At 42.2% G+C, this 71,993-nt stretch overlaps 1 protein-coding gene across 1 annotated transcript; it reads right to left on the bottom strand.

The window, feature by feature from the left end:
- Nucleotides 1-11,857: 11,857 nt before the first annotated feature.
- Nucleotides 11,858-52,280, bottom strand: Msn (moesin). Its single transcript, XM_013034304.1, has 13 exons — nt 52,267-52,280; nt 46,310-46,394; nt 30,341-30,436; nt 28,950-29,224; nt 27,123-27,206; nt 26,152-26,298; nt 24,805-24,901; nt 22,308-22,471; nt 17,860-17,990; nt 17,471-17,631; nt 15,183-15,275; nt 14,478-14,702; nt 11,858-14,073 (listed from the first exon to the last, which is right to left on the bottom strand). The coding sequence occupies exons 2-13, from the start codon at nt 46,370-46,372 to the stop codon at nt 13,909-13,911; spliced, it is 1,701 nt and encodes a 566-aa protein (XP_012889758.1). The 5' UTR covers nt 46,373-46,394; nt 52,267-52,280; the 3' UTR covers nt 11,858-13,908.
- Nucleotides 52,281-71,993: the final 19,713 nt, after the last annotated feature.

Genomic DNA, 71,993 nt, shown 5'->3' with positions numbered 1-71,993 from the left:
AGGATTGGGATGGGGGGGAGGGGGGAGGCTGGGAAGGGATGGGAAGGGTAAACAAAGGAGGAGGCTGCAATGCTTGGTAAGAAATGTACGCATTTTCCTGCCCATGCAATTGTAACCCCTCTGTACAGTATGTTCACAAATAAAATTAAATTAAATTAAAAAAAAAGAAATCTGAGTAAGACCTATGAATTCTTATCAAGATCAATATTTTGGTATATGCAATGAGTCCGATTTCCTGCGAGATAACTCTGATAGCCTCTCCTTAATGTATGGGGCTTTATACTTCCTTAGCAGACCAGTGAGGTGAAGGCTCCTTAGCATAAAACAGCTTTCCATTGCTTCACCATTAGTTTTCTATGAAGGATTCATTGGTTTAAAGAGTGTTTCTGTCTGGCGCAAATGAAGCCTGATGACAGATCCTTATAACTTTGAATCAAACCTGAAGTAAAACTAAAGATAGCCTTCAGCTCTGCAACAAACCTGGAGCTTATAAGGGATAAAGCGCTTGGTATTAATTACAACCAGCTCCATTATCCATTCATTTGCCCAATCTCTCCCACAGATAAGCAGTAGAAGGGAACACTTCTCTGCATAATACTCACGGCTTTGTATCCAAGGATTGATTTATCTTCTTCAACTGCTACTCATGCACTTGGGAGGAGCTTCACCTAGAGAAATGAGTTGCCAAAGTGGTAGCACAATGTTCTGCTCTCAGAGACATTTAGGTTGTGTCAGCCACCTCAACTTACCCTCCTACTTCCTAGGGTAGCTTAGTTCCCTCCTCCTTGGTAATCAGAACTGTGTGTGTTGGGAAGATGCATTATATGAATGCCCAAAACATTAAGAATGTGTAGCAGGCTGGACGCTGATGGCTCATGCCTGTAATCCTAGCTACTCAGAAGCCTGAGATCTGAGGATCAGGGTTCAAATCCAGCCTAGGCAGAAAAGTCAATGAGAGGGGTTTTTTTGTTTTGTTTTGTTTTGGGTTTTTGTTGTTGTTGTTGTTGTTATTGTTTTTGTTTTTGCCAGTCCTGAGTCTTGAATCCAGGGCTTGGGCACTATTTCTGAGATTGTTTTTTGCTCAAGCTACAGCACCACTTCTGGCATTTTTTGATTATATGGTACTGAAGAATCAAACCCAGGCCTTCATGCATGATAGGCAAGTACTCTACCACTAAGCCACATTCCCAGACATCTGTGACACTTTTTGTTGTTGTTGTTGGTCATGGGGCTTGAATTCTGGGCCTAGGCACGGTCCCTCATCTCCTCAGCTCAAAGCAAGAACTCTACCACTTGAGCCACAGTACCACTTTTGGTTTTCTGGTGGTTAATTGGAGATAAGAGTCTCATGGATGCTCTTGCCTAGGGCTGGCTTTGAACCACGATCCTCAGATCTTAGCCTCCAGAGTAGCTAGGATTACAAGCATGAGTCACTGGCGCCAGGCTTCTAGGACACTATTATCTTCAATTAACAACTGGAAGTGATTATGTGGCTCAAAGGGGTAGAGCGCTAGCCTTGATAAAATAAAAAAATCTCAGGGATAGGCCCTGAGTTCAACCCCCCACCACCACCAGCAACAACAACAAAAAAAAAAAATGTGTAGCAGCCAGATGGAAAATATTTCATCACCAATGCTTGAATGGAAGGTAGGTATAAATCACATGGCAGGTAAGGTCATCTGAAAAATACACTCTTTGATTAATTCCACAGCATTTTTTAAATTATACCAGTTCTTAAACTTCATTCCATTACTCCAGACAGATATGAGTTTTATGGAACATTTATTGAGCCTCTGGTATTTGCAAAGTCTTTGCTAGACATCATAGAGAGTAAGAAAATTTTAGTTTCCATTGTTGAGGCATAAAGTATCATCAGCACTGGAATTAAATTCAAATTAAGGAAGGAATTATAGATTTGATTTTTTAAATAAGAGATTCAGAATGCGTAAATTTATGTGTGTCCATGCACACAGAGCATCAAATTGATGAATTGGATGTAGAATATATTTATCTTTAACAAAAATTAATTTCATTGGTATACAAATTGTTCTTTCAGGGACTAAGAATGTGGCTTAGAGGTAGAGTGCTTGCCTAGTGTGCAAGAAGCCCTGGGTTCAGTTCCTCAGAACCACATAAACAGAAAAGGCTGGAAGTGGTCTGTGGCTCAAGTAGTAGACTGCTAGCCTTGAGCAAAAGAAGCTCGTTTTTAATGACTGGATACATGCACATTGTAAGCAATGGTTAAAATCAGGGTAATTAGCATTTCTATCCCCTTAAATGTTCATGGTTTCTGTGTTGGGAACTTCAAACTACTCTCCTCTAGTTCTTCAGAAGATATATAATGAATCTATAAACAAGAACCACTTTATTGTGTTGTAGAACACTGCAACTCCTTTCTCCTATCTAACTGGGTATTGGTATTCATTACTGAAACTCACCTTCTCTAACTGTCTCTTATCCTTCCTAGCCTCTAGTGATCACTAATCTTTTTTTTTCTTTTTGGAAGTACTGGGGTTTGAACTCCCAATCTCAAGTTTGGTAAGTTGGCCCTCTTCCAGTAAGACAGTAGACATTATTCTAGTCCCGCTTTTTGCTGGTTACTTTTGAGATAGGATCTCTCTTTCTTCTTGGACATATGCCTTGACCTGAGTTCACCTAATTTAGGTTTCTCTTCTAGCTAGGATGACAAACATGTGCCAGCATATTCAACTTCCATCTGTTGAGATGGGGATTATGAACTTTTTGGCCTTGGCTGGCCCAGAACCACTATCCACTCAAACTCAATCTCCTGTACATAGTTTAGGATGACAGGAACACACTACTATACCCAGAGGTAGACTGAGAAAGGATTTCATGAATTGGCCTCAAACCACAATCCTCTCAATCTCAGCCTCCAAAGTAGTTAGGATTATAGGTTTGAGCTACTGGTGTCCAGCTAGTAAGTATCTATATTAGATCAACAGTTTAAACTATTCTGCATATGTATGAAATGTGGTCTGGCTTATTGTGTCTGACTTATTTTACTTAACATTACTTAGCGTTTTCCATTTCCATCTATGTAAGACAAATGGTTTAACAAGAAACTGTTCCTTCATGTTTCACTCTTGTTGGCAACTATCAAGACTTTTTATGAAGCAATAAAAATTATGAGAAATTAATAGAAGGATAAACAAATAGATAAGTGAACAGAATAGATGCATGAAATAGATTCACAGAATATACTACGTTTATGACAAAGCTACTATACCATCTGGGATCGGATGTAGAATAAATCTTCCAGAAACAAATTAATATCTATAGGAAACAAAAGAGCCTTGATCCATACTTCACACCATACATGAAAGTTCTTTCAATTCAATTTAATATTAAAGCTCAGAAAAGAATGATCTATTAAAAAAAGTAGTTTATGTACTAGGAAAGACTTAATAACAACATAATAAAAGCTATAAACCATAAAAATTGATCAATCAAACTTTATTAAATTACTTCATCAAAATACATTATTAAGAGAGTGAACAGACAAACCATGTCTGGGAGATAATATTTGTAATATGTGTATGACAAATAAAGAATTCCCAAATGTATTTAATAAATATCTATAAATCAATAAGGGAAAGACAACTCCATTAAAATTGAGACATTTTGTTGTGAGCACAAAAAGTGACATCCGAATACACCTCAAAGTATGGTGAACATCAATAGTCATTGGGGAAATGCATAGGGAAAGGACAGGAAGCTGTTACTACACACCTACTAAAAGCAGGAAAATCTACACGATTGGTGAGGATATAAAGCAACTGAAAATATCATGTGTTTCTGGTGTATAGATTGGCTCAATCATTTTGAAAACAACTACATATAAACTTCTAGCTGGGAGGACAAGTAGGGGTCACCATGTTCAACTTCCCTCTGTTAAGAAGGGATCTCATGGAGTTTTCAGCTCTGGTTGGACTAAAACTGTAGTGCTCCAAACTTAGCCTCCTGTGTAGTTTAGGATTATAGGAATATGGTATTATATATAGCTATAGGTTGATAAAGAGCCTTGTAAACTTTTCTGCCAGGACTGGCCTCAAACCAGAATCCTCCTGATTTCACCCTCCAAAGTATCTAGGGTTTTTACAAGTGTGAATCTGATAAACCTAAATATATCATTACTATATGATCCAGAAAGTCTACTGCTAGAAATATAATCAAGATTAAGAAATATAATCAAAGTCTGTGAGACTCTTCTCTCCATTAAAAGCCTTAGCTAAAAATGTTCACAGCAGCTGGGCACTAGTGATACACACCTGTAATCTTATCTATTCAGGAGGCTGAGATCTGAGGATCACAGTTCAAAGCTAGTCCAAGCAGAAAGTTCCAGGAGAGTTTTATCTCCAATTAACCACCAAAAAAGCTAGAAATGAAGCTGTGGGTCAAGTGGTAGAGTGCTAGCCTTGAGCACAAAAGTTCAAGGACAGTTCTCATACCCAGAGTTCAAGCCCCAGGACAAGCACCAAAAAATGTTCCTAACACATTTATCCACAATAGACAAAAAGCAGAACCTGACCAAGTGTTTCTCAATGGACAATGGATAAACTATCCTACACTGCAGTACAACTCAGAAAGTGCAACATATATGAATGTCATACACTTATGCAAAGAAAAAAAGTTAGGCATTGTTCACTTACAAATATAACCCTAACTACTCAGGAGGTTGGGATCTGAAGATGGAAGTTCAAAGGTAGCCCAGATGAAAAAATCTGAGAATCATTTATCTTCAATTAACCAGCAAAATGTGGGAAGTGTGGATGTGCCTCAAATGGTAGAAGGCCAGCCTTGAGTGAAAATGCTAAGGGATAATACAAAGCCTTGAGTTCAAGCCTCCAGTAAGAGCACAATGAATGAATGGACAGAATGAGCTATCAAACCATAGCTTAGTCAGTTGAGTGCTGGGATTATAGGTGTGTACTACCACACACTGCAGTACAGAAGACTTTTAAGACAGTGAAATTATTCTGTATAATATCTGTGACTGGGCACTAGTGGCTCATGCCTGTAATCAGGAGGCTGAGATCTGAGAGTTACAGTTCGAAGCCAGTCTGGGCAGGCAAGTCTGTGAGACTGTACAGGTGTGGCTCAAGTTGTAGAGCACTAGCCTTGAACAGAAAAGCTCAGGGATAGCACCCAGGCTCTGAGTTCAAGCACCAGGACTGGCATATATACAAAAAATAATATAGCTGTGTATATATGTCCCTATATATTTGTCCAAACCCACTGAGTGCACACCACCAAGCAACAACACTAATGTCAACATGGACTCAAATGACAGTGTCTTTTCATCCTGTGTAACAAATGTAAAAATCTACTGTTAAATATTGATAATGGTAGTTCCCATACATGTGGCGGGACAGCAGGTATATAACATATGGTTATTTGGTTTTGCTACGAGGCTAAAACTGCTTTAAAAATAAAGTCTATTAAAAATAATCTTCAGGATTGGGGATGTAGATCAATAGTAGAGTACCTGCTTGATGTGTCTAAGGCCCTGGATTCAATACACAGCAATGGAAGTAAAACTCGTATTCCACCTGGTGGCTTACACTGGTATTCCCAATACTCAGAAGGGATTGAGGAAGAATTGTGAATTTGAGCCCCACCTGGTCAAGATAGTGGGTTCTAAGCTAGCCTGGACTATATCTTGAGATTTTGTCTAAAACAATGTTTTAAAGGAGTTGGGAGAAATAGGGAGAAAGATAGAATGGGTAACATTGATCAAGATAACATTGTATTCATAAGCTGACTTGTTGAATTGAAATGCCTTTGTACTTACTTTGTACTACTTAAAGATAATAAAATTTAAAAGAGGATGCATTGTACTCATAAATTGACATGTTGAATTGAAAAAACACAATAAAATGTATTTACATTTTCTTTAAAAAATAAAAATAAAGGAAATCTGGGTTTGGTGGCACATGCTTGTAATGCCAGAAATAATGAATGTCTGGGCTACATAATGAGAGGCCTGTCAACAAACAAACAAACAAGCAGAGTGAATCTGGACAGAATACTTCATGAACACTTGTGAAAATGGAACAATGAAGCTTGCTGAGATTGGTTTGAGGATAGGGAGGAGAGCAAGGAAGAGGAATGGAGGGATGAGTCTGATCAAGATACATTGTATGGGCTGGGAATGTGTCTCAGTGGTAGAGTGCTTGCCTAGCATGCATGAAGCCCCAGGTTCAATTCCTCAGTATCATGTATACAGAAAAAGCCAGAAGTGGTCCTGTGGGTCAAGTGGTAGAGCACTAGCCTTGAGCCCATAGAGGCTAGGGACAGTCCTTGGCTCTGAGTTCAAGCCCCAGGACTGGCAATAAAAAGATACATTGTATGCATATATGGATATATCAAAATGAAGCACCCTTGTACAACTAATAGATACTAATGAGAAAGACAGAGTCAAATACACTATTAATACACTATTAAAAGAGGATATAATGAAATGGGTGATAATTGATCAAGATATATTGTATTCATAAACTGCTTTGTTAAATGGAAACTCCTTTGTACAACTACTTAAGATAATTTGAAAAAAACTGGGTAGGAATGGGGGAGGTATGATCAGCTCCAACAAACATAAAGTATTTTCCAAAATCCATTACTGTTTCATTTTTAAAACATGAAATAAATGAGAAATAGAAGGAGACTACCTCAGGTTTCTACACAAATCCACATGTAGAGCTGAGTGTGGTGGTACCTGCCTACTATTTCAGCATTCTGGTGGCTGAGACAAGAACATGACTTCAAGACTAGCCTGAGATATAGGGAGACTGTCTCAAAAACAAACATGCAAATCCCATAGCTAGCATATTGATGGTGAAAGATGGAAAAAATCTTCACCTTAAGATTTGGAAAGAAATGTTAGGAAAATTTGAAAATAACCCTCTTTTTAAAGAGGCTCTTCTGTTGCAACTTCCATTCAACATTATACTAAAGTTTCTAGTCAGGAAAGTCAAGATAAAGAAATAGAAGCTATACTGACAGGTCCTGGTGGCTGTGGTAGGGAGGTCCTCTCTAATGTGATCTCTCTCTCTCTCTCTCTCTCTCTCTCCCTCTTTGCTTCCTAGCCACAAGGCCGCGGGCTTATAACCAAGACTCTTTTCTAGATCCCAAGAATGAGCCACCACCATTTTGAACACAGCCCCTCCCCCTGCTTCAGAGGGACTTTCCTCTGCCACGAGCCTCAGATCTCAGCCTCCTGAGTACCTAAGATTACAGGCATGAGCTGGTGCCTGGCAGGAATGTTTTGTAACCTGGAATTTTTATTTGATTCTTCTATATAGTTTACACTTCTAGATATATTGTCATCCAAGTTTCTTCAGCTTTTTATAATTGTAATTTTTGTATCAAGATAAAATAACCACATACCTCAAACTTCATACATTCAAATCCTAGAACATGTTCATCATCTCCTAATGAAAGGTCATATCCGTTAGCAATTACTGTGTACCATATGCCTCCCCCTGCCACAAGCCCTTAGTAGCCACTAATCTATTTTATGTCTTTATGGATTTGTCAATTCTAGACATTTGAAGGAAATGAAATCATAAATATGTGGCATTTTGTATCTGGAATCATTCACTTAGGATAATGTTTTGAAGGCTGTATTCAAAATTATAACATGAATCAGTATATTTCATTCATTTGTGACTGAAGAATATTCCATTTTATGGATATACTATACTGATACAAACATCAGTTGAACGTTTGAGTTGTTCCCATTTGGGTGATTTTGTATGTGTGTGCTGGCACTTGGGCTTCAACTCATGGCCAAGGTTCTATCCCTGAGCTTTTTTGCTCAAGGCTGGAACTCTGCCACTTAATACAGCTACATTTGTGGCTTTCTGCTGGTTAATTGGGAGTAAGAATCTCACTGACTTTCCTGCCTGGGCTGGCTTACAAACTCGGATCTCAGCCTCCTGAGTAGGTAGGATAACAGGTGTGAGCCATGGGTGTGGGCTCTATTTACACTATTTTAAGTAGTACTACTATCCCTATTCATATGAGTTTTTGTTATGGACATGTTTTCATTTCTTTCTGGGATATACCTAGCAATAGAATTACAGAGCCATATGGTATATTGAACTTTTTTTGTGTGGGTGCTGGGGATCTAACTTAGTACTTCATGTATACCAGGCAAGTGCTCTATTACTAGTCCCTACATTCAACTGTATTTTTGTTATTTTTAAGTAGTTGTAAAAAGGAGTTTCAATTCAATATACTAATTTGAGCATGTAATGCACCTTGATCAATGCCAACTTTAATTTTTTTTGGGGGGGGTTCAGTAATGGGGCCTGAAATCTGGGCCTGGGCTCTGTTCCTCAGCTCTTCAGTTCAAGGCTAGCAATCTACCACTTGAGCCACAGTGCCACTTCTGACTTTTTCTGCTTATATGTGGTGCTGAGGAAACGAACCCAGGGCCTCATGCATGCAAGGCAAGCATTCTACCACTGAGCCAACTTCTCAGCCGCACAATGTCAACTTTTTTTCTTTTTTTGGGGGGGTCCGGTCGTGGGGCCTGAACTCTGGGTCTGGGCGCTGTCCCTCAGCTCTTCAGCTCTACCACTTGAGCCACAGCGTCACTTCCAGCTTTTTTCTTTTTGCTTATGTGGTGCTGAGGAATCGAACCCAGGGCCTTGAGCATGCAAGGCAAGCGCTCTACCACTGAGCCACCTTCCCAGCCCACAATGTCAACTTTTTAAGGAACTGTCAAAGCTGTTTTCCAAAGCAGGGTAATCACCATATTACATTCCCATGACTTCTGTATGAGGGACTAATTTTTCCATGTTCTGTTCAACCCTTTTAATTGTCTCTCTTAATGAAAGCCTTTTGCTTTTGTTCAATTGCCTTTGCCTGGTGCTGGAGAACCTAAGACCTTGTGAATGTGGAAAGCCTTTGTAATGAATGAGAAGTGCTATCTCCAGTGACATGCATTTTGCTAATGTTTATCTAATGAGGTTGAGCATTTTTGTGATTATTGGCCACTGTATTGGAGAAATGTTTGTTCATATCCTTTGCCCATTTAAAAGTAAGATAGTTTGTCGTTTTGCTGTCAAATTGTCTAGTACTTTGTAAATTCTATATACTAGACCCTTACCAAATGATTTTCAAGTATTTTCCCACTCTTTTGGTTTCTTACTGTATAGACAACATTCTTTGAGGTGATATATATGTATATATACCATACATATGTACATACATAAATATATATTTAGTTTTATATTTGATTTCCTAGTTGCTGGTGCTGTGTCATTTCTAAAGGAGCATTTCCTAATCCATAGTCACAATGAGTTCTATCTTTTAAGTCTTATAGTTGTCAAACTATTATCTATTTCTGTATATTTTGTATGATAGGGGCCCTATTTCATACCTTTGTGTGTGAGAATCCCATATCCAGTTAACATTTGTAAAAAACATTCTTTCCCCCACTAAATTGTCTTGGCCCTATTTTAGTTTATTCTGGACTCCCAAGTCTATTTAAATGTCGACTTTTACACCAGTGTATCACAATCTTGAGTACAATAACAATGTAGTAACATTTGGTATTGAAAAGTGGGAATATGTCACCACTGTTCTTTGTTAATTTTGTATTTTATTGTAAAGTGCTGTACAGAGGGGTTACAGTTACATGAGTAAGGTAATGAGTACATTTCTTGTCGAGCATTGTTACCCCTTCCCTTGTTGTCCTTCCACTGTTCCTTCCTTCCCCCACCTCCTTCCCTCCCCCTCCCAAAGTTGTAAAGTTCATTTCTAATATACTGTCTTGTAGGTATCATTGTTGCAATGGGTCATCCTGTGTCCTTGCTTCAGCATTTTGTTATTCCCCTTCCCCTCACCAAATTAGACAAGATGCAGGGTACCAAAATCAAGTACAGTGACAACAGGGAATGTACCATGGGGGAAGAATGTACAAAGGAAACAAAAAAAATCACATAGTACATTTAAAACAACAACAAAGAAAGAACTCTTGTATCTATATCTTGGGGTTCATTTCACTTAGCATCATCTTATATGGTCATATATACATAGTTTTTGAGATGTTCTGCTCATCTGATAAAATTATCCTAGATGTACAATAATTACTGCAAATAAGGGAAGCCATGGGACCTGTGTTTCCTTGGGTCTGGCTTACTTCACTTAGTATGATTTTTCCAAGTCTTTCCATTTCCTAACAAATGGGGTGGTGTCATTTTTGCTAATGGAAACATAGAATTCTAGTGATTTTATATATATATATATATATACATATATATATATATATATACACACAGTGTGTGTGTGTGTGTGTGTGTGTGTGCGCGCGCGCGTGTGTGTGTTTCTTGATCCATTCATCTACTGAGTGGCATCTGGGTTGGTTCCATATCTTAGGTATGATGAATAATGCTGCAATAAACAGTTGTGCTGGTAGCTTTAGTATGGTCTTGTTTGTGATCATTTAGGTAAATGCCCAAAAGTGGGATTGCTGGGTCATAGGGGAGCTCTATGTGTAGTCTTTTGAGGAGCCTCCATACTTCTTTCCAGAATGGTTGAACAAGTTTAACAGAAAACTGTTCTTTTTCAAGTGCTGGAGGCTTTTTGCTGGTTCATTGGAGATAAGAGTCTCACCAATTTTTCCTGCTTTGGCTTGATTAGAAACTCTGTCCCTCAGATCTCAGCCTGCTGAATAGCTAAGATTACAGATGTAAGCCACCTGCAGCCATCCCCTCCCACCCTTTTAAACAATGAATTATTTACATATAAACACCCAAACATACAAAACAGACACCCTGTGGGTTGAGGTTGAGGTAGGGATCTAGAGCCTTTTTACTCCCCAAGGCAGCAGTACTTGGAACAATCATTAGCAAAGATTCCTAATGCTTCTTCCTATGCTGATCTTCTATTGACCTAGAAATGTACCAGTAACCTTAGAAGTGAAACCTCATCGTCTGTGTATATTTGAATTTAGGACCTCACACTAGGTAGGCAGGTGTTTTTAACTCTGGGCTACATCTCCAGGCCTGATTTTGCTGGTTAACACATTGGAATTATCAGCTATGTTGCTGCCTGGACTCCCCTACATGCAAGTAAAATTTGACCTGACAGTGTTGTCTGCATGTTAGAAACTTTAAAAAAAATTAATGTGTGAGACATCAATCATTTAAAGGATTGTAACATTTGGTAGACATATTTGGGAGTCACTGCATCAAAAGATTGTTGTGAGAACTTAAAGAGTATGTGATTTAACTTTTCCACCAAGAAAAGAACTGCCAAGTGAAGGGTACCATGTCCGGGACAACCTAAGAAGACTTACCTGATTCTCAGTTTCTTCATTTAAAAGATGAGGATAACTATATCTAGCCTACAGAACTGCCATGTTTTTTTGTTGTTGTTGTTTTTAATTTTTGTGCCTGGGTAACAGAGTCTCTAGTTCCCAATACCAATCTAAGAGCACCACATAGTTAATGAAGAGCCCATAACACACTAGAAAAGTTAGCATGCAGCCACAGAAAGGGCAGTGTCTACTGTGACAATTCTATAATGGGGCTATCCTGCTTTGTTGTTTTTTTAAGTCTAAGATGGGGATTCGAACTCAGTACCTGACACTGTCACTCATTAGCTAGTGCTCTATCCACTGAGCGACACTGCCAACTCCTATCCTGCTTTCTTTTGAACTTATTCCCACCTGTTAAAATGGAGTAGCTCTACCCTTTCTCTCCATAGAGATAAAGTGCGGGAGAAGCAAATCAAGGATTCCAACGTGGTCTAAAGAGAGGTGATTACAATAAAATGCCATATAGCCACCTACCTATGCCACAGGGAAAAAAATTCGAGTCACAGCGAAGTCTTCCTAAATTTTATTGGCACTGAAATAGAACATGGGTTGAGCAAAAACCCCTCCAAAACAATTTTTTAAACCCAAAAATACACACAAAAAACCTGAATATAAAATCTAACTTTTCTCCCCAACCTCCCTGGGGGTGGGTTACTGCCCTTAAGGGAGCTAGGTTGCCCCACAATTACAGGTTTTAATTTAGCTGATACAGGGCACATCACCAAGTAAGTGTCAATATAATTCACAGCAATGCATACAAGACTCCCCAAGGTTAGTGGTGATGGGAGGGAGAAGAGGGTTGAGGGAACTTCTGGGTAGGAACACTGCATAGAAGAAAAGGATAGTCTGAGGGGACTGAACCCTGGGGAGAAGGCAAACAGAAACAATACAACCAAATACTAAGTACTTAAAAAAACTGGACTGCATGACCTATAGTGACAGGTAACATCACTAATACTGAAAGCTTCTTAATGTGTCTGGCAAAATATCCTTTCATAATATAGTATATGCTTCTGAGGTGTGGAGGGTAAGTAAAGGAATGAGGCCAAAAAAATGATCCTGCCTCAAGACTAATTTCTAATAGCGCATTAGCAAGAAAGGCAGAAATCAATATTGAGTTAGATATCATTACAATATATAATACTGGTAGAAAGAAAAAGAGCACACATGAAATGGGAGTGGGGAAAGGATGCTCCTGGGTTGAGAGAAAGATGGAGGTGTGGAAGGGACCAGGCCAGAATCCCCAGAAGCTCTCTGATATATAGCTCCAAGGGACAACACAGCTGGTGACAAGACCTGGGTTAGAGGTTTGTCAGAGGCAGGGCCCAGTTACTACCTTGGACCTGGGGGTGATGGACAGGGAATATTGGGCACCTGAGAGGGTCGAGTAGTAAACTGTGGGACCAGAGGCAAGAGCTATTCTCACTACACACAGCTTCTCTTACCCACTCCCCAATAAAGCTTAATGGCCTCAAGATCTAGGACTTACCATACCAAGGCCCACACAAGTATGAAGCAGGAGCTGTAGCCCAAGTAGCTCTGATGGGAGAAGTGGCCTAGAACACCTAGCAGGAAAATACTGAAGCCAAGCATGAACATTTCCTCCTTTTTGGCAAGAGCTGTGGGCAAGGCTTGCTGAGCTTTGGAGTACTTATCTCTATTCCAGGTCTAGGAGATTTAGGAATTGGAAGGGACAAGAACAAATCTAGAGAAGGAAGCAGGGACCTGGAATTTTAAAAAAAGGTATACTTGTGCCCAGATAGTTCATTTGAGACAAGCCTAGGCACCCACAAGGCAGAGGTGCAGGATCTCTTACCAAGCCCTAACCGAACAGAGGGCCAATGGCCTTCTAGGATATTATTGAAACCTCTTGAAGGCACCATCTCTCCCATCCCACCCTGGGAAGAAACTGAGTCCCTTAATTCAGAGAGAAGGCTTATTGGGACTGAGCTTATAACAGGCTCAATCTGGGAGGTAGAAACAAGAATGACTAAAAATGTATTTATCCTCCAATCATTATAAAGCCTACATCAACTCTTAAAGGGATGGGCAGTGGGAGGCTAAATCCTAGGTCAGTTGACATACTAGAGAAGATAGACAGGGCTTTGTCACCCTTCCCTAAACCCTGTAATACCTGGATCTTGCAAATCACAGGACTTGATGGGGGAAGGCAGTGATTGGCACAGGAGAAGGAATCTAGCTTTCAACCCATTCCACACTTAACCCCTACAAGAACCATGTAAGTGTGGGGGGGTATATTTGCCAAATCAAGTGAAAAGTACATCTGAATTGGGGAAGAGATCTATTCTAATAAGCTAGATTAAATGGGACAAAGAAGGAAAAGTGGGACCCAGTGACACCATAGTAGGCCATTTGTCTACCCAGGTAAGCAGGGGATAAGGGGGCTACGTTTGGTCCCATGGCTGCACTGAATGCTTGGCATGATTCCAGGGTTGCTTTAGTTAGTGGCTCCAGCACAGTGAGTTAGGCAAAGGTACAAGGAGTATAGGGGGAAAGATGAAGGGAGGAGGGGTCCCTAGAGACTGGGCAAGTACCCATTACATGGACTCAAATTCATCAATGCGCTGCTTGGTATTGCCCTGCCGGATCTGGCGCAGGGTCTTGTATTTGTCTCGTCCAAGTCGCATGTTCTCAGCATGGATCATGTCATTGGCAGTCTTCTTGGACTCATCACGGGCATTGGCCAGCTCGGAGGTGAGGGCCTGTGGGAATAAAAGGGGATGCAAGGGTCAGTGGTGTCCTCTCATTTCAACTCTTAAGTGTTTCCTACTCCTTTTCTCTCTCCCATACGCACACAGATGCACACATAAGCACTTAGGGCACCAGTTGGATAATGAGTAGGAATTCTGTCTGACAGATACTTTCTGAATGGAACAGGTATGTATATCAGGAGAAAGTGGAAAGTAGTGAAGAGAGAAAATTTCCCAAAAAACAAAGCAGTAAGCTAGAGTCTGATCAATTCAAGTTTCATATAAATGAGGCTCAGATTCCTGGACAGCTCTAAGATAGACTCCTCTGCCAATCCTCATCCACGCTGGTCTAGGACATGCCAAGGGCTCTAAATTCATTGCAATGTCTCCTTGATATTTGGGCCCCTCATGGATACCTTCAGATGCTTCTGCACACGCTCGTTCTTCTCTGCCTCAGTGGTCCGTTCCTCCTCACTGCGGTCCTTGGCCATGGCATCAGCCCGCAGATCAGCACTGGCCTCTGCCCCATTCTCATCCTGTTCGTCCTGCTCATTCTCAGCAGGCTCCGCCACATGAGGTGTACTCATGGCAGTCTTCAGCTCCGCACGGGTTTTCTCCAAGTCCTCTTGTACCATCTGAGCCTGTCCAGTGACAGAGAGAAGGACCAGCAGTCAGACCAGGTCACTTGTGGCAGCCTGTGCATGCCTAGAACAACTTGGTAAGAGGAAAGTCACCAGATGATAAAAATCATTTCATCTGCCGAATCCTTAATTTCTTCACTTGGGAAATAGGAGCAATTGTAACAAATTCCCAGGGGCACTGGGAAATTTTAGAAAGTATTTCAGAAAACCTGAGCACTTTTCTCCCATAGTGCCTGTTGTCAAAGAATGCTGGAAGTACCTGGGTACTTGTGGCCCACACCTGTAATCCTAACTACACAGGAGACTGAGATCTGAGGATTGCACTTAGAAGCCAGCTGGGATAGAAAATTTCAAGCACCAGGACTGGCACCAAAAATAGAAGATTGGAAGCAGGAGGGATCCAAGCTCTAAGTAAAGGAACTGGAACATATGTATGAAGTACTCCTCTTCGCAATGCTTTGTTCTGGGTATTGAGATTACCTTTTGCTGCCATTCCACAGCCTCACTTTCCTTCTTTTGTCGGGCCATTTCCAGCTGAGAAATGCGAGCTGTCAGCTCTGACATTTCTGAAGCCTGTGGAAAAATTGTGAACCTGTAAGAGCAAGGTCTTGGTCTTCATTGTCCAGGTGTCCATACCCCAGTTCCCCTGAAGAACCAGTAAGGGACCTGCTGCTGCCCTGGTCTGGTAACAAATCTCCATTCCAGTCCCATCTTCCACACATACTACTTTTTTTCTAAGTTATAGCTCCCTGCCTGGACTATAGGACTCCTGAAGACAATGTCACTTCTCTATCCCTTATTCTTGTCCCTATCCCAAGTATGCATTCAGATGTAGTCTCAAGAAAGCTTTAGAGTGGCATTGATCAAGAAGCATTGCATTCAATCTGACATGTTGCATTGAAGCTCTTTCGTACAACTACTTAAAGGTAAATTAATTAATTGAGTAAATAATTAATGCAGGCTTTTTAGACTGCAGCTTGGAGTGGCAGACATTTCCCTACTATCTGAGGATGCAGAGAACTTCACTAAGACTCTTCTCAGGACAAGTACAAGAAAAAACACTCAAGCATCACAAGGCACTCTGAACAGGAGGAAAAGCTTATTCATTCCCTTATACTTTGGACCAGTTGCCCATGACAACTTCTTCCTGAGAGATAGTCTAGTTCTCTCTAGTCCCACCCAAAACAGGACAAAGGTAGAGCATGTCAAGGAATTAGATGTCAAGCATAGGTAGCTAACATCTGTAACCCTAGCTACTCTGGAGGCTAAGATCTGCGGATTGAGGTCTCAAGCCAGCCTAGGCAGGAAAGTCTATGAGACTCATCTCCAATTAACCAGCAAAAAGCCATAAGTATAGTTGTGCCTCAAATTGTAGAATACTAGCCTTAAGCAAAAAATCGAACTGAGAGCAAAAAGCTGTGATTTCAAACCGTAGTACAAGGGAAAAAAATAACAGAAAAAGATATTGGGACCATAAGTTTTTAACTTCTGAATCAAAAAACACTTGGAATGTATGAGTACTCATCCTAGCCCCTCTCCCTCAAATACATGGGCACATGGTTTTACATATAGTTTCTTTCAAATGCAGACAGAAAGGGGATTTCTAATCCTTGTCTAATCACAAGTGTGTGACCTTTGGCAAGTCTTTTAACCTCTCTTAGATCTAATTTCCTTATCCGTGCATGAGTTTTATGTGGGTGTTAATATCATAGTCACTAGAAAAAATTAGAATAGTAAGAAAAGGGAATGTGCCTAGCCTATACCATAGTAGGTACTCAATTAACTGTGAGTCTGTTTCTTTCCTCCTTCCCTTTCCTTTGCCAGGTTACCGGTTAAGATATCCAAGGGTTAGGAAAATGAATGGAAGCAGGGCACCAGTGGCTCATATCTGTAATCCTGGCTACTGGAGACTGAGATCTGATGATCAAGGTTTAAAGCAAGTCTGGGCAGAAATGTCTATGAGACTCTCATCTACAATAACTAACAGAATGCTGGAAGTGGAAGTGTGACTCAGTGGTAAAATAACAGTCATAAGCAAAAAAAGCTAAGTAACAGCATGAGGCCCTGAACTGAAGTCCTAATACCAGCACAAAAGAAAAACAAATGAAAGCTAATGGTTAGAAAAGACTGTTGGAAAAAGTTGCTGGACCATCCTGAGCTGCTCAACTTGTCTCTACATGAGCTATTTTTTTTAATTTTTTATCTTTAAGTAGTTGTACAAAGAAGTTCCCATTCTACAAAACAGTATATGAATACAAAGCGTCTGATAACATTGTCACCCATTGCTCCTAACCTACCCCTTCTCTCACTTTTCTTTTCTTCTTTTTTTAAAATTGATATTAGGTGATTACATAAATTTCACATATTTCACAGTATTGTGGAATAGTGATACTTAAAGTCACAAACATTTTAACCTTCACAAGGCAAATTGTCATTATCATCATATATAAAGTTTGTGAATCCTATGAACTTTGACAATACAATTATTTCTTCCACATCAGGTGTTATTTACATTTCTTTCCTTTTGCTTAGTGTAAGCTTTTCCCTCTTTCCCTCTCATTCCTCCCTTCCCATTGCTGTCTTTGGGTTGCTTAGTTCATTTTCATCTATGTCCAGTGCAGCTGATGGGCCCTTCTGTTGTTACATGAGCTATTTAGATAAGACCTACTGGTAAGAATCAGCCTTGTAGGCAGAGGGAGTTAGAAGTAGATTTGGCTAACAAGAGAGAAAACGCAAGTCTCACAACCCAGCCTGCTGTGCAGTTTTACCAACTGTTCCTGGGTTTTCTTCTGGTCCCGGGAGGCCTGAAGCAGGGCCTCCTTGGCCTCTTCAGCTTCCTGACGTTCCTTTGCCAGCTTTTCGGCCTCACTCTGAGCACGCTTCCGTTCCTGCTCAAGTTCCAGAGCCCTACGGGTCTGTTCTTCCAGTTCTGGGCAGAAAAAAAGAAGGGAGAAAGCAATGAAGGTCACAGAGATGAAGATAGCTCATTAGCTTCCTTCCCAGGAAGGAACTGTCTACCTCAAGGCACAGCTGGCAGAAGGCACTGAGAATGCTTCTTGCCCCACCTCCCTGATTTAGTCTGTGGCCCCAGTTGTACTACTCTATAATCTGGGTAAAGCAGAGTACAGCCAGCCTTCATGGTGACACTAAGCCTCACCTTGCTGAGCTTTCTTAGTCTGTTCCTCAATCTGCTTCAGCCTCTCCATCAGTTCTTCCTTCTCCCGTTCAATCTTCTCCTTTTCCTTTTCTGCCATCTCACGCTTCTTCTTCTCATTTTCCAGCAGAGCACTGGGGGAAGGAATGGAAGAGGTGAATAGGACAGCAAGGATGCCCTGAGTCTGGAGATTTCCTTGCCCTAGGTCCTTTGGCACCTACCATTCCAACACACCCAGAGCTTCTGAGTTTGGGCCACTGTCCATTTGCTCCACATAGTCTTGCCCTTGCAATAGAGCCCTAAATCAGCTGCTCTACTGTGGATCCAATCTGTTTGATCTTAGTCAGAAGACCCAAACAAGAACTCTGGTTCTTCAAGTAAACCACTGGGTGACCTTAGTTATCTTACTACTTTGCCTTCGTTTTCAGGTTCTCTATCTGTAAAGTGGCCCTATGGGACCCTGACAAATTTTAGCTTTGCAGTCAGATGCCATGCTCAAATCTGGAGAGTAAACCTACCTTTGCCTGCTCTAAATCTCTAGATTCCTTTCTTCCCGAGTTTACTGCATATCTGTAATAAGCATTTGCTTATTCTTACTCTTAGAAAGTCCTCTAACCCTTAGCTACATGTCTTCCCCCCCTCCATGAGCCTTCAGAATATTTGGCATACCCTCCTCTCATCTCTTTCTGTTGTTTTTCTGCATAGTACTTTCTTTGGTGTCAGTCCTGGGGATTGAACTCAGAAACTAGGCACTGCCCCTAAGCTTGTTTTTTTGCTCAAAGCTAGCATTCTACTACTTGAGCCACAGCTTCACTTCCAGCTTTTTTGGTAGTTCATTGTAGATAAGTCTCAAGACTGCTGCCCAAACCATCACCTTCAGATCTCAGCCACTTAATTAGCTAGGATTACAGGTGTGAGCTACAGGGACAGGGCTATATCACACTTGTTTGTATGTGTATGCCAGTATGTAGGCTTGAACTCAGGGCTTGCATGCTGCCCCTGAGCTTTCTTCCTCAAGGCTAAAACTCTATCACTTGAGACACAGCTCTACTTCTGGCTTTTTGTTAGCAAATTGGAGATTAATGTCTCACAGACTTTCTTGCTTAGGCTGGATGTAAACTGAGATTTTCAGATCTCAGCCTCCTGAGCAGCTAGGATGATGGCATGAGCTACTAGCATCTGGCTACATAGCACATTTTACTCATCTCATAGATGACACAATTTGCTTAATTATTATATTTGTGTCTGATCAATAGAATGATAGCTTCATGAGAATGGGAATTTTTTTGTTGGTCATAGGGCTTGAACTCTGGGCCTGAGTGCTGTCCCTAAGCTCTTCAACTCAAGGCTAGTGCTCTACCACTTGAGCCACAGCATCACTTCTGGTTTTCTGGTGGTTTGTTGGAAATAAGAGTTTCACAGCTTTTCCTGCCTCAGCTGGCTTTGAACTGCGATCCTCAGATCTCAGCCTCCTGAGTAGCTAGGATTAAAGGCATGAGCCACCAGCACCCAGCTGAGAATGGGGATATTTTTTGTCATTTTTTTCACTGCTCAATAAACATGAAGTGACTAAATGGAACAGTCCTGTGTTTGTGTGCATACATGTGCATGAGTGTTATGTATTTCCTCTCTTCTTCCTATGAGATTGTGAGGCCTTAGAGGACATGTTCCTGCCAGATGCTGCTCTGTGAACCACTCTCCAATTTTGGTAATTTTTTTTCTTTGCTGGTAATGGGATTTGAATTTAAAGCTTTACTCTCTCACTTGGTTTGCTTGTTCACATCTTGTATTCTAACATCTGAGCCATGCCTCCAGCTTGACTTTTTACTGGTTAATTGGAGATGGAGTCTCAACTTTTGTGCCTAGATTGACTTCAAACTATAATTCACCAGGTCTCACATTCCTAATTAGCTAGGATTGCTGGCATGGACTACCAGCACCTGGCTAGACTTTTTTTTTTTCATAACAAATGTGAACTTTAATGTCTACATTTTCATTTGAAGTTATTTTCAGCTTACTAAACTAGAAGTTTTCTGAGGTTCCAAACAGTTTGGAACAGAATACACACTAGAGTAGCGCTACTTTAATGATAGCCTGCATAGAAATAACCAGGAATCTTCTCAAATAGTTCATTAAGTGAAGTTCACATAATATAAAATCACTGCCCATTTACTACATTCACAATGTTGTATTGCCATTTTTTTCTATTTCCAAAGTATGTTTACCATGCCAAAGTAAAACCCCATATTCATTCATCAGTCACCCTTTCTATCCATCCCCCACCCCAGGCTCTGACAACCACCAAACTACATTCCATTTCTACCCATTTTTCTATTCTAGATTATTTCATATAAATGGCATCACACAATATTTAACCATTTTGTGTGACTGCTTTCACTAGGGTAGTGCTTTAGAGAGGTACATCCACCTGTAGTATATATGGCTAAATGATATTCTGCTATGGTTTAGATATGTCTGTCTCTCAAAGCTTTAGTACTAGAAGTTCAGCCTTCAATGTAATGGCATTGAGATGTAGTGAAACCTTTATGAGGCGGAACTTGGTTTGAGGTGATTAGGGTATTAGGAACTACCCTCAAAAGAGATTAATGCCTGTGCAGAAGGAATGTGGTAGGTCCCTCAGAACTGAATTTGTATTTGTGAGAGTAGGTTGGTATAAGTGCGACTGGTACTACCCCTGAGTCCCACATGTGCTCCTCTCCTGTGCACATGGCCCTGCTATGTGATGTTCTCTGACACATTATCAAACAGTACAGGGCTCTCACCAAATGTAGCTGCCCAATATTGGACTTCTCAACCTTCCAAAACATGTGTCAAAATAATTTTTTATGCCAGTTCTAAGGCTTGAACTCAGTGCCTAGGCACTGTCCCTCAGCTTCTTTTGCTTAGGGCTAGTGTTTTACCATTTGAGCCACAGCTCCACTTCTGGATTTTTTGGTGGCTAACTAGAGATAAAGAGGCTCACAGGCTTTCCTGCCCAAGCTGGCTTCGAACCATAATCCTCAGATTTCAGCCTTGTAAGTACCTAGGATTAGAGGTGTGAATCTCTAGCACGCTGTAAATTTTTTTTTCTTTATAAAACTCTCAGCCTCGGGGCTGGGAAGGTGGCTCAGTGGTAGAGCACTTGCCTTGCATGCCTGAGGCCCTGGGTTCAATTCCTCAGCACCACATAAGCAAAAAGAAAAAAGCTAGAAGTGGCGCTGTGGCTCAAGTGGTGGAACACTAGCCTTGAGCTGAAGGACAGCACCCAGGCCCAGAGTTCAGGCCCCACGACCTTACCAAAAAAAAAAAAAAAAAAAACTCTCAGCCTCAGGTATGCTTTAGCAAGACAAAATGGATTAACACATATTCCACTGCATATATTTATAATGTTTTATTCACTGATATATTGGTAGACATTTGGACTATTTCTACCTTTTAGTGATTGTGAATAGTGCTACTATGAATGCATGTGTGCATATATTTCTTTAAATGCCCATTTTAACTCTGTTGCTACTCAGGAGTAGAAATACAGGATTATATAGTAGAGTAATTCAATGCTGACCTTCTTGAGAATTTGTCAAAAATTTCCCACAACTTGTCATTCCTATTAGCAAAAACCTGGATTCCAATTTCTCCACAACGTCATTAGCCATTTGTTATTAGTTTTATCCATATTAATGAATGTGAAGTGGTATCTCATTATTATTTGCATTTCTCTAATGACTAAAGATATTTTCCTGTGCCTATTGGGTACCTGAAGACACAATTACCTCTATCCTTTGTGTGTTTAGGGTGAGGGGTTACTGGGGCTTGAACTCAGACTGGACACCTTACCTTACCTTGTTTGCTCAAGACTGGGGCTATACCTCTTGAGCCACATCCCTACTTCTGATTTTTTGCTGATTAATTGGAGATGAGTCTCTCAGATTGTCCAAATGTGCTGGCTTCTAACCTGGATCCTCAGATCTCTGCCTCTTTACTAGGATTATAGCTGCAAGCCATTGATAATTGGCTTCACTTGGGATTTTGAGATGCATGTTCTCATCAGCAGGTCTGGGCTAGGGTCTCCAATTTTGCCTTTCTAGCAAATTCCCAAGTTGATGCTGAGATGTGCTGAGCCTCAAATTATATTTTGAATAACAAGGACTGTGGGCTTTGTAAAATTGTGAAGGCTCTGCCCATTGCTGCTTAAAAAACCTTGCAGAATACAGACTCAAATGCATATGAAGCCCTCACGTGCCACAAATGTGCATGGAATCTCACTGGCACAACAATTGCATGAGAACATAGATAAGGGGAAATTATTACAAAATTCTCTCCTTCAGGCAAGCCTATGAATTTCTATGCTTCTCATGGCTGCTTCTCAGGAATGAGTATGCAATGCATGCCTGGTGCCTTTGAGAAGCTGGCTTATCCCAACACTGTCCCCATTCCAGCTCTGTAAGACCTACCGCTCCATCTGTTTCTGGTGCTTCTCCTCCCGGGCCTGTGCCTTCATCTGCTGCACCTCGATGGTGTCGGGCTTGCGACGGCGCATGTACAGTTCATGGTTCCCCATACAAAGGGCCAAGATCCGCTTGTTAATTCGCAGCCGAGGAGCATAGAAGACAAAGTCCTGGAGACAAAATAGTAGTCAAAATGAGTTTGGAGGAAGAAGAGAGCTTCTACCTTCAGACAAATTAAATTCAATCATGCCTGTAATCCTAGCTACTTAGGAGGCTGAGATATAAGGATCAGCTGGGAGAGACAAATCCCTGAGCTTATTATCTCCAGCAAAATGCCAAAAGTTGAGCTGTGGCTCAAGTGATAGAGCACCAGCCTTGAGCCAAAAAGCTTAGGGAGAGCACCCAGGATATGTGTTCAAGCCCCAGTACCATTACAAGATAAAGAAGTATTATAAAGATCATTTATGCGAAGAACAAGCTAGCAGTAGGACTCACACTAGAATCCAGTGCTCTTTCTACCAAACTACAATTTCTTTCAATCTTTACTTACAAAAACTCTTCTACAATACTGTCAATTACAATGAATCAATTTCCTTCTCTGCTAACTAGAGATATGTCTGAGTCTCAAAGGACCTCTTTTAGAAGCCAAAAAACCCTAGAAAAATACCCTAATGGGTATTAAGTATGGATATTAACCCCTCTGGATGTCTGGACTGGTCCTGGAGTCTTGGAAAAAGTATATCCTAGACCTAGCCCCTTGTGTCATTTTTTTTGGAACAAGGCAGACTGTAAACGCACAGATGAATATATAAATCCCCTAAATACTGATTGTCCTAGTTGTTGTTTGTTAAATAAGGCCTTCATCTCAGCTGGCTTTCTTACTTACCTTTTTCTGACGACAGTTGAGCACAGCAGCAATAAAAAAAAAAACACGTAAGAAAATCCAGTGAGTTTGAGTTTCAAACTTCAAATAGCATTGGACCAAGGTCACCAGCTGATAAGCTAGCCACCATCTCCTCTGCCAATGAATGCAAACTTCTTTCATCTCACACAGCTTTAGGTAGAGTGGAAGAAGCACAGGGTCTCAAGGTCAAATGACCTAGGTATAAATACTAGTTGTATGACCCTGAAGAAATCAAAATCACTCCATCTTTTTGAACCTCAGTTTCATCACTGCAGTAGGTATGATGTTAGGTATGCTGTTAAATACTTGCCCATGTAGTTGAAGCTTTAAGGACATAACACAGAAAATACTATCAAGCATGGCAGCAGGGGCTCATGCCTGTAATCGTAGCTACTCAGGAAGCTAAGATTTGAGGATTGTGGTTCAAAGCCAGCCTAGGTAGAAAAGTCCATGAATCTCTTATCTCCAACTAAGCACAAAAAAAAATTCTGAAAGTGGAACTGTCGCCCAAGTGGTAGAGTACTAACTTTGAGTGGAAAAGCTCAGGGACACTGCTCAGGCCCTGAGTTCAAGCCCCAGGATCAACACAAAAAAAAAGAGAAAGAGAGAAAGAGAGGAAGAGAGGAAGGAAGGAAGGAAGAAAGGGAGGGAGGGAGGCAGGTAGGGAGGGAGGGAGGGAGGGTGGGAGGGATGAAGAAAATACCTACAAAAGGGAAGGACATCTCAGGGCCAAAGAAGACTGAATCTTCATGAAATGGATCAGGCTCAGTTAATATGGCCACTGGTTCTTGTTGGATACAAAGTACATGAGGAGAGGAACTTCATTTTACATGTCTAACTTAGCCTCAAAAATACTGTCAACTGCAGGAAAGCTGGTGTGAAGTTGGGTGAGCATGTGAACAGGACTAGACTCAAAGCATTTTCTTCATCTTAGGGTGGTTTTTCTGGAGAAAAATCTAAGAGTGCTACAGTAAAACTATGAAAAAGAATTAAGTGTGGATGACTATCTTTGGATGTGGACTTTTCCTGGCTTTGCCCTTTTTCCACAATTATAGACCACACTTGCCCCAGTATTCTAATCGATAATTCACTTGTCCCCCAAAGACAGGGATTGTGAATTTGAGTTCGACTTGGGGTAATATGCCAGCTCTCAGTTTTAGAGGTCCTAATAGTGGGTCAACACACACACACACACACACACACAACACACACACCAAATACACAAGCTCTCCACCTTCTGGGGCTCAGGAACTGGAAAAGTGAGGTGTATTCTCTTTCTACCACAGTGCTTACTCAGAGCAGTAAATAGTACTGGCTAAGGAGCAGCACTTTGGACTTCTTATGGTGTTCACTATCCACAAAGGGAGATAGGATAGCACTTGAGAGACAGATGCAGAAGGCACAGGTAACAAGGTGCCTCTTGGCTATTTCTTAGTATTGCTATCCCCTTCTAACTGTCTCCATTTGTGTACCCTGTCCAAATGCATATGCACACCTAAGTAGATGTTCTCACATTGCAGTAAAAGAGGGACAGATATAATGACATGATTGCCCCTAGCATATCCAAGCTTTGGCAAAGAACCTATCAGGGTCACTCACCGGGGCTTTTTTGTCAATAGGCTTGATGACAAATTTCTTATCATTGAAAGAGATGTTCCTAATTTCACTCCAGGGGAAGCCAATCTTGGGAGTCAGTCTGTACAAATGGAAACCAACAGCATTAGAACAAAGGCAAGATGAGACAGACAGAGCTGTTGCCTGACTCGTATCCTTTCATTGCTAGCTCAGCTATCACATGCCATCAAGTCAATTTCCAATACTGAGGTTTTACAAAGGACTTCCTAATACCACAATCAACACCTTAATCCTGTTCCAATCTCCACGATTCATTTTGTTCCATTTTTAGTTGAGGCATGGATCTTAAAATAGTCCTTCAGCCCTATTTAACTGAGATTCTCCTATCAAATATTATAAAGGTTGGAGTCCAGAATTCAGAATTATGTGAAACCATAATCTACTGATCCCCATCCTCACCAAGGACATACCAAATGTAAAAAACAATCAAGTGAGATAAAACTACAATAAAATTATAAGCACAAAACCACTTAATGATTACATGGAACTTGAACTTCAAATCTTGATGAGGCAAATTCTAGGCCAGAACTGCACCCTAAAAATGCAGTAAAAATTACATATATGACTTTTTAATTTTTTTCTAACCTATATGAAAATAAGTAAAAAAAAATAAACAGGTAGAATTGGATAAACACTTTAGGCCAATACAGACCAATACTATCATCAGAATATGTAAATATTTTCTTAAAACACTGAGACATTTAATATTCTGTTTATAGTTTAGATCTTAAACATTTCCCCAAAATTCATGTGGCTTGGGCGCTAGCTAATGGTATTATTGTAAGGTAGTAGAAACCTTAGGGCAGAGCCTAGCTAGAGCTAGAGGAAGTAGGTCATTGGGGTTATACTCTTGGGTCACCATCCCCATTCTTCAGCTCTACTTCCTGGCTTCCATGAAAGGAGCAGCTTTACTCTGTCACATGCCACAAGCTCAAAGGAATTACACCAAGAAACCATGGACTGATACCTCTGAAACTGTGAACCAAAATAAATCTTTCTTCCTTTAGGCTGATTCCTCTTGACATTTTTGTCACTGACAAAACACATTTAATTGTTCACATTAGGTCATTAAAGTGGTGTGTATTCCGTAACGTGCTTACAACATCTTTCAATTGAAAGTAGCCACATTTCAAGTGTTCAATAGCCACATGTGGTCAGTGGCTACAACAGTGTACAGGATTTAGATGCATACGGGATGTTATAAAATCATCAGGCCTAGCTTACATTAAGTAGAAAAGACTAAAGTCTGTATCCAAAAGGATGAACCCTATATATCAGAGCAATTCAAACTAAAAGAGGTTTAAGGGATACCTGTCATTCTGCTCATAGATGTTGAGACCCAGGGCATCGACACCCAGCCACAGCTCTGAGCCTTTCTTATTCTTGATGCTGAAATAATTCACACCATACATCTCCAGATCTTGGGCAATCTTCAGATATTCCAAGACAGCATCCTCCCTAAATGACACAGAGTAGGGAAGGGCATGTCACAGAAGGAAGCCTCTTAGTCACTCAAGGAGACAGAGAAGCCAACTTGTTCTGTGTTTCTGATACCGTCAGGCATGGGGAAGGAGATAGAAGTTGATGTCAGAGAACAGAGAACTTACATGATTTTTGTTAAGTAAATTTATAGTTAAAAACCTCATATCTGAGGATCCCAATAAGGAGGAAGGCTTTGATGGCCTCTGACATGTCAATTGTCATTCAAGCTATTTTCTTCTCCTCATTCATTATGAAAACCTCTTATTTTGGTGCCAGTTCTCGGGCTTGAACTCAGGGCCTGGGTGCTGTCCTTGAGCTTCTTTTGTTCAAGAATAGTGCTCTACTACTTGAGCCACAGCACCACTTCTGTGAAAGCCTCTTTTATACAAGCACCTTTATCTAAATTCTTATCAGAGCTTAGAGAGTATTGTTGGGAAAAATGATGAGGTTTATTCCTCAACTAGAAAAAAAAATTCTTTGCAATGTTCAGAGATCTCCTTTCCCCATTCTTTCTTTTTGTGGAAAGAGCTACCAAGTAGTCCAGAAATTCTCTAGGGATCCTGAGACCTCCCCCATTTCTTTGTAGTCAAAACTTTTTGAGCTACTTACTTGTCACTATTTACCTAAACAAAGAGCATTCTTCATAATGGTTCAAGGTGCTAGAATCACCTATATTCTCTCTCTGCAATATCCATTAATTCACCTGATTGTCTGCCTCATCTCTTTAGAACCCACTATCATTCTCCCTGCAAGGGGCAGTGGTGGGGGGAGTGGGGCTCACAGCTGCTGGATAGGCTTACCTGAGCATGCCCCGGTGTTCCTCATGCCACACCTGGATCCGCTCCTCCCACTGGTCCTTGTTGAGTTTGTGCTGCTCCAGGACTCTGGAAAGAAAGTGCAGGAGGGAAAGGAATCCCCCTTAGTTCTCTAAGGCATTGGTAAACATTTACAATTGACCCATTGAGGTTGTACACTAGACTCAAATTGAAATTAATAAAGATATTAAACATAAGGAACTGCCTAAGAAGTAGGATAGCTACAAAAGCAGATGGCCAAACCAGATGATGATGAGATTACCTTCTTTGTACCTGTAACAAAAAAATACTGTGCTGCAGTCTCTAAGCACAGTAATGTGTCATAAGTCCATGAGGACCTGAGAGGCTCAGAGTTGGGATGAAACTAAAAAAAAAAAAAACAGCACATTCTCCCCTAGATCCTCCTGGGACCAACATTTTATATTTAAAAGAATGCCATTCATGGATAAGAAGATGGATTTTGGATAAAGAACAGAGAACCAAGCCCAGATCTACTAGACTATAAACAAGGTTTGCTTTAAATATGCATTGCAGGCATCATGGCAATGACTCAGAGAGTTTTAGGGTACAACTAGTTTCCTTAATACACTCTGATGGGTTGTATACATGTTGCAGCTCCAATGGCATGAGGGAGCCCAGAATGATGCTTAGTTTTGCTTTCTAATCCAACAGCCTATGGAAATGAATATCACGTCACAGAAAAAAAATTCAGGGTTAAAAAAATCAATACTGGGAGCTGGGAAGGTGGCTCAGTGGTAGAGTGCTTGTCTTGTATGCATGAGGCCCTGGGTTCGATTCCTCAGCACCACATAAGCAGAAAAAGCCGGAAGAGGCGCTGTGGTTCAAGTGGTAGAGTGCTAGCCTTGACCTGAAGAACGCAGGGACAGTGCCCAGGCCCAGAGTTCAGGACCCACGACCAACAACAACAACAAATTCAATACTGGGGCTGGAAATGTGGCCTAGTGGTAGAGTGCTTGCCTAGGGTGCATGAAGCCCCAGGTTTTCTTCAGTACCACCTCAATACCACATACACAGAAAAAGCTGGAAGTGGTGCTGTGGCTCACCTGGTAGAGCACTAGCCTTGAGCTGAAGAACCCAGGGACAGTGCCCAGGCCCAGAGTTCAAGTCCTATGACCAACAACAAAAAAAACTCAATACTACGTGCTGGTGGTTCATACCTATAAATTCAAAAGGCTCAGATCTAAGGATGAGATTCAAAGCCAGCTTAAATGAGATGGGGCAACTCAATGCAAGTTCCTCTGTACCTCTACTTCCTAAGCCAGAGAATAAGGATAATGCCTGCTTTATTAGTTTCATGTATTGTCATAATGCCTAAGCAAAACAAAAAAATAACAGAACTTCTAATTTTGAAGTTTACAAAAACAGAGAAGTCTGTATACTGGTTATTAATATTAAAAGACTGTTTGAGCTCCCCATGTCCCTACCTTACGCATTTCTGTTTCCCCTGTGAACTTCTGAAATAAAAGATCTAAATCAGTGAAAAGGATAGAGAAAATAAGACCAGGGAGGGGGAAAAAATCAATCCATCTCTGGTTCTACATAAGCACCTGTCTCCAGGGTAATGAAGTTCTGTAACTAGGCAGAGAGAAAGAAAAAGGCTTTTTATATTGGGAGCTAGAAAAAAAAGTATGACACTATGTGTAAATATATCTTTTGGAGCATCAGAACCCAGTCTTCAGAGAGACCCTAGTGGAAAGAACAGATTTGGCAACCCCTGTGGAACAGGGATTAGTCAGCCTTGGGCTACAACCCCCTTTGACCAGGGTAAAGGAAGTCAGGGTACCACCTTACCTCTGGGGCAGCAACTTGTCTCCAGCCAAGTAGCCAGACTTGTGCACCTCCTTATTAAAATCACCATACTTGGACTGGACAGCATAGGAGGCCAACAGCACGGCAGTTTCAGGTGGGCAATAAATGTCATCATTGAGAATCCCCTCCTTCACTTGTAGAAAGAACAGGCGTTGAGTGATGTCCTGGATCAATTCCTCAGATACATCCTCAGGATAGAACTTGGCCCGGAACTTGAAGAGAAGGGGGCTTTCCTTCCGCACATCCTGTGCAGTCACCTGGGAATAGCAAGGAATTACAGGCTCTCAAAAATAGGCTTTAGTAAGCCAGACACTCATAGCTCATGCCTATAATCCTAGTGACTCAGAAGGCTGAGATCTGAGGATTGAGGTCTGAAGGCAGCCAGGGTGGAAAAGTCCGTTAGACTCTTCAATTATCCAGCAAAAACATGGAACTGGAGCTGTGCCTCAAGTAGTAGAGTGCTACTATTCTTGAGTAAAAAAGCCTTCAGTTCAAGTCGCTACTGGCACACATAAAAAAGGGAAAAAAAGGAAGCATCTATATGAGATCAGACAACAGTAGATCAGTGAGTGAAGGACAGGCTAAAGACATATCTTTAAGATCTTTGCTCAGTTTAAAAGTCTATGCCTCTTTTTGTACATCTTTATTGTTATTGTACAGAAGGGTTATAGTTATCTAAGTCACATAAAGAGTACATTTCTTTTTGCTATGCATCTCTTTTAAACAAATATAGCCCTTGAGTTTAAAAAAAAGAAAAGGATATCAATCCCCTTTTTTATATTTTTCCATGCTTAGGACTAAACTCAGAGCTCTGAATATGTTAGGGTCATGCTCTACCATTGAGTTACATCCCCAGTATACTAATTCTCTGTTGAAGAATCATTAATAGCTTTGGTCTAAAATAAGTCTTGGTCCTGGACATTCTTCTTGGTAGAAGTCAAAAGGGATAGAGACCAACATCTTTGCCATGGCTAAGTCCTCTGTTCTTCTTATAAAGGTGATTAATAGCCAGGCGCTGGTGGCTTATGCCTGTAATCCTAACTATTCAGGAGGCTGAGATATGAGGATTACGGTTCAAATCCAGTCCGAGCAGGAAAGTCCATGAGACTCTTATCTCCAATTAACAACCAAAAAACCAAAGTGGCACTGTGGCTCAAGTAGCAGAGCACTTGCCTTGAGCTGTAGAGCTCAGGGACAGCATCCAGCCCAAGTTCAAGCCCCAAGACCAACCAAAAAAAGCAAAGGTGATTAATAAACAACCCAATGACAACCAAAGCCATAAATATCCCAGATTTACTAGCTAGTACATTATCCCTTGAGCTCATTTTGTTGGGGGAAAGAATTCTAAACCCAAAAGAGGAATAACCAGTTACCTTCTTATTGAGTTTCAACCAAGTGGAAAAACCCTTAGTGTCCTGGTACTGCAGACCAAAGAACCAAACTTCCCGCAGGCCAATTGTTTTCACCACCTGGAAAAGAAAAGCCCCCCAAAACACTGGTTGAATACCTACAGTATGCCAGGCATAAAAGGCACAAGGTGGAGCCAATTTTGTCTCTGTCCTTAATAGGTGTTAAGAGCTCACGGTCTAGAAAGAAAACACACTTGTGCAGCAGTCAAAAATGTAATGTGCAGAATCTACACTTTCTTTTTTTTTTTTTTTGTCGGTCGTGGGGCTTGAACTCTGGGCCTGGGCGCTGTCCTTCAGCTCTTCAGCTCAAGGCGAGCGCTCTACCTCTTGAGCTACAGCACCACTTCCGGTTTTCTGGTGGCTTATTGGAGATAGGAGTCTCACGGTCTCTCCTGCCCGGGCTGGCTTTGAACCGTGATCCTCAGATCTCAGCCTCCTGAGTAGCTAGGATTACAGGTGTGAGCCACCAGCGCCCGGCAGAATCTACACTTTCTAAGAACGCATGATAGAAGACTATTTGGAAGCAGACAGATCAATGAAAAGGGGGAGAGGGACAAGACAGGGTAATGGGGGCAAATACGATCGAAGTACATTTTTACAAGCATATATGAAAGTGTCATAATGAAACCAAACCTATGATTTTGAACAATTAAGATATGCAGCTGGAGCTGGGCACTAGTAGCTCACACCTATAATCCTAACTACTCAGGAGGCTAAGAGCTGAAGATTGTGATTCAAACCCAGCCCAGGCAGGAAAGTCCATGAGACTGGTATCTCCACTAAAGCTACCAAAAAAGCTGGAAGTGGAGCTATGGCTAATCTTGAGCAAAAGCAGCTCAGGCCCTGAGTACCAGCAGCCCCTCCCACTCCCTAAAAATATGAAGGTGGAGCTAGAACTGGTGGTTCACACCTGTAACCCTAGTTACTCAGAAGACTGCAGATCTGAGGATTGAGTTTTGAAACCAGTCGTGGCAGGAACATCCATGACACTCTTATATCCAATCAACCAGCAAAAAGCTAGAAATGGAGCTGTAGCTCAAATGTAGAGCACCAGCCTTGAATAAGAAACCTAACGGACAAGTCCAGATATTGAGTTTAAGCCCTAGTGTACACAGACACAGACACAGAGAAAGGGGGGAGAGGAGGATATAGAGGTGGGGGGGAGGGAGATGCATCAACAGCTCTGCATTATTTAGGACAACCGTACCACACCAATAACTTAGCTCTATTACCTTCATTAATTTTTATAATAGCTCTATGATACAATTAGGCCCATTTTGTAGATAGCAAAAATGAATTCAGAAATAAAATGATTTATTCAAGGTTCAGACAGTGAGTGGCAGAGACAGGATTTAAACTAGTTCTATTTAACTCCAAATCCATTCAGATCCAGTGCTCTTTACCACCCCCTTTCCTCCCCCTATAGCACCATGTAGCTGTCTACTTCTACACAAATTATAGGCTTCAAGCAGAGATTACTGGGTTAACTCCTATATCCTGGTCTCCTGGCTTACTCCAAAATTTTGTCTTTATCTTTTTACGTTTACTTGCCTTTTTTAGTTTATTTATGTATTTATTTATATTTTGTTTATTTTGTAACTTTGAGTCTTTCTTTAGTATATATTTTTATTGTAAAGATAATGAACAGAGGGGTTACAGTTACATGAGAAAGGTAATGAGTATAGTTCCTATCCAGCATTATTACCTCCTCCTTTGTTTTTCCCCTACCATCCCTTCCCTCCCCACCTCCCCAATCCTCCCTCCCCCCATCCTCCTCCTTGCCAAAGTTGTAAAGTTAGTTTTCAATATAGTGTCTTATACATCTCATTGTTACAATGGGTCAACCTGTATCCTTATTTCAGCATTTTGTTATCTTTCCCCTCTCCAAATTAGAAAAGTGTATATACAAGATGCAGCGCACCAGAATCAAATACAGTGACAACAGGGGTTATATCATGGGGGAAGAACATACAAAAGAAACAAAACAAATCATATAATAAATTATAAATACATTTAAAACAACAGCAAGATAAAAATCTCTTGTGTCCCTATCTTGGGGTTCATTTCACTTAGCATCATCTTATATGGTCATATGTACATACCTTCTGACCTTTTCTGCTTGTCCTAGACATATACTAGTTATTGCAAATAAGGGAAACCATAGGACCTATGTTTCTTTGGGCCTGGCTTACTTCACTTAGTATAATTTTTTCCAAGTCTTTCCATTTCCTAACAAATGGGGTGGTGTCATTACTTCTGATGGAGGTATAGAATTCTATTATATATATATATCCCATTTTCTTGATCCATTCATCTACTGAGGGGCATCTGGGTTGGTTCCATATCTTAGCTATGGTAACAACAAATCCTCAAAGAAACAACTGCATGATTAATAAGTGGGCTAAAGACTTAAAGAGAAACTTCTTTGAAGAAGAAATAAGAATGGCCAAGTGACACATGAAGAAATGCTCAACTTCTGTAGCCACAAAAGAAATGCAAATCAAAACAACATTGAGATACTCCAGTTAGAATGGCAAAAATCAAGAACTTTAACAACAACAGATGCTAGAGGGATGTGAACAGAAGGAAACCCTACTGCATTGTTATTGGGAGTGTAAACTACTGGAAAGTAGTATGGAGGTTCCTCAAAAGACTACGCATAGAGTCTCCTATGACCCAGCAATCCCACTTTTGGGCATTTACCCAAATGATCACAAACAAGGCCATACTAAAGCTACCAGCACAACTATGTTTATCGCAGCATTATTTACTTGCCTTTTTTGTCAGTTGTAGGTTTTGAACTCAGTGCCTAGGTGCTGTCCCTGAGAACTCTTTGTGCCAAAGGCTAGCACTCTACTATTTGAGCCACAGAGCCCCACCTCTGGGTTTTGAGTCACTTATTGGTGATAAGAGTCTCACAGGAGCCAAATGCACTTATGGCTCACGCCCGTAAATCCTAGCAACTCAGGAGGGTGAGATATGAGGATTGTGGTTCAAAGCCAACCTAGGCAAGAGAGTCTGTGAGACTCTTAGCTCCAATAAACCACCAGAAAACCAGAAGTGGCACTATGGCTCAAGTGGTAGAGTGCTTGCCTTGAGCTGAAGAGTTGAACAGTGCCCAGGCCCAGACTTCAAGCCCTACAACTGACCAAAAAAGTCTCACAGGGACTTTCTGCCCTGGCTGGCTTCCAACCTTGATCCTCAGATCTCAGCCTCCTGAGTAGCTAGGATTACAGGCATGAACCACCGGCACCCAGCCCATACTTGCTTATTATAAGGGTTATTACAAAGGATATAGATTAACAACCAGAAAAAAAAGAGCTATCAAGGGTAAGTGACAGAAGGGGTGCAGAGTGTCTGTGTCCTCAAGCCATCTATCTCCACTAAAGTCTACATGTTTAGCTTACCTAGAAGCTCCCTGAACTCTGTCTTTAGGTTTTCACAAAAAATTTCTTATATGGAAATAACTGATTACATTATAAATCATTGGTATAATCAACTCAGCATCAGCCTTTCTTTATTTTCCTTTATCTTTAGAAACTGAGGGGTTTTTTTGGGGTGGGGGCCGGTCGTGGGGCCTGAACTCTGGGCCTGGGCGCTGTCCCTCAGCAATTCAGCTCAAGGCTAGTGCTCTACCACTTTGAGCCACAGCGCCACTTCCAGCTTTTTCTGCTTATGTGGTGCTGAGGAATCAAACCCAGGGCCTCATGCATGCAAGGCAAGCGCTCTACCACTGAGCCACTTTCCCAGGAGTAAATATCAGATGTTCAATGCTCACATCTGAATCTTATCTATTCATGAGGCTGAGATCTGAGGATTGCAATCCTAAGCCAGTAGAAGCAGACAAATCTGAGACATTAGAATCTCCAATTAACCACCCAAAAAAAGCTGGAAGTGAAGTTCTGGCTCTGGCTCAATGGTAGATAATCAGTCTTGAGTAAAAATCTAAGGGGCAGGGGCTGGGAAGGTGGCTTACCCTGCATGCATGAGGCACTGGGTTCGATTCCTCAGCACCACATAAGCAGACAAAGCTGGAAGTGGCACTGTGGCTCAAGTGACAGAGCGCTGACCTTCAGCTGAAGAGCTGAGGAACAGAGCCCAGACCCAGGATTCAGGCCCCATGGCCAAAGAAAAAAGAAAGCTAAGGAGCAGCGATCAGGACCTGAGTTCAAGCCTCAGCACTGGAGAAAAAGAGAGGAAGGGAAGAAGAAGAAGGGAAGATGGAAGGGAAGGGAAGATGGAAGGAGAGGGTAAGGGATAAAAGGAAAGAAATTGGGTGCAATGCCCCTGCACTTAAGACTCAACCTCATTTACAATACCCCAAGCAAGAGCATTTCAGAAGACAAAGCAAGCTCTGTAGAAACTATATTTCAAAGCTATGCTGTTCCTGGGTGCTGAGAAGCTTTGTGTTGGCCCTAGTCAGACATTAGTTATAATTCCTCTTACTACTCTCAGGTTAAGAGTAGAAACAGAGACGGTAGCTCGGTGAATTAGCCTAGGGGCCCTTTGGTTCCCTGGGCCTCCTGGCTGAGCAGTGGGCAGGAAAGGGAGCTCTGCCAGGAAAAGACAGTCAGGGTCTGTTCTCTAGTTTCTGACATCAGCATGTTAATGGTCAGGCTGTCAGCTCCACCCCAGCATGCCCCCAACTGGGAGCAGAGTTAACAGCAGTAAACTGAGCCACATCCTAATGAGGTCAGGGACATTAAGCACTTCCTATCTTTTCTATTTTTTCAGGGAAGGAGATGGAAATGGAGGTGTTGGGGGAGGTCAGTAGAGAATCTAAAAGATATAACCTGATAGAAGCAAGGAAGGACTAACAATTATGTCCTTCTCTGTGAGCAAATTTATCTCTCTCTCTCTCTCTCTCTCTCTCTTACACACACACACACACCCCACACACACACACCTTCATTACTGCCACAAAGTCTCTACTATGCACTCAAAGACTAGTACCACATTTGGCACCCAATGTTTCAGAGCCCCAAAGAAATACGAGCTCCTGGAAATGTGACTTATTGGTAGAGTGCTTGCCTAGCATGCATGAAGGCCTGAGTTCAATTCTTTAGTACCACATAAACAGAAAAGGCACTGTGGCTCAAGTACTAGAGTGTTAGCCTTGAGCAAAAGAAGCTCAGGGACAGTGCTCAGGCCCTGAGTTCACCTCTCCCCCCCCCCCAGGACTAACCAAAATAAAAGGAAAGAAAGAAATATGTCCCCCTATGTAGCAGACTTTGAACACAAAACCATGGCTTAGAGGGGATGCCTGCAAAAACCTGAGTCCTAATGGGTCTGCCTCCACAGCCTACACCACTAGCAGCTGTGTCTTGATGCCAGTCTCACAGGACCTCAGGGTTCTTAAATTAACTAGCTGCCAAAGTAGAGTTTGTCCAATATACCCTAGCTATATACTGAACATGGACCACTTCTGTATTAATTATGATTTCTTCATTTCCCACTAGGCACAGACAACAAGCCATCTCCCCAAAACAACAAGACACGTCCCCGTGCCCCCATTTTCCCATCATAGTTTGATATCAGATATCAAGAAACCCGAGCAAAAGTCTCCAACTAGCTGTGTGCTCTTTTTTTTTTTTTGTCGGTCGTGGGGCTTGAACTCTGGACCTGGGCGCTGTCCCTCAGCTCTTCAGCTCAAGGCGAGCGCTCTACCATTTGAGCTACAGCACCACTTCCGGTTTTCTGGTGGTTTATTGGAGATAGGAGTCTCCCGGTCTCTCCTGCCCGGGCTGGCTTTGAACCGCGATTCTCAGATCTCAGCCTCCTGAGTAGCTAGGATTACAGGCGCGAGCCACCAGCGCCCGGCTTAGCTGTGTGCTCTTAAGGCACTATTTCCATTCCCGATTTTCAGCTTTCCCATCTAACCAATTTGGTGATGTGTTTTAAATAATATCTCTTTTAATTTATTTCATCCCACTAATTACATTGATACTTTTTTTATTTGTAAATTGCTTGGAAATACAATCTTATTTCCTACCCACCTCTTGCAGACTTGGGTAATTAAGAATATATTTAAGCGAGAACAAGATGGCTCATGTCTATAGTACTGGCTACTTGGGAGATGAAGATCAGGAGGATCATGCTTTGAGGATAGATAGCTTGCATAAAAATTTAGGAAGACCCCATTTCAACACGCAAAGCCTGATAATGGTGTCTCATGCTACGTGGGAGGCATAGGTAGAAGGACTGTAGTTTAAGGCTGGCCCATCCAAAAGCATGAAACCAAAAGACTGTAGCTGAAGAACAATTAAAGCAAAAAAAAGAGCTGGAGACATGACTCAAGTGGTAGAATACCAGGGAAAGCTGAGTTCAAACCCCAGCACTACTCCATACACAACACGTTTAGAAACAATAAATGGGGCAAAGAAAAATGACGATGAGAGATGGTGAGGGAAGTTCAAAGACTAAGGGCTAGGTAAGACCCTTATTCTAAGTTAACCATCAAGAGCTGCCAGCAAAACTGTAAATGGAGAACTGTGAATGCTTATACTGAAGTGTGATACTGGCTTTTTACATAGGCTAGAGGGACAGATGTAAGTGAGTTTTTTAAGCTCTTGTTGTAGATCAAAGGTAAGGCTTAATTAACAGTTGTACTAATTTTCCACAGGGTTGCAGAAGAATAGTGTATTCAGAATCAATTGGTGGGAAGGAAGTGCCAATAAAAGACCTAGTCTTGAGAAAGAATAAGTCCCATGGAGGTGTAGAACAAAAAGTTGAACCAACAGAACTAGGATGCTAGGAGCTGCCTAAGAACAGAACTGGAAGAACCTAACTGTCTTTTGCCTGCACCAACAAACCAGTTAAAGAAGCTGAGAAATCCTAGAGTTGAAGGGAATTAAGGCAGGTACAGATTGTACAGATTGGAGGACCCAGGAGTAAGTCCCTTAGTCTCTTGTACCACGCTGTCTGTTTCACAGACAATGAATGGGTAGGGAGAGGACCATGGGACTAATGCAGTTCTGACATCCAGAGATGCTCTGAGAAGTCAGATAAATCAATAGCTAAAGCAATGTCAAAAGAAATATCTAAGGATCAGTGGGGGTTTTTTCTCTCTCTATGCACCATTTTTTGTGTGAATATACAGAAACTGAAGCATAGAATTTCCACTGCCCTAGGTTCTAGGGTTTGGAGACATAAGCAGTGTCTTTCACCCTGTGCTGAAGTTCCAAAGTGAAAAAGTCAAAACTGAAATTGAAAAGAAGGTAGCACATACAGATGACCCTTGACCACAAGTTATAAGGAAATCTCCAGTTAAAGTCCGTGGGATATCAAGAACCATTTGATCAGACCCTATTTCCAATTCTCAGAATTTAGAGATAATACCAAATTTTGCCCACTGCCAGCTAAGATTTACACTCCAGAGGGAAAAAAAACTCTCCTTCACAAGGTAGAGAGAAATACCTCGCTCCTTGTTTCAGGAACAATCTCTATGATTACAGAGGACCTTTCGTTTCACTGTTGAGAAATGCCTCCATCCTTTGAGAAAAATAAATTGTCTTGGTTCCATTTTGGACCCAGTCCACTAGGTAATCTGACCTAAGCTAGTATTTCTCAAGGCTGCCATAGGAGAAATCCTTAAGCAGCAGAAAATAAAGAATAAAAACACTCAAGGGTTTGGAGGGGGTTGTGAGATGAAGATGTAAAATGAAAAGATACATAGCTGCAAGCCAGACAGAATTTCTTTGAAGCCCCAGGTTTAGTCTTAATCATCTGTGTGGATTTTATTTCCTATTCCTTAAATAATGATTTTTAAATAATTATAAGACATGTACTAAATCACTTTCCTCCCATAGCTTTATGTCACCCCCTAGAATCTGCCACATATACCTAGAGTTACTAGGAACTTCAGTCTGTAAGGTACTGGCTTAAGAAACTGAAGCCACTAGGGACTAATCCTAGACTGAGCAGGCTGAGAACTGAGAATCACAGTTCAAAGCCAGCCTGGGCAAGAAAGTCTGTGAGACACTTATTTCCAAATTAACCACTAAAAGGCCAGGAGTGGAGTTGTGGCTCAAGTGGTAGAACATCAGCCTTGAGCATAAAAGCTAAGGAACAGTACCCAGGCCCTGAGTTCAAGCCCCAGTTCTTGTACCAAAAAAAAAAAAAAGAACAAAAGAAAAGGGGAAAAAAAGATACAGAAGCCTGTGAATTCTGGTCTGCCCCACATCACAAATCCCCAAAAGTTGCATAAAGTGGAAAACTGAAATCCAGTGGATGGAAAAGATCTAGCTCCTGACCAGGGCTCCCAGATGTAAGGAAGACACCCATTACTTCTCTTTTTCATGTGCAGACTGTCTAAGCTGAGGGCTGAGTAAGGTTGGGGGAGGGGGTCTCAAATCATTTCCAGAGCTGAATCCTCCCTCCTTGTATACCCCATGCATCTGTCTGAATAAACAAAGCGGTGACAGCATCAGCCACTTAAGAAGCCCAGAGCAGAAGTAAGAAGCAAGGCTGGAGCCACCAGAAGAACCACATGAGAAATTATATACAAAACTATGTCAATGCCCAAACACCTGAGGCCTACAGAAATCCTATTACGGGATTGGCAGTTGCAGTGAGCCACACACCTCAAAGCAAATCAATGTATAATGAGAGAACTCCAAGAGGGGCTATAGACATTGTTGCATCTTCCCAACTCACTGTAGCTCCAGGGAGCAATAGCACCAAACACCTGAAGCTAGGGTTTGAGTTTAGGGAGCAGGCAAGAGGATGGGGGTAGATTCATAGAGAACATAGTTGACAAGACACAGAGAAAATTGGAAATGCTATCTTGCCTGGCCCAAGCCCCAAACATACTACTTCCTATAGCTCTGTGTCCTTGAGCAGAACCCACTCTCTCTTCTAAGCCTCAGCTCCTCATCTTTAAAATAGAAAGACTTATTACTATAGTAATACACATTAAACATTTTATAAAATAAAAACAGAAGAAATGACACGGCTGTTTTCTGACTGCTGGTAGTTCTTGCCTATAATGCTACCTAAAAAGGCTGAGATCTGAGAATCAAAGCCAGCCCAGGCAGAGAAATCCTTGAGACTCATCTCCAATTAACCACCAAAAAGCTACAAGTAGAACTGTGGCTCAAGTTGTAGAGCACTAGCCTTGAACAAAAAAGTTGAAGGACAGTGCCTAGGTCCTGAGTTCAAGCTCTAGGAGAGAGAGGAAAGGAGAGAGAGAAGAGAGAGGAGAGAGAGGATGAGGGAGAGAGGGGGGGAAGAGGGAGGAAAGGAAAGAGAGGGGTAAGGGACAGGAAGAGAGAGAGAGAGAGAGAGAGAGAGAGAGAGAGAGAGTGAGTGAGAGAGAGAAAGGCTGCTGTCCTTACTGCAAAGTCCACAAATTCCAACTACTTCACTGAGCCAAAAAGTCTTTGTGATTTCATGGTTCCCTCCAATGAAGTACCATTGTAATTCCCCCCTACTTATATTTTGTCAGTGAGAAAGACCAAGGTTAGAATGTTTGCTATGCACTAGGCACTATAATTCAGGATTAAAAAGAAAATTTTTGACATCTTTTTTTTTTTTGGGGGGGGGGGTCCGGTCATGGGGCCTGAACTCTGGGGCTGGGTGCTGTCCCTCAGCTCTTCAGTTCAAGGCTAGCACTTTACCACTTGAGCCACGGTGCCACTTCTGGCTTTTTTCTTTTTTGCTTATGTGGTGCTAAGGAATCAAACCCAGGGCCTCAGGCATGCAAGGCAAGCGCTCTACCACTGAGCCACCTTCCCAGCCCAATCTTTCACATCTTAATATGGTTATCATCTTACTGAGAAAATTTCTAAGATGCTAAATAAGAAATCAAAGATCATCAAGGCCTTATGCCCCATTCCATGTAATCTGAGCTTCAAGAATATCTGTTTCCTCCTTTGTAGGAGGAACGTTCCAAGTGTTTTATCTAGGCTTCATGGGTTTATCTATGCTTTTACAGATAAAGAAATCCTAATTCATATGGGCAGAGATGGTGTTTGCTAGGTCTAGTGAACCGTCAGTGAGGCAGTAAGTAGATGAATTAATGTATGCACTGAGATTCCATGTCTGACCCAAAGCTCAAAGACAGGAGAGGGCAAGTAGAAACAAAGTATATAGCCAAGACTAAAGAAGCTAAGTAGAGAGGAAACCTGGCGGATGGTTCTCAAAAATGCTACTCACAGTGGTGACATTGCCCCCTAGTGTCAACTTGGTAATCCAAGATGAAGCTGAAGAAATCAGTCTAAAATTCGTTGGCAAGCAGGCCACAGAATTCCTGTAGCAAAATGTGCTGTCTCTTTTTCCTGGCAGTGAGCATATTCATGAGAAACTGAGGTAAACTGAGGGGGCAATTTGGGGCCCCACTTTCGTTTCCCACCAGGCTGTGAGCCTCCTTAAGCTATGGCTTTCCATTGTTGCCAGTTATTTATCACTTGTGCCAAGGAGGGTGCTTCCTCTCCAGTCTGTTTCCCGTCTGGTCATAGGCCAGATGACTGCTGGGTTCCAGGATGGCCTCAACTTTAGTCAATTCTTCCCAAGGAGTATACCTTCTTCCTCCCAGACCCTGGCTCCCACAAAAGAGGCCTCCTTGAATGATGGGTCTCAAGGGCCAGGCACAGTGGATTTCCTCTCTATGCCTCATCAAATTAGACAGAGGGAAGAGCTCACATCCTCCAACTGCCTATGAACACAGACCTCTGTGGATTCCCATCCTTAGGTGCCTCCCCTCACAAGAAGCATATTCTCCATTCTTTGTCTCAAGCTCAAATATTTTTTCCTGTAGCTTTCACGTATGAGGTCACAGCTCTGCCCTTTCTGACCTCACAGAAACTGACTGTACGCCTCAGAAGCTTTCTCTGAGTCTTCTCCAAGCTGTAACAGTCTCACTGAGCTCAAGAAATGTGCTGTGCGAGAAGGAGGCGTATGTTTGTTCAGTCAACGCTGTGTTGAAAATTCCCTATGGCACTTACTAACTATATGACCCAAGGTAGTTTCTTTTACTTCTCAGAGGTAGGATCATTGTAAGAATTAAATCACACAGTCATATGTGTCATCTTACCTGTCATTTCTTGTTTTGTGCCAGTAGTATGGCTTGTACTTGGGGCCCTGTGCTCTCACTTGGCTTTTTCCACTCAAGGTTGGTGTTCTACCACTTGAGTCACAGCTCTATTTCTTTTTGCTAATTAATTAGAGATGAGTCTCATAGATTTTTCTGCTGGGGCTGACTTTGAACCATGGCCATTGGATATCAGCCTCTTGAGTAGCAAGGATTACAGGCATAAATCACAAGTGTCCAGCTTACCTATGCACCATTTTATATGACGGTATGGTAGCACTTCAAGTCTACTTTCTACAACTTTCCAAAAAAATACATCATTAAGTATAGTTGCCAGATCATGCAATTTAAATCTTTAAAACTTAGTCTTCTTTATATCTTTTGAACATCACTCTAACCTCCACTTGCTCATTGTCCAAGCTCTGGGAACCACCATGCTACTCAACAGTTTTTAGATTCCACATATGAGTGAGACCATGCAGCATTTGTCTTTCTGTACCTGGCTTATTTAAACTTAACCTGAGGCCTTCAAGGTTGATGCATATTGTTACAAACAGCAAGATTTCCTTCTTTTTTCACTTTTAATACATTTTTATTGTAAAAATATGTACAGAGGGGTTACAGTTACATGAGAAAGGTAATGAGTACATTTCCTATCAAGCATTGTTACCTCCTCCTTTGTTTTTCCCCTACCATCCCTTCCCTCCCTCCTCCACAACTACACTCCCCTGATTTCCTTCTTTTGATTGTGGAATAGTATTCCATTGTGTATACAGCACATTTTCCATCCATTCATCTGTTGATAGACATTTAGGTTGACTTCGTACATTAACAATTGTAAATACTTCTGCAATGACGATGGGACTGCAGCTATCAACTTAACATATCCGTTTTGTTTCCTTTGGTCATATAGCCAGTTAGGTCTATTTAGTCATTCAATAATGTATACATATTTCCATATATCATGTTGTGCACAGTAAACATGCATAAATTTGTGCTAGTGGCTCACATCTGTAATCCTAGATATTCAGGAGGCTGAGATATAAGGATCTAAGTTTAAAGCCAGCTCTGTCAGGAAAGATGGAATTTGTGACTAAAACTGAACAAAATGGTGAAAAAATGTGAGAAATATTCAACCTGTCCTTGTAAAGAATGTTTAAAAGTAATTTTGAAAGTAAGCTCAAGACAAAATAATAAGTATATGATCATGCAGCAATTTGCTAAGGACATTTTTTGTTTGCAGGAAATTAATATGGTTATGAGAAAGTCATATTCTTTTTTTGCTAGTCCTGGGGCTTGAAATCAGGGCCTAGGCACTGTCTCTGAGCTTCTTTTGCTTAAGGCTAGCACTCTACCACTTGAGCCACAGTGCCACTTCTGGCTTCTTTTGTTGTTGTTGTTTATGTGGTACTAAGGAATTGAACCCAGGGCTTCGTGCATGATAGACCAGCACTCTACCACTAAGCCACATCCCCAGCCCCAAGAAAGCCATATTCTGATCTTCAAGAAAATATAAAAGATGGGTGGTAGAGCACACTAGCCTTAAACAAACAGAGCACAAGGGAGAGTCCCCAGGCCCTGAGTTCAAGCCCCACAACTGACCCCCCAAAAAAGACAGGTAGCCTATAATCATAGCTACTCAGGAGGCTGAGATCTAAGGATCATGTTCAAAGCCAGCCTGCACAGCAAAGAAGTCCATAGACTCTTATTTCCAATTAACCACCAAAAAGTAAAAACATGGAGCTGTGACTCAAGAGGTAAAGTGCTAGCCTTGAGCAAAAAAGCTTAGGAACAGTGCCTAGGCCCTGTGTTCAAGCCCCAAGATGATCACAAAAAAAGAAAAAAGAAAAAAAAATCCGCACAGCAATCTGGCCAAGGCTCCCTACCATCTGGGCTTCCCTCAAAACCACACCCATATTACACAAGGCAAACCTACACCAACAAAGAATTACCAGGCCTTGTGCTTTTCGCAGTTAATAAACTTCTTTGTTCAAGGATTTTTCTGCCCTAGGCTGTAAATCATGCCTTCCTTACCCCTCAGCAGCCATCCCCCTCCAATGCTCACAGACAAAGCTCACAGTGTTGAGAGCAAGGATAGCGTCATTTGGGTTGGGAAGGGGAGGAGGCGGGAGTAGAATCAGGGCTTTGGGAAGGAGTGTAGGAAGGGGATGAAGTCTCTTCAGGCTCCCAGCTGGACCACAAATCCATCCTGGTAGATATCCTAGCCTCTAAAGCCTCTAAACGAAGTGATACTATTGCCAAAATAAGGGTCCACCATTAGCTTAAGTATCATATGTCTCAGAGACATCTAGGAGCATATCCAGGAAGGGAAGTCCCTCTGCCAGCTGCCTGTCCCCTCCTACACATGCCAACTCAAATGAGACATTTCCCTTTTTTTTTTTTTTACAGAAGAGAGCTGTATGAAATCCAAAAAGTGGGAATAGAAATGGGAGAAAAGTGTCAGAGAAAAAAATTTTGAGATATATCCAAATGTGAGAGATTAGATACTATACTGATGACAAAATTGAGGAAGGTCAGAAGAGGAGGTTTAAATAAAGTAATGTAGGGAGTTAGTGACAGAGCTAGGATTCCTGACTTTCTGCCCAGTGTCGTCCTTTCCACTTCACTGGGCTGTCCCTTTAAAGGCTCTATAATATAAAAGCCTGAATGCAAAGGGAGAATGCAAAGCTTAATATAACCAAGATACATTTAGTCTAGCACTGTAAGCACTGCACATTACTAACTGTAATATGTTTAAAAATTCCTCTAATTTGTATTTTCACAATTTTTAAGTATCACTGATTTTCTACACCATTCAAAACAAAAACCTTAAACTCCAAGAAGTTCCAGCTAAACCCAAACAAGACAGTCTGAATGAAGATCGTAAGCTGTAGTTCATGAATGAGATAAGAAGTATCATTCTATCGAAACAGGAACTCTCATTTACTATATCTCTACTGTATCCTGGATGCTTTACACAACACTTTCTTCCCGGTTTATATTTTTTATTGCCTTTCTTAACTATTTCTAATTTACCTTCTAGATTTCATGCAACCTTATAATGCCAATGTAACCTGTTTTGAGGGAAGAGGAAACAAATAATCTAACATTCTTTTGTGGGATTTTGTGTGCTGAATCTTGAACTCAGGGTTTTCATGTTTCCTTGCTCACAGCTATGGTACTATACCATTTGAGCAATGCCTCCAGTCCAACATTTTGTTTGTTAGAGATAGAGCCTCACAAAATTTTTCCTGTGTGTGCTGGTCCTAGGGCTGAACTCGGGGCCTGGGCACTGTCCCTGAGCTTCTTTTGCTCAAGGATACTACTTGAGCCATACTCTACTTCAGAGGGCATTATGACAGCCAAATTCTTGTCACAATAATCAGCATAAGTGAGCCCTGGGAAAACTTATCCTGTCCTTCTCACCTCCATTCTCTTCCCTTGTCTTTCCTCTCACCAGATAGAGTATTCACAGGAAAAGAAAGATCCCATTTGAATACAACCTCTTTCTTTCTTCTTTTCTTTCACAAACCTTAGGGAAGTTGGAGAGACTCAGAGAACAAAGAGAAAGGAAAGTGAGAGAGCTTGAAAAATCTGTCAAGGTTATAAGTAACCAGAACATCCTGGATAAGTCAAATCACCAACCAGAGGCTGGTTGGGAAATAAAATGGCCCTTGGAATGAGGGCCCCAGCCTCTGGAAACAGGAGTCCTATTTTCTGCTTCTGGAAAGATAGTTACAGATGGCATATTTCCTGGGACCCTGAAAAGTTTTTTAAGAGCCAAAAGATTCTATAGTCCTTACCTGCTTATTATAGTATGCAGCACATCCTTTCTGACAACAGAGTTGAAAGAATACCTTTTGAGTTAGATATATGAATGACCACTAAACTTATGGTGAGTAAGTACTATTTCCATTTCCATGGAACACCTAGAGGAGATTAAGTACTGCTTTCCATACATCTTCTCTAGTGAGACCCAAAGTCCCAACAATCCTTCATTTTTCCCACTTTTTTGGAGCCAGACCAAAGGCTTGAACTCAAGGCCTGAGCACTATTCCTTGAGCTTTTTTGCTCAAGGCTAATGCTCTACTACTTGAGCCACAGCTCCATTTCTGGTTAGTTTCCCAGACCTTCCTGTCCAGGCTGGCTTCAAACTGTGATCCTCAGATCTCAGCCTCCTGAGTAGCTAGGATTACATGTGTGAGTCATCAGAACCTGGCTTTCTCACATTTTTACTAGCATCAGTTATATAAGTCCATATATGCATATGGTACACCTTGATCAGATTCACCCTGTCTCTCTCTGATTCCTTCCCTAACCTATTTCCACAAGCATATTGCCAATGTTCTGTCAAAAGAAATGTATATACAATGTTTCCTTTCGAGCAGGAAGCCAAAAAAAATCACAAAAGGTCTGTGGTTTTGTGGGAGCAGCCTCAGGTTCAAATCACAGCTAGACAGCAGCTAGGAGCAATTAGATTCTGAATGTCATCATTAAAATGGAGAAAGAAGAACTGGGTATGGTAGTTCATGCCAGTAATGCCCAGCATTTTAGAGATGATTATAAATTTAAAGTCACTAATGAATCAATCAATTCATAAACAGATGAGTGAATAGATAAGTAAGCAGATATTACATATCTTTCAGAAGTGAAAGGAAAGTTTCATGTACTCATGTTTTCAGAGAACCTGGCACAGAATCATACTCCCCTTTATTTCCTTTGTTAAAGAACAAGGATAGATTAGGGTCATGGGTACAGGATACCAAAGTTAAACTTTGACTCCTTTTTCATTAAGGCTAGAGTTCATCTTGATTTTGACCTTCCTTAAAGGATCAAGCAGGAAATTAAATGCTCTAACAAGAAGTCATGAATGGATGTCAACCTTGTGATGAGAGCTCCCTTACCTGGTCAAACAGCTGCTTGCCAGTGGTGTTGGGCTGGATGGCAAACTCCAGTTCTGCATCCATGGTGGTCACACGCACGCTGATCTAGGATGAGATCAAACAAGGTGCATTAGTTGTCTGGCTCTGTGCTCAATAAAGGCTGGGACAAATGTCTCTGATATCTCTGTTCAACTACAGAGGAGGAACATGGATGCTAAGAAACTGAGCAACTTAGGAGATTGGTAGGAAGAAAAGAGGGACATTTGTACAAACAAGTCATCACCCAGTCCCTGTTTCCTACAGAACAATGCTTATCAAGGCACAAACAAGAATGCAAATCATTCTACTACCAAAAGGAAGAAAGTGTTGCCTATAGTGCTTCCCAGAAGTCCTCCTCACTCCCACAAACTAGACGTTTTCACTCCCCACAATATTTTTATCTCTGAGCTAGAGTGTAGATTATATATATATATATATATATATATATATATATGTATATATCACTAGAAGATAATTGCAGGGAAAGGTTAAGGGCAGGATTAAAAAAAAAAACTCAAGCCGGCCACTGGTGGCTCACGCCTGCAATCCTAGCTACTCAGGAGGCTGAGATCTGAGGATTGCGGTTCAAAGCCAGCCGGGGCAGGAAAGGCCATGAGACTCTTATCTCCAATCAACCACCAGAAAACCAGAAGTGGCACTGTAGCTCAGGGTAGAGTGCTCGCCTTGAGCTGAAGAGCTGAGGGACAGCGCCCAGGCCCAGAGTTCAAGCTCCATGACCGACAAAAAAAAAAAAAAACAAACTCAAGATGGGGACTGCTGGTTTATGTCTGTAATCCTAGCTACTGAGTAAGCTGAGTTTTGAGGACCATGGTTCAAAACCAGCCCAGGCAGGGAAGTCTATGGAACTCTTAGATCCAGTTAATCACTAAAAAGGCAAAAATGGAGCTGTGGCTCAAATGTAAGAATGCCGTCCATGAGTGAAAAACCTAAAGGACAACACCCAGGCTCTGAGTTCAAGCCCCAGTACCAAACTCTGATGCACACATACACAAAATCTACTGGGTGCCAAGCCTAGCACTTGTGTTTTAAGCTATAACCTTCACTAATTTGTATACCTTTCCTGAGCCTTAGTTTCCCTCATCTGGGAAAAATTGTGAGGGGGCAGTTCGTTAAGAGATGATGTCTAAGGACCATTCTGGTGATGATGTCTATGGTTCTAATATATTGCTTTGCATTGTTAACATTTCCTGTATTTGTGTCTCATTGGCCTTCCTGGGAGAGGCCTTCCTAAGAGAGGAAGGAGGGCCTCAGTAGAATTGCTTGTGGACAACATAGAGGTGCTACCAAGGTCACGTTGGTAGAGGGACAAAGGGTCAGAAACAGATCTAGACTGAAATTAACAAGAAGCCACTCATTGTAGAGGTGGGAGGGAAGGGATGTTAGGGGAAAAACAAAGGAGGAGGCAACAATGCTTGATAAGAAATGTACTCATAACCTTACTCATGTAACTGTAACCCCTCTGTACAGTATTTTCACAATAAAAAAAATTTTTTTAAAGAAGCCACTCATATATCTTGGGGCACTAGAAAGCATAGCTACCACCTTACCATAGATTTCCTAACCAAGGTCAGTGATAGCAGAAATTTCATTATTATAAGTGTTTTCCTTTGGCCAAAACCTTGGCAGTGATGGCCATAACAATAAAGTGACAACAAACAGTAGCTTTTGGGTATCTAGACTTACTTCTGTCAAGATACTTCGTATGCAGTAATAACCTTTCTAACACCATTCAGCACCATGTAGACTAGAAAGTATTACCTTTGTAATAGAAATGGAGATAGAAATAAAGACTTCCCTAAAGTCATACTGCCAATAAGTAAGGGTCTGAGTCCAGGTCTAGGTCCAAACTTCATTATTCAAACCAATACTTAAATTTCCTCATACATGGTACAAAAGTGTTCCAATACAAGAAAACAAATTGTGCACTGGTTGACTACACGTTGAATCCTAGCTCCTCAGAGGCTGATATCTGGGGTTCAAAGCTACCCTGATTAAAAAAATCTGAGAGATTCTTAACTGATTAACCAGAAAAAAAAAGCCAGAAGTGGGGTGGTGGCTCAAGTAGTAGAATGTCAGCCTTGAGTGAAAAAACTAAGCTGGAGCTTGATGCCCTAAGTTCAAGCTCCAGTACCAGCATGCCTTCCCATTCCCCTTTAAAAAGCAACACTAAATTTTAATGACCAGGTAATTTCACTTCACTCATCTATACAAAACAATAACAAGACAGCATACAATACAGTCATATAAAATATTTATGATGAAGAATACTGCATGCTCAAAGAAAATACCTGAATAATATTAAGGAGAAACAGCAAGATTTCTTATAGTATAGTATATGAGTTCAACTTTGTAAAATATATCCATAAAGAGATGATTGGAATAATGCTCAAGTATAACTCAGGCTTGGCTTCTGAATAGTGACCTTTAAATTTAAATAAATAAATCTAACCTGTGTCTTTTAGAATGGTGACATACTTAGTACTGCAGCTATCTACCAAAATGTAGAATTATCAAAGATGTGAATACCCAGGAAATGGGCAAAACATCAGTCCTTATCAGTGTTTGAACCTCTGGGCCTTTCCTAAGCACAGGGGTCAGGTAGCAGAGAAGAAGGGGCCATAGAGCCATTTTTCCAGCTAAACAATCCTAATGAACACCAGACCCGGGAACAGTTTTGTAAATAAATCTCACCAGGGATCCAGGGAGGAAATCTATTTCAGGATTGACAATAGGACAGGAAAAGCCCTGAAAGCAAGAACAAGTAAGGCAAATGCCCCACGGGAATAAGGCAAGGTTAGCTACCTTGACTTGGTGTTACTCTAGGCTTCCTGCCCATCCAGTGACCCTTGTCGAAATGGGATATCATAAAGTATGGTATTGGGGCTCAGAAGACTAGAACTTAGGAAAGCCACAATGCTATACTCAGCTTCAACTCACCCTTAAGGTAAAACAGGTGAACTCAAAGCACCAATGGCAAAGGGAACAGGATGGGGACAATGGGGCTTTCTAGTACCTTGGCTTACTTTTGCCTAAGGTTTGTGTCTTAGAAGTAGGTCTCTAAGCTGGGTGCCAGTGGCTTACACCTGTAATCCTAGGTACTCAGGAGGCTGAGATAGGAATATCAAGGTTCAAAGTGATCCCAGGCAGGAAAAGTCCATGAGACACTTATCTCAAATTAATCACCAAAATAAGCCAGAAGTAGAGCTGTGGCTAAAGTGGTAGAGGCCAGCAAGCCTCAGAACTGACATCCTCTCAGTCTCTCACTCACTCACTCTCTCTCTCTCTCTCTCATACACACACACACACACACACACACACACACACATATGCATACACACACACCTACCTCTCTCTCAAGTATCCAACAATCAGTATCAGAAAATTCTGGATATATGAGCAGGTACCAAGCAACAGAAAACAAAAAGGACAGAGATACAAGGGCTGGGGATATAGCTCAATAGTACATTGCTGGCTTAACATATACACAGCCATAGGTTTGATCCCCAACACCACAAAAAGACTCCAATACAATTAAAATACTAATGCAATAGCTCTTAGCAAAAAAAGTCTGTACATGTTCAGTACAGATATCATTTTCCCCAAAATATTTTTCAATCCAGCTGGCTGAATCATGTATGCTAAGCCCACATATATAGATATCAGCCATATATATATATATATATAATTTTTTCCATGCAAGTTCATAGATCTTTCCCCTTTCAAATTCTATCCATTGTTCGCCAGGAGTTTCAAGGATTTCAGGTTACATTTATTCAAACTCATTTAATGTTGATGGAATATAATGCTTAAGGAACTATGGTTAGAGTAGAGCTGTGGAAACATTCTTTGACCTCAAGGCACTTACTAAATAACAAAAGGACCCTGAAAAATGCTACAGCAAAAGCAAGAAACCTTTTTGTGGAAATTAGGAATCACAGCTCTGCATGGTATTTCACTATCTATCAGAGTAAGATGGATCTTAGGAAAGGGTGACTGTGGGTGACTGAGGAAGAGCAGATGCCCCAAATAGAGAATCCAATGTATGTGACAGCCTAGAAAAGGAAGCAGTGATACAAATGACCTATTTAGAAGCAAGGTTAAAGAGGACCCTGAAGTGCAGAAGGAAAAACAGGAGAGTAGGTGGAAGGCTTTCAAGGCTGTGCTTTAAAAAAAACTGGGTCTAATATATAAAGTAGACATACATATGCATGCAATGGAGGGAAGCCAGGAGGAGGAACAGAATAAGTGGGAAACGGAACAACATACAACAAAGGGGCCCATCAGTTGCACTGGACATAGAAGAAAAAGAACTAAGCCACCCAAAACCATCAATGGGAAGGGAGGAATAAGAGGGAAAGAGGAACAGCCTACATAAGCAAAAGGAAAGAAATGTAATCATCACCTGAGGTGGAAGAAATAATTTGTATTGTCAAAGCTCATAGAATTCACAAAATTTATAGACCATGATAATGATAATCTGCTTTGTGAAGGTTAAAATGTGTTTGTGACTTTAACTAAGTATCACTATTCTACAATACTATGAAATATGTGAAATTTATGTAATCACCTAATCTCAATTTTAAAAAAAAGTGGGAGAAGGGATGGGTTAGGAGGGATGGGTGACAATGTTGTCAGATACCTTGCATTCATATACTGTTTTGTAGAATGGGAACTTCTTTGAACAACTACTTAAAGATAATAATAATAATAATAAAAGTTTTTTTTAAAAAAAAACTGGGTCTAAATCCTGCTGGCAATGGCCAGCTAGCCTAAAGTTTCTAAGCAGGGTGGTGGACAAGTAGAACTGGGCTTTTTAGAAGAAAATGAATGGGAAGGAAACTGAGGAAATGGGAGGAACTCAAGAGACACTATAACCTCTAATTCACCAATGCTAGCATCTCTTGTAGATTGTGTCAGAAACTGAAGTCCTGTCAATATAGCATATCTTCAGGGCAGTGGCCAATGGTGGAGTCAAGTGCTGGCCCATAGGAATGCTTATTAAAGGAATGTGTGTTAAAGGAATGTTTCTATGCCAGGCTCTAGTGGCTCACGCCTGTAATCCTAGTTACTTAGGAGGCTGAGAACTGAACATCATAGTCCGAAGCCAGCATGAGACACTTATCTCCAGTTAACTAGCAAACAGCTAAAGCAGAGGTATAGCTCAAGTGATACAGCTTCAGCCTTGTGTGAAAAAGCCAAGCTGGAGTTCAAGCCCCAGAAACAACACATACACATACAATAGGAGATATTTCCAAAGTAAATAATTTGGTAAAGAAGGGCCATTCTGGATAGTAGAATATGCATGGAATATATACCAGGATCAGCCATGTTCTCTGCCTCATAGGAGGAGCATCCACTTAGAACAAAGGCTCTCCTAATATCTGAAGGTGTCTTAGCTGAACCTATTTTTCCTAAATCTCTACTTATGGTTCCTGTCATTCCAGTGTGGCTATTTCTCTAGGGATAACAGCAGTCTAAAGTTTCCTGAATTTCATCGTGGAGACAGGTTTAAAAGAATGAAAAGAAAAACAAAAAGGAACTTCCATTCTCACCACCACTTAACTCAGAAGAAAATGTGAGTCATAAGTCCAATGCCATAGGTCTGTGCTCTCCTGTTTTCTCTGTGTGTCACATTTGAGGGGAGGAGAAAGGGTGAGAACATAACTGGGGCCTAAAAGTCAATGAGGAATCCTGTTCCAAGTTCCATGTCTAGTTCCAGATGATTTGGGATTCAAATGTCGAAGATGAGCTGTGGGCACAAACACAGTGTCACGCAGGCCCACTGCTTTCCTTTTAGGTGTTGCCTCTACTCACTCACTGCCAAGATAGTAGTCTAGTTTGGGAGGCAAAAAATCTGAAAATGAATCCTGTGAATTCAACAGAAATTTTCCAAGTAGCTTGACAGAAGTAGAGGAGCAGTTTTGGGCAAGGTGGCCAGTTCAAGATGCAGTTCCCGGCAAAGGATATTTACATGGCTAAAATCTCTTCCTAAGTTGTAGTTTGGGATTTATGAAGTCATTGCCTAAAGTCAAAGGTTGTCTATAAAGGATATGAAAGGTTTAAAAAACAAAAGAAAAACATTTGGGTATGATGATTTTGGAGGAGGGAGTATCATACTCTCACATGTACTAGCCCTCCCACCTCTAATCCAAAAGCAATAAACCCACTGATACTTATTGATAACAAGAATACAGACACTTCCCACATCAAGCCCTTCTCTGAATACTTACAAATCATTTTGGTGGTCTACCATCCAAAGGCTCAACCAACTAGGATCACTGCTATACGTCTAGCTGGCTAGCCTGAGAAATAAAAACAAGGCAGCAGCAGCTGAAGTGCTTTAGTCTCTGGGTCTGAGCTAGCTTCAAAGAAGGGACCTTCATTTTCCTAGAGCCAATAGCAGTCTGGTAAGCAGTAGCCTGGCACAGCAGGGGAATCTGGGTTGGTTTGCCTTATCTGCCTTGTGCCACTAAATTATATAACATGGCTCTTTCCAAAAGAGAGGGTTAGATTGGAGGGAGGGAGAGAAGGAAGGAAAAGGGGAGAGAGATGGAAGGGAGGGGAGTGAGAGGGACAGGTCTGTGAGAGGGAGGGAGGGAAGGAGGAAGAAAGCAGAGGAGGAGGGAGGCCAGCAAAGAGGAAGGAAACTAATCCCAAGATAACTTGTTCAAAGCATGGACTTTCAAGATGGAGAAGATGGAGTATTACTGTCCCCCACCCAATAGAGGAACAAATTTAAGGACACAGAGGCAGGTAACAGAAGGATGGAATTGAACTGAACTCATACTGAATGCCAACTATATGCCAGGCCCATCACCCACAGTTTAACATCTCTGAAGCCACATTTACTCAGCCAACAAGTGGTGGAGGCGGGTCTTCTGGACATTCCAGGAACTCCTTCCACAACTCCACCCACCTCTCCAGTCATGCTGCTGATTTCAGCCTTCAGACACTACCTTGCCAACTGTTTTGGCCAAGGCCCAACATTGTGGCATAGGAAGCCTGGGTACATCTGGAAGCACTGCTTGGGAAGGCCCCCTTTCCCCTCACTGGGGCAGACAGAACTTGTGAGTCATCCGGGTTCAGTGACCTCACCTCCCACCTGCTGTCTCCTGTTCTGCAGGGAGGAGGGGGGAATGCCCATCCCCTCTGGGCTTGCAGTGGGGCTGCTACTGTGAAGATGGCAATTACAATTATGGGAAAGCATCCAAAGGAAGACCAAGCCTTACTAGGGCAACATTAGAACTGAGACTACTCGCCAGGGTTCCCAAAACCACTTTCATCAGCCTGGAACCCAATCCCTACTATTTAGGCAGTAGCACCCACCATTTCCTGCTATCACGGCTAGGACGAGGGTAGGGCAGGGCAAGGCAGGGCCTCAGCTGCCTTGCATCTGGGGATGAGAGCACTGCTTCAAGCAGATGTTTTCCATAAGAGGAAAAACAAGGGTTGCTTTGCATCTCTGGCCTAAGAGCTGTTCTCTCCTTGCAGCTCCTCCTGCTCCACCCCTTTCACTTCATAACAAGTCAGCCTCTTTCTTGTTGACGTGGAAATGGTACCTGGTACAGAATCTGTTCTGACTTCTTCCTGCCAACTGCTAGATCTTTAACACAGCTAGTAAGACCTGCAACCTGCCTAGAGTTAACCTTTCCTATGCCTGTACTTTTCTCCTCCTCCTCCTCCTTCTCCTCCTCCCCCCATCCTCTTCCTCCTCCCCCTTGTCCTCTTCCCCTTCCTCCTCCCCCTCCTCCCCTTCCCCCTCCCCCTCCTCCTCTTCTTCCTCTCTCCCCTCCTCCTCCTTCCACCTCTCCTTCTGCCTCTCCCCCCTCTCCCTACTCTGTGCCAGTAGTAGAGTGTGAGTTTAGGACCTGGCACTGTCCCTTAGCTTTTTCACTCAATGCTGACACTCTACCACTTGAGCCACAGCTGAGCTTCCAGCTCTTTGCTGGTTAATTAGGTAAGAGTCTCACAGACTTTTCTGCTTAGGCTGGCTTTGAACCATACTCCTCAGATTTCAGGCTTCTGAATAGCTAGGAACAGACATGAGCAATTAGTGCCTGGATCCCCTACAATTTCTAGAAAGGAAAGCCACACCCATCCTACCCATACCTACACCTTAATGGGTCATCACTGGTTCTTCACTCACCCTTAGTACACCAGAAAATGGTGGAAACAAGGTCTCCTTTCATTTACTTGGGCTCAGCTCCATACTCCAAAAGGTCCCAAGAAGCATTTCAACTGAGAGGCTACAGCATACTAGAAAACTCAGTATTGCTCTTCCAATGACCACATCTGGAGCACTAACCTCAAATGTAGAAGAACAACTCAGGGCAGAAGCCAAAGCTGGAAAAAAAATCACAAAGTTCTGGCGCCTTAGCAAGCTATAACTTCATCAGTCCAGCCTTAAATGCATGACCTTCTTTTTGCTCAACCACGGTCCTGAATAGAATCCCCTTATTTCTTTTCACATATAAAAGCAAGGAAGGAAACTAGCTCCCTAGTGTCCTTCTATACTTAAGAATCTCACTATGAAAAACAGCTCAACTGCGGGACACTAGTGGCTCACACCTGTAATTCTACCTACTCAGTGCTAGCCTTGAGCAAAAAAGCTCAGGGGCAGTGACCAGGCCCAGTGTTCAAGCCCCAGGACTGGTACCAAAAGAAACAAAAACAAAAAACAAAAAATAGCTTCAGTTCAAAGTAGGAATAATCATGGCCTCGCCCTAGCTCAGCACTGGTTCTCAGCAACATGGACTGCCCCACAATACCCTTAGGATGGCCATTCACCCTGTTCACATTTCCTCATTATTTCATCTAAGAATCACATCTGGCTTCTCCTTTCTGAACATCTCATCTCTATTCTTCAAAACAATAAATAATTCAGAATTGCAAACTGTCAGAATTGAAAGGGACCTCAGTGATCATGACTCTAACCCTGAAATATATGTTCTAAAAAACTGGCTCAGGGTCACAAAGAGAGCAGAAGTTAAAAAACAAAACAAACTGGTTCCTGGGGCTCATGTTTCTAATCCCAGCTACTTGGGAGGTAGATATTGGGTGACAGCCATTCAACACCAGTCTGAGCAAAATGTTAGTAAGATCCTATCTCAACAAACAAGACTAGTACCTTGGTACACACCTATGATCCCAGCTACAGCAGGAGGCTGTAGGTATGAGTAGGATGGTCCAGGTTCTATTGGAAATATAACTAAAGGGAAAAAAAAGAGAGGTGTGGCTCAAGACCCTGAGTTCAAACCCCAGTACCATAAAAAAGCCCTCTCACTTGTACTTAGGAGTATGGCTCAGTAGTAAAATGGTTACCTAGCATTCATGAAGACTTGTGTTCAATCCCTAGCACTACAAAGAAAAAATAATACCAATTCTGTTTTAATCACCTATTTAATAAGCAACAGTGACCTGTTCAAGCCCCTAGTACCAGGGCTTGAACTCAAGAAACTTGTGCTCTTGCTTGGCATTTTCAGTCAAAGCTGGTACTCTACTACTTGGGCAATGCCTGAACTTCTGGCATTTTACTGGTTAACTGGAGATAAGAGTCTCTTGGATTTGGCTAGCTTCAAACATAGAACCTCCGATGTTTGCCTCCTCAGTGGCTAGACTTATAGGCATAAGCCAGAGGAGCCCAACCAACCTGGCTTTTGTAGATACTTCATGAAGACACTCTGGATCACAGACTATGTGGAAGAAGCTAGACTAGCTTGTTTCCATGAAAAACCAAAGTGGTTGGGTTGGAGGCATAGCTCATCTGGTAAAGTACAAGCTAATGAGCAAAAGTGAGCATCAGACAGCATGTTCAAGCCCTGGTCTTAGGAGGAAAAAAGGAAGGTGGCACTCTTGGAAGTCTATCTTGCACTGAGACATTTACTACCTCTAAATCTAACAACATGGAGGAAAAAAGCAGAGAAGAACAAGAATGAGTGTACATCCAGGCAGCTAAAATAGGTAACTTTAATTCCTATAAAACTCAAGGGTATTGAAACAAAAAAGGAAGAGAGTCCAACTTAATAAAATATAGTCCTCAAATGGGAGAAGCTGTTCTCTAAGCTACACCCAGATGTGCTTCACACTCAAATGTCAGCTTCCTGCTTCACTCAGCTTCCTGCCTGCAAGTTTCACAGGAAACCCTTACTTGTACACTAGAGACACAGACCATTTTGGATTGCTTGAAGATGCCAGCTCTGCCCAGGGCACCAGAAGAGGGCTCTGTTCCCTCTGTTCAGAAGTACATCCCAGCACCTCCAACATCACAGTTCTGAAGCACACTTGGAGTTGCTCATGGTAATCATCCTCAGCCCTTTTCCCCTGCATGCTAAAACTGCTGAAGCTCAGTTCGGTCAACTAGAAAAGGGTAGGGAGAAGTTTATGGGCCTATGCACAAAGCACTGTTTTCCACCCCAGGACTAGACTGTTGATTTACTAACTACCTTGTCAGATGCAAACAGTAAAGCCCAGTATCTTAGGAATCCACAAAAATATACAGAACTAAAGACTTGGGGGGTTATGGCTGTGGTTCAAGTGGTAGAGTGCCTGCCTAGCAAGAATGAGACCTTAAGTTCAAACCCTAGTACCACCAAAAAAAGAGAAATCTCCACTAAAAGGGGGAGAATGTAAAGAATTCAATGCATATTGTACAAAATAAAGACGAATGAGTGAAGAGATGGGTAGTGGAAGGATGGGAGAGAATGCGGATGGGGTGACAGTGATCAAGATATATTGTATTCATAAACTGCTTTGTTAAATGAGAACTCCTTTGTACAAGTACTTAAAGATAATGAAAGGAAATCAAGATAAAAAAGAATAAAAAGAAAGAAAAGGGAAAAGAAAAGGTGAAGGGAAAGGAGAAAGAAGGAGGAGGAGGAGAAGAGAGGAGAAAGAGAAGAGGAGGAGGAAGAGAAGAGGAAGAGGAAGAGGGAGGGGAAGGGGAAGGGGAGGAGAAAAAGGAAGGAAAAAGAGAAGGAAGAGGAGAAAGAAGAAAAAGAAGAACTTGAAGCCCTTGTCTAAGGAATAATGGCCTCATCTCTTTCTCTTTTTTTGCCCATCATGGGGCCTGAACTATGGGCCTGGGTGCTGTCCCTCAACTCTTCAGCTCAAGGCTAGTGCTCTACCACTTGAGCCACAGCGCCACTTCCGGCTTTTTCTGCTTATGTGGTGCTGAGGAATCAAACCCACAGCTCATGCATGCAAGGCAAGCACTCTACCACTGAGCCACCTTCCCAGCCCCTGGTCTCATCTCTTTCAAGGGCCAAGTGAGGTACAGCAGGTAGAAGCTTTTTAATCGGATTTTTTTTGGTCGGTCCTGGGGCTTGAACTCTGGGCCTGGGCGCTGTCGCTCAGCTCTTCAGATCAAGGCGAGCACTCTACCACTTGAGCTACAGCGCCACTTCCGGTTTTCTGGTGGTTTATTGGAGATAGGAGTCTCATGTCTCTCCTGCCCGGGCTGGCTTTGAACCGTGATCCTCAGATCTCAGCCTCCTGAGTAGCTAGGATTACAGGCATGAGCCACCAGCGCCCGGCTTGATTTTTTTTTGTCCGGTCGTGGAGCCTGAACTCTGGATCTGGGTGCTGTCCCTCAGCTCTTCAGTTCAAGGCTAGCACTCTACCACTTGAGCCACAGCACCACTTCCAGCTTTTTTTCTTTTTGCTTATGTGGTGCTGAGGAATCGAACCCAGGGCCTCATGCATGCAAGGCATGCACTCTACCACTGAGCCACCTTCCCAGCCCTTAATCTGATTTTCTTAAACTTGGTTTCCAGTACTGGGAATATAGCTCAGTGATAGAGTACTTGCCTAGTCTGCCTGAGGCCCTGGATTCCATCCCAGCATTACCAAAAACAAAACAAAACAAAACAAAAAACAATCTCAATTTCTCTGTGTGTGTGTGTGTGAGAGAGAGAGAGAGAGAGAGAGAGAGAGAGTGTGAGAGAGAGTGTGAGAGAGAGAGAGAATCTAATAGTACCAACTTCACTACAGGTTTATTAGGAGATTTAAGTTTATGGACAATGTAAATACTTGCACACCATAAATAAAATGTGATGGTTGTTAAACTCCTCCCCTTGGAGCCAGATTTTTTAATAAATAGCCTATATGCCAGAGATGATTTAAAACAAAAATTGTTGGAGCTGGGCTTATAGTTCTAGGTATTAAGGAGACAGATCTGTGGATCATAGTTTGAGACCAGCCAGGGCAGAAAATGCCATGGGACTTTTAGGTCCAATCAACATAAAAACTAGAAGTGGAGCTGTGGCTCAAGTAGTAAGCATAAGCCTTGAGTAGAAAAGCCAAGCAAGAGCTTGAGGCCCTAAGTTCAAGCCCTAGTATCTGGATACACACATGTGCACATGTGTGCACATGCACATACATACATACATACACTTACACACAAAAAAAACCCTGCCTAAGAAGACCTCCAAAGAGCCCTTCTAGTAGAAAGATTCTCTTTTTGGGGGACAAACTCTGAAGGTAATTAGATTTCTAACTGGTTTCACCTAAGTACAAAGTTACACAGACTCATATCACTGCATTATTTGAAATGCATTGTCTTATGAGGGATGGGAAATTCCTAAGAAGCAGAGTCCTAAGGGAAGACTGAACACAACATAAGACCTATGCTTCCTACCCTTTTCATAGGCTGCCTGATCTTCCTTCCTTATTCTGGACTCTACTAGTCACTTTATTTTTTAAAACAAATTTTATTGTTATTATAAAGATGATGTACAGAGGGGTTATAGTTACATAAGTCAGGTGAATAGTACATTTCATTTTTGTGTTTTCTTTCCATCTTGTTTGTTCATTTATGTGTATTTGGTAGAATAAGGAGAGGCACAGAAATGGAGGGACAAAGGGTGAACACATGCAGCAGTGGTACTCACTAGATACCACATTGGAAATGAGCTATACAATTTGTGGGTGGGAATGGGAGGGGAAAACTGGGAGAGAGAGGGGGAAGGGGTAACACTGTCCAAAAAGAGATCTACATCACCTTTATAATAACAATAAAAAATTTAAAGAAGAGTACATTTCTTTTTGGACAATGTCACCACTTCCTTGCTCTCTCCTAGTTTACTGGTCATTTTCTCCAATCTTGTCCCGCCAATATGAAAAACTCGTGCCCCTGAACAAAACCCTCCAGGACCTCGAAACCCCTCCAAGCTAATATCCTAAAGATTACAAACAGGGTTACAAAATGGCTTATCAAACTCACCTGGAGGTAAACAGATTACATTGTCTCAACCACAGAGATTTATTACATCAGAAATAGAGCCATAGGCAGAGGAAGTTAAGAGCCTCTGAGATACTTCCAAGGCCTAACCAGATGTGAGAGTCTCTGGCACAGATTACATAGTTCCCTAAGCCAACCAGACTCTCATAGGCTGGTATTAAAATGGCTTTCAGGGGACTGGGAAGGTGGCTCCGTGGTAGAGTGCTTGCCTTACATGCATGAAGTTGTGGGTTCGATTCCTCAGCCCCACATAAGCAGAAAAGGCCAGAAGTGGCACTGTTGCTCAAGTGGTAGAGCGCTAGCCTTGAGCTGAAGAGCTAAGGGACAACGCCCAAGTCCAGAGTTCAGGCCCACGATGGACAAAAAAAATTTTTAATGGCTTTCAGATTAGATATCAGAACTGGTGGTTTGACAAATGGCTCTGTAGAATTGAACACAGCCCACATCAACAGGAGATCAAAGATATAGCCAATCCTGCTAAAGCCTCCAAATCCCTCTGCGCTGAATCTTGAGTACAATGACTATGCCTGGCTCTCCCTACAAGGAGTCCCACAACCACAGGGTAAAGTATTATCTCAATAGCAGGAGAGAACAACTGAGTATAAAGATATACCACTGCCAGTAAGTAACAAGACATGAACTCTCAAATCTTAACCCATTTGTAAAACGGCCATAATGATGCCAACCTGTCAAATGTTGTGCAGTGCTTAATGAGGTGTTTCCCAAAGTTAACTGATCAAAAGAATCATTTGTGACAATAGTCAAGAAACACAGATTCTTAGATTCTGTCCCTAGCTTACTAAACCAGATTCTCTAGAGTCTAGGAATTTCTATTTCTACAAGAGCCCCAAGTGAGCCTTCTGTCTGGGAAGTTTAAAAGAAACATCTCCTGTCACAGATGTTGATGTCAACATATGAATTGGAGGTCTGATCCTCTGAAATGCCTTCTGGCTCAAGATCTCAATGGCGGAAAACATGAGGTTGGGACCCATGGATGCAGGGTCTGCGGTCTGTATCCATGAAGAGGGAGGAAGATTTTGGAACTCTAATCAGACAGCTTAGTGTGCCAAATGTTTGGGCTGTTGTCCAGAGTGTTCAACCATCTTCCTTTCTATTTAAAAAGCAGTGGGAGGAAACGACTGATACACATACCTCAGTAGTCAAAACTCATTGATCAGGGCTGGGAAGGTGGCTCAGTGGTAGAGTGCTTATCTTGCATGTATGAGGCCGTGGGTTCAATTCCTCAGCACCACATAAGCAGAAAAAGCCAGAAGTGGCACTGTGGCTCAAGTGGTAGAGCGCTAGCCTTGAGCTGAAGAGCTGAGGGACAGCACCCAGGCCCAGAGTTCAGGCCTTATGACCAACAAAAAAAAAACTCATTGATCAAATGCTCTAATTAAAGCCCTAATCAGAGCCCTCTTCAGGGCCTCGTGTGTGTGTGTGTGTGTGTGTGTGTGTGTGTGTGTGTGTGTGCGCGTGTGCGTGCGTGTGCGTGCCAATCTTGGGCCTTGAACTCAGGGCCTGAGCACTGTTCTTGAGGTTTTTTGGTCAAGGCTGGCACTCTATCACCTGAGCCACAGCGCCACTTCTGGCTTTTTCTGCTTATGTTGGTACTGAGGAATTGAACCCAGGGCCTCATGCATGCAAAGCAAGCACTCTACCAGTGAGCTACCTTCCCAGCCCCAAAACTTTAAGGCAATGTATGGCACTTTAATGCCATTGTATCTTTCGAAGATGCTCTGGGAACTAAGGAAAGAAAGGAGACATGGTGAAAGGATGCTGTATTCACATACTGCTGGGAGTAAGTTGTTGGAGTAAGTTGTTGTTGGAGTGGAAAGGGTAGGAATCTAAGACAATTAGTAACAATGATTAGTAACAATGTAGTAGAATCAGCTAGCACTAGAGCTCATCATGCATACCTACCCCTAACTCCTCCACACCAAGGGAGTTTGTGTTTGCAAACTTACACCAGGGGAACTGCCAACCAGTGCAAATCCTGGTTTTGCCAGAAAGTTGATTAAACATTTATATACCCAACCGAGATACAAAACATATGCAAGGTAAGCGTGCGTGTGTGCATGTGTGCGTGCGTGTGTGCGTGCGTGCGTGCGTGTGTGTGTGTGTGTGTGTGTGTGTGTGTGTGTGTGTACAGTACTGGGGCTTGACCTCAGAGCCTTACTCTCACTTGGCTTCTTCGCTCCAGGCTGGTGTTCTACCACTTGAGGCACATCTCCACTTTTGTTTTTTTGGTAATTAAGTGGAGGCAAGAGTCTCATGAACTTCCCTCCCCAGGCTAGCTTTGAATCAAGATCCTCATCTCCCAGCCTCTTGAGTAGCTAGGATTAGAGGCACGAACCACCAGCACCCAGCTCACACTACTCTTTTCTTTTCTCTTTTTTTCTTTTTTTGGTCCATCGTGGGGCCTGTGCTGTCCCTCTGCTCTTCAACTCAAGGCTAGTGCTCTACCACTTGAGCTATAGCACCACTTCTGGCTTTTTCTGCTTTTGTGGTGCTGAGGAATCAACCCCAGGGCCTCATGCATGCAAGGCAAGCACTCTACCACTGAGCCACCTTCCCAGCTCCCAGCTCACACTATTCTTAAGTTTTCTTCTCAAGTATCTGAAGAGATCCAGGGCTCTGAAGGGGGATTCTAAGCTATTTCAAATCCCTAAACCTCCTAAAGTCAAGGAGAAGTAATAATACCTACCTCAAAGAAAATAATAATAATAATAATGCCTACCTCAAAGGAAAAAAAAACTATCTGGTATGTAGTAGATGTTTCATAAATTTCCTTTATCATGCAACCTGAATAGCCAATCTAGATTCTTCCAGGGCCTCTGGCCCAGCCATATACAATAATCTTACCTCCATTTGTTCAGGGATGTACTGTTTAAAAGACACTCACCTGAAGCCAGGTACCTGTGGCTCACACCTGTAATCCTAGCTACTCAGAAGACTGAGATCTGAGAATCATAGTTCCAATCCAATACAGGCAGGAAAATCTGTGATACGCTTATCTCTAATTAACCACCAAAAAAGCTGTAAATAGAGCAGTGGTTCAAGTGGTAGACCATTAGCCTTGAGCAAAAGATGCTCAGGCACAGCACCAAGGCCCTGAATTCTAGCCCAGTACCAACACACACACACACACACACACACATACACACACACACGACACACACACACGGCTTATATTACATGTATTCACTCCTTAGACTCAACCCTGTATGAAAGGCAGGACAGAGACAACCATCATTTTATAGAAGAGAAAGATGAAGGTTCAATGAGGTACAAAGCATTTTTTTTTCAAATATAGAGACTAAACCAGAATCAAGGTTAACTGTCAGTACACTGATGTTTGCATTTTCCAGTTTCTTGTGCTTAAGGTTAACAAAAGGTTCTTCCAAAGGCTAACTTATCATTACTTCATGCAAGTTATCTAGTGGCATGTGTCCTCAAGGATTTAGGATGCTAAAACAGGAGCTCCCTTGAAGATGGGAGAAGACAAAGGCAATAAATGGGGGGAAAGTCCCTGTGCGCAGGTACAATTAACTGGGAACAGCCAGTCAAGAACAGTGATCCAAGGATTGGGTCTAGGTTTGGTCCCAGGAACTCTGGGATGCTCTCATCTAAGTCTGAGCATCCCCAACTGTAATTGTTCAGACTCAGCTATAGTCCTATCTCAGTGTTTTTTGACATTTTAACCTGTTTTTTGTGGGGGGGTTTCTTTGTTTGCTTTGTTTTGCTGGTTACAGGGTTTGAATTCAAGGCCTCACTCTTGTTCAGCTCACTTGCTCACCACTCCACCAGTTTTTTGTTGGAGATAAAGTCTTACATATCTTTTTGCCCAGACTGGCTTTGACTGTGATGCTCTAAATCCCAGCCTCCCAAGTAGCTAGGATTTACAGATATGAGCTACCAGCACCCAGTAAATTTTTAAGTGTGTGTGTGTGTGTGTGTGTGTGTGTGTGTGTGTACACGTATACACGTACCAGGGCTTTGAACACTGGTTTGAACTCAGGGCCTCTCACTCTCATTTGGCCTTTTCACTCAAGGCTGGCACTCTACTACAAATTGGGACAACACTTCCACTTCCAGGTTTTTTGTTAGTTACTTGGAGAGAAGAAGCTGTTGAGGGCTGGTTTTGAACCATACTCCTCAGATCTCTGCCTCTCCAATAACTATTATTACAAATATAAGCTACTGACACACAACAAATTTTTAAATTTGAAAGCCAACTTTCTGCCTTATACTCTTCAACAGAACATCTCACAAAACTTCAAAATATTAAGTATGTAAAAGTAAAGCTGTTTTGGCTAATGAACAAGCTACACGAAGTAACTTGACTAGTTTGCAACAACTAAACTAACTAGACTGACAGTTGGCAAGAGAGAGAAAGAGTTCTAGATCTAGCATTTTAGAACTGTATTCATCCTAGCTCTGCCACTGAGTTCCTAATAGAACTCTGTGGGCTCTCAGGTTCCCCACCTATAATATGAGGTACTTAGATTAGTTGGCTTTTAAAAGACCTGTCCAAGAGTCCTCTTATCTTCACTGTAAAGAGTGGACCATGGGCTGGGAAGGTGGCTCAGTGGTAGAGTGCTTGCCTTACATGCATGAGACCCTGGGTTTGATTCCTCAGCACCACATAAGTAAAAAAAAGCTGGAAGTGGTGCTGTGGCTCAAGTGGTAGAGTGCTAGCCTTGAGCTGAAGAGCTGAGGGACAGCGCCCAGGCCCAGAGTTCAGGCCCCATGCCCAGGAAAAAAAAAAGAGTGCACCAGCATCAGCAAAGTATTGTCTCCATGTCCCAGAGAGTCCCCTCAGTCTCTGGTGACTGAACTGAACTCTTCAGGCAGTTCCTCAAGCACTGGGTGAATGGTGGCTGGGCGGCTGGACGGGTGGGCAGACAGGCAGGAAGGCGGGCGCCCCACCCTCCCTAGCACAGGAAGCTAGCCACATCCTCTTTTCCCCACCCCAGGCAGCACATCTCTAGATGTCCCCAGCAGAAGCATTGGGGGCAGGGAGAAGAGGGTGGGGCTTAAGAGGAAATTGAACATGCAAATCACCTCAAATGTGCCAAGGTGCCATCAGAGGAGGAGGCAACCAACTGAGGCCCTGAGAAAGAGCAGCAAGGCACCCAATTGTCTCCTTGGGGCCCAGCTCCCCAAGAAAACCTATGCCACTGAGCTTTCTACAAGGCCAAAGAGCTGGGCCTCATGTACACAGGTGTTTGCCAATCATTTTCAAGGTAAGAATACAGACATACCAAGATGGGTACCAGTGGCTCACGCCTGTAATCCTAGCTACTCAGAAGGCTGAGATCTGAGAATCCCAGGGAAGTCTCAGCTTCTTAGCTCCAATTAACTACCAAAGAAGATGGAAGTGAAGCTATGGTAGATCATTAGCATTGATCAAAAAAGCTCAGGGACAGTGCTCAGGCCTACGACCAGCACAAAACCAAAACAAAATGAAGCAAAAAGAATATAGCCAAACCATGGATAAGGATGGGATATACAGGAGAGTGAACACTTTGAGAATACAAGACTTCTCTATGTCTCTCAAAGCCAAAGAAGCAGGCACCAACCCTCATGGCCTCACCATCAGCCCACTTTCCCACCAACGGCCCCATACCCTGTGACTGGGGCCCAACCCTCCCCACATCCTGTTCTCAGAGAACGTGTGGCTGCCTGGGGAAAGATAATGTCATTACCACACTTCCTCTCCCTAAAGGAGGCTTTGGTTGACTAGGGAGGGAGCTGGAGTTCTCTGCCTGAAAGAGTGTAATAAATCTCCCAGTCTCACTGATAGAAACAGGAAGAGTGATCAGCTGGCTTCCCCCTTGAAGGATCAATGCCTCTACAGACAAAGGGTGATGGTCCAAAGTACTTCCAGAAAAAAGAATTTTCTAGAAAAAAATAACAAATTAGCAACTTCTCTTACATTTGGAGATGGGAAAACCATAGCCCGGTGTTCTTCCATGACTAGTGAAGTAGGAGATGCAAAAATACAAATTATATTTTTAAAAGGTTCCCAAATGACACTCAAGTCTCACTACACATGAGTTTCAAAGGCTAGTATTGGCATTTCTTCTACAGCAACATGATGGCATAGAGTGAATTGTGTGCTTTGGAGAAGAAAAATTACTTTAAATTCATAGAAACAGCCTCCCTACCCCCAACTCAGAGAAAGGCTGTTAAGGACTTAGTACCACACATTACTCCATGCTGGATCTCTTTTCATTCCTCTCTATCCAGCTCACTCCCTGGCTCCTCTTTGTCTTCACTTCTCAGCTTGTAAATATAGTAAAGAATGTGGCTGAACATTCCATTGAATATTCAGGGAGGGCCTCTTCACCCCTGCAGGATAAGAACTTGGAAAGCATATGTCATTCCTCTGTACTGCCTCAGTGTGTAAACCTTCAGTGCTTTAGCTGGGACTTTGCATGTTACTCTTAAGCAGAATGTCCCCACTCCCACCCAGCCTGCTGGCACCTGACACATAACCTTGGTACTTGTTTAATTCAACTCCTGCCTACATTAAGGAATGAGAGGTTTTTTTGCCCATCCTGGAACTTGAGCTCTGGGCCTGGGCTCTGTCCCTAAGCTTCTTTTGCTCAAGACTACTGCTCTACCACTTGAGCCACAGCACCATTTCTGGCTTTTCTGAGTTTATTGGAGATAAAAGTCTCCCAGACTTTTCTGCGCAGGCTGGCTTCAAACCGCAATCCTCAGATCTCAGTCTTCCATGTAGCTAGGATTCCAGGTGTGAGCCACCGGTCCCCAGCTTATCGAACAAGATTTATACACTAAGCCTTTACAAAACAAAGACTCTCAAAGGCCACTCTTGCCAGCCATGATGGCCCATGTCCATAATTCTAGCCAGCCCACCACTGAAGAAGGAAGCTGAAACAGTAGGATCACATTCTAGGCCACCAGCCTTTCTCAAAACTGATCTCCAGTGGATGTGCTAAAGTCTGTCTCCATTTATAGCCACTGGCTCATAGTCTTCATTTTTGTATGACTACCATCCTGGAGGCAGTGGTACAAAGAGACTAAATAATGTCTCACGCTCTGTGAATCTAGAATTGTTTCTGTGGTTCTAGGATTGTTTCTAGAAAAGTCCCTTCTAGGGACGGTGAGACTGGGAAGGAAGAGTGACAGCAAGAGAATAGGGCTGCCAGGTTAATAGTTTGGGACCTACATAGCTTGAGATAACTTCTCTAGAGGCTGCCTTTGTTATTTGTTTTCTTTCCTTTCCTTTCTTTCTTTTTCTCTATCTTCTTTCTTTGTTTTGAGTTGATAAAGCCACAGGCTAGCTACCAACTTGCTGCACCCAGTAAAAACTGTTGAACTTACTCAGCAACAGTACCAGAAGCATTAGCACCCTTGCCACCACAAACACTCAACTTCACGGCCTCTAAATGCTACCCAGCCCCGTCATGCACGTATCAGTTTTTTTTTTTTTATTGTGAGAATACTGTATAGAGGGGTTACAATTACATGGGCAAGATAATGAGTACATTTCTTATCAAGCATTGTAGCCTCCTCCTTTGTTTCCCCTTCCCATCCCTTCCCATCCGCCCCCCTCCCCGCCCCCCACATGTCAGTTTTTGAGTAGAGCAAAAACTCATTTTCCCATTGCCCCAGCTTTGGTCTAGTTTCTTCAGAAAGGGGCAGGGAAAAAAGGCCCATTAGAGTCTCGATAGAAATAATCCAGTAGCTTCTTTAATGACACAGGTCAACAAATATTATCATATAATCAAAAAGTTCCCTTAGGACCTGGGAAAACAACCTACCTCTTACCCACTTCAGATGTTTGAAAAAGGATTCTCATCTCTGACACAAAACATCTATCTACACACATACTGGTTCCAAATTAACTTGTTACCAAACACTCAATATGGACCAGCCTTTGAAATGATGATCAGGATGAGGATGTGGGGGTGAAAGGGAGGTAGAGAGAGATACAGAGACAGACAGAAAGAAAGAAAATGTTTTGAGACAAGGTCTCACTATGTGCCCCACCTCAAACTACAGATCCTGTCTTCCAAATCTCAGATTACAGGTGTGCATCATCACACCTGCCTGAAATTTTTTTTGGGGGGGGTCAGGTCATGGGGCCTGAACTCTGGGCCTGGGCGCTGTCCCTCAGCTCCTCAGCTCAAGGCTAGTGCTCTACCACTTGAGCCACAGCACCACTTCCGGCTTTTTTTTCCTGCTTATGTGGTGCTGAGGAATTGAACCCAGGGCCTCATGCATGCAAGGCAAGTGCTCTACCACTGAGCCACCTTCCCAGCCCCCTGCCTGAAAATTTTTGGTGGAGGGAGGTGATATATATACCCTTGAAAGAGAAATTAACCACTCCATACAGCAATGGCAGTGATAAAGGTAACTACAAGCTTCTCTGAAAACAGAGAGGCTTCCAAACCCAGCAGGTTTCTAGACCCAGCAGATATCTAGACAGATTTCTATAGAGAGAGCTGACATGTCCTGGAGGATAAAGTAAGATTGTCATAGGAAAAAGGTTAAAAGAAAAAGGGAGCTTGTGGTATTCTGGATGGAGAGACAGAATGTACAAAGATACAAGGCAAGAAACACAGTGAGTACCTTCCAAATGCCAAAGAGAAACATGGAATAAATCAAAAGCTCTCCCAAAGGCATGAAGTTAAAAGATCAAGGCCTCCTTTCCCAGCTCCCTGACCTTCTTACCAGAAATTATTAAAAGAGAATAAATTGGAGGAGACCTTTTCACCAACTTGGTATTTGGTATTAGCTTATCCGATTTGAGAGAGAACAAAGTATTGCTCAGAGACAGAAATACCTAAAGACAAAGTGAGATAAGGTAGGCAAGTACACAAGACGCTGGGAGGAGGCTGACTCTTTTCCCACACCTCCCCTGAGCTCTGCGAGCCCTCCTTGCCCTAGCAGATCTCATGGGAATCACTCTCCAAATCTGACACAGCCAGCCCACCACTCTCTCAATCCACACAAAGAATCTAAACATGTAGAGAGATAGAGCTGGAGGGATGATCAGATAAGATTTCCCTGTATCACATCTATGTCCCACTAAAAGAGGAAGTGAAAGCTACCAACACAGCAAGGGCCTTGGGTGGGACGTCCAGGCAGACTGGCTTCTGCTAGGGGTGGGACACTTCTTAATTTCACAAACTAATTTGTCCTCTTACCAGTAAGGTTCTTCTAATAATTTTCTACTAGGCAAATCTTCCGTCCTTCCCACCCCATAACCATCTTCTCTACCCCTCTTCTCCCCCCATCCCTCAACTACTTCATCCTGGGAAGTTCAAGGGTCCCCAGAGCTAAAGTTCCTCTTTCCAGAGTGACAGACACACCCACACATATCCTCTGACTGCCCCACCTCTACCCAATGAGCAGAAGCAGAAGCAGAAGGTATGGAGGAGGTCATTAAAAGCTAAATCAGTCATGGGCATCACGGTTTGAAATATCCACTTCCTCATTTATTTTTAAAAAATCATACAGGTCAGGCACTAGTGGTTCACACCTGTAACCCTAGCTTATCATGAGGCTGAGATCTAAAGATCAAGGTTCAAAGCCAGCCTGGGCAAGAATGTTCATGAGACTCTTATTTCAACTCAACCACCACCAAAAAGCCAAAAGTGGTAGAGTGCTAGCCTTGAACAAAAACAGCTAAGGACAGCTCATGCAGAGTTAGTGGAGCCCAGAGGGCACACTTAGAAATTAGAGGCAAACTCTAACCAGGGTCCTAAAATTCTGATCTTCAGTTCTTAAAAGAGGGCAAAATATGGAGATATTTAGGGAAATTGGGACACTCATCAAGCCCTTCCTATCTGCTAGATATATCCTCATATTCTCCAACTCTATTTCTCTCATAAATCCCACTGAAGTGGGTCTCCTTACTAACTGTAACTTTAACGATGGGAACTAAGTGTCATGCCCAGGGTCATGAAGCTCTAATGGTAGAGAATTATTCTAATAACAGGTCAACTTTTTTAACTCATAGCCAAACTCTCCCTTCTCTCAAATCACATTGAGCAATACCGACCAAACCTATGCCCACAAAGACATGGGATGACCTAAGCAACTCTACTGTGGACAATACCATTCTTTTATTATGTATACCAGTACTCAGGCTTGAACTCAGGGGCCTGGGAGCTATGTCTTAGCTGTTTATATTTTGTTTGTTCTTTTGTGTTGTAGCTTTGGAGATAAGAGTCTCACAGACTTTCTTGGCTCCAGCTGGCTTTGAACTAAGATGCTCATACCTCAGCCTCTTGAGTAACAAGAATTACAAGTGTGAGCCACCCAGCAGTCACTATTAATTGCCACCTGAAGATCATTTAAGTCAATCTCATTCTTGGGACACCTACAAGTGATTTTTGCAATATTCAGCACTGCTCTTCCACTATGGGGGGTAGACTTTCAGGGCTTTTGGAACACTAGGGAAGGAAGAGGAAGAGAAAAGCCTTAATGACTGCTGTTCATTCCACTGTGCTTAGGTGGCATGACCAGTGACTTAGCCCAGTTTTTCTGTCTGCCAGGCCTACTAACATTCACCTAGTAGGTGCACATTTACAGGCCTAGATATGGCTAGCTAGAGCAGGTGGCTAGGTAGAGCAGGTGTAGCAGCAAGGCGAAGTGAAGGCTTCCCAAGGCAGACTTGAGTTGAGTCTTTTACATGTTCTCTACAGGAGACTGACTTGGCCTTGGTACCACATTGTCTTCCACTTCAAGATTCCCCAACACTCAGCATGGCATGCATGTTCAAATAGGTATGCATTCCTATAAACACACAATAAGTTGGGTGCCAGTGGCTCACACCTATAATCCTAGTTACCTGGCCAACGGAGACCTGAGGATCAAGGTTCAAGGCCAGTCTAGGCAGGAAAGTCTAGGAGACTCTATCTTCAGTTTACCAGCAAAAAGACAGAAGCGGGGCTCTTCTCAAGTGGTAGAATGTCAGCTTAGAATGGGAAAGGCTAAGGGAAAGGGCCCAAATCCCTGAGTTCAGGCTCCAGTACCAATAGGCATGCATGTACTCATGCACATGCATGCATGCATACACACACACACACACACACACACACACACAGAGAGATACACATGTACATACATCCAAATAGCATCATAGTCTTCCTCAAAAAAAGTATCCAGGATTCCTTCTCTTCAAGGTGGTCCCATAGCAACACAAAGGAGATAGCCTCTCAAACAGACTGGTCAGATTTAAGGAGGCCCAACAAAGTCGGGGATGGATGTGGGAAAAGAAACAGGAGATTGCTCCATACTTTTGGAATTGTCTGGTGAGTAAAGCTTTGAACTTGCGTGTTTGTGTTTTCAAAACTCCATAATTACTATCAACAGCAGCTGCACATTCATCAGATTTGGGGCCATCTGGGATGAAAACCAGTTTTGCAAAGAAACAGTGAGCTGAAGGAAAGCATCATCTATCAGGTTTTTTTTTCCACTTCAAGGACAATATGAATAGTAATTTTTTAAATTTTATTTTGTTGTAAAGGTGCTGTACAGAGTGGTTACAGTTACATAAGTATGGTAATGAGTACATTTCTCATCGAACATTGTTACCCACTCCTTCATTTTTCTTTTTTTTCAGTTAAGTAGATCTAATTTTTTTTATCCAGCACATTTCTGTGCTTTATCTATTTACTATTTTTTTTAATTTTTTATTGTAAAGTTACTGAACAGAGGGGTTACAGTTACATGAGTAAGGTAATGAGTACACTTCCTATCTAGCATTGTTACCCCCTCCTTTGTTTTTTCCCCTATTATCCCTTCCCTCCCTACCTCCCAACTCCTCCCCCCTAAGTTGTAAAGTTTGTTTTCAACATAGTATCTTATACATTTCATTGTTACAATGGGCCAACCTGTCTCCCTTGTTTCAGCATTTTGTGATTTCCCTTTCCCTCTCCAAATTAGAAAAATGTATATACAACATGCAAGGCACCAGAATCAAATACAGTGACAACAGGGGTTATACTGTGGGAGAACATACAAAAGAAACAAAAAAATCACATAGTACATTAAAAACAACAGCAATAAGAAAAAAAACCTCATCTTGGGGTTCATTTCACTTAGCATCATCTTATATGGTCATATGTACATAGCTTTTGACCTTTTCTGCTTGTCTGGTAAGATTATCCTAGACCTATACTAGTTATTGCAAATAAGGGGAAACATGGGACCTATGTTTCTTTGGGTCTGGCTTATTTCACTTAATATGATTTTTTTCCAAGTCTTTCTATTTCCTAACAAATGGGGTGGTGTCATTCTTTCTGATGGAGGCATAGAATTCCTGTGTGTGTGTGTGTGTGTCTGTCTGTCTGTCTGTCTGTGTGTCTGTCTGTGTGTCTGTGTCTGTGTGTGTCTGTGTGTGTCTGTGTGTGTCTGTGTGTC

This window comes from Dipodomys ordii, unplaced genomic scaffold (assembly GCF_000151885.1).
Source record: "Dipodomys ordii isolate 6190 unplaced genomic scaffold, Dord_2.0 Scaffold187, whole genome shotgun sequence".
NCBI lineage: Eukaryota > Metazoa > Chordata > Mammalia > Rodentia > Heteromyidae > Dipodomys > Dipodomys ordii.
The sequence above is the reverse complement of the archived record's forward strand: the minus strand, read 5'-3'. Positions and strand labels throughout refer to the sequence as shown.

Bases quoted from the DNA above. Each gene is read 5' to 3' on its own strand.
- Msn (XM_013034304.1), bottom strand. From the start codon at position 46,372: ATGGATGCAGAACTGGAGTTTGCCATCCAGCCCAACACCACTGGCAAG. The intron at 29,225-30,340 runs GTAACTGGTTAT...TGCTATTCCCAG, and splicing joins GGTTGAAACTCAATAAGAAG to GTGACTGCACAGGATGTGCG. The intron at 14,703-15,182 runs GTAATCTCAATA...GTCACTGGACAG, and splicing joins CTGTGGAATGGCAGCAAAAG to GCTCAGATGGTACAAGAGGA.